Below are 64,645 nucleotides of genomic sequence, written 5' to 3'. Positions count from 1 at the left end.
TCCACAACCTCAAACAGTCACACTCCAAACTCCACTATGGCCAAGACCAAAGAGCTGTCAAAGGACACCAGAAACAAAATTGTAGACCTGCACCAGGCTGGGAAGACTGAATCTGCAATAGGTAAGCAGCTTGGTTTGAAGAAATCAACTGTGGGAGCAATTATTAGGAAATGGAAGACATACAAGACCACTGATAATCTCCCTCGATCTGGGGCTCCACGCAAGATCTCACCCCGTGGGGTCAAAATGATCACAAGAACGGTGAGCAAAAATCCCAGAACCACACGGGGGGACCTAGTGAATGACCTGCAGAGAGCTGGGACCAAAGTAACAAAGCCTACCATCAGTAACACACTACGCCGCCAGGGACTCAAATCCTGCAGTGCCAGACGTGTCCCCCTGCTTAAGCCAGTACATGTCCAGGCCCGTCTGAAGTTTGCTAGAGTGCATTTGGATGATCCAGAAGAGGATTGGGAGAATGTCAGATGAAACCAAAATAGAACTTTTTGGTAAAAACTCAACTCGTCGTGTTTGGAGGACAAAGAATGCTGAGTTGCATCCAAAGAACACCATACCTACTGTGAAGCATGGGGGTGGAAACATCATGCTTTGGGGCTGTTTTTCTGCAAAGGGACCAGGACGACTGATCCGTGTAAAGAAAAGAATGAATGGGGCCATGTATCGTGAGATTTTGAGTGAAAACCTCCTTCCATCAGCAAGGGCATTGAAGATGAAACGTGGCTGGGTCTTTCAGCATGACAATGATCTCAAACACACCGCCCGGGCAACGAAGGAGTGGCTTCGTAAGAAGCATTTCAAGGTCCTGGAGTGGCCTAGCCAGTCTCCAGATCTCAACCCCATAGAAAATCTTTGGAGGGAGTTGAAAGTCCGTGTTGCCCAGTGACAGCCCCAAAACATCTCTGCTCTAGAGGAGATCTGCATGGAGGAATGGGCCAAAATACCAGCAACAGTGTGTGAAAACCTTGTGAACTTACATAAAACGTTTGACCTGTGTCATTGCCAACAAAGGGTATATAACAAAGTATTGAGAAACTTTTGTTATTGACCAAATACTTATTTTCCACCATAATTTGCAAATAAATTCATAAAAAATACTACAATGTGATTTTCTGGATTTTTTTTCTCATCTTGTCTGTCATAGTTGACGTGTAGCTATGATGAAAATTACAGGCTTCTCTCATCTTTTTAAGTGGGAGAACTTGCACAATTGGTGGCTGACTAAATACTTTTTTTCCCCACTGTATGCTTCTTCGTTGCAAGGGTTCAATAGTTTACTTAGGTTGTTGGTGATAATTTCTCTGAAACAAAGTGAAGCCTGGCCTAGTTATGGCTTGTGCTCTGTCACAAATGTGGTTGGCAGGTGGGTATGATGCCTTGGTGGAGGTGTACTATTTTTATTTATTTTACCCCCAAAGGTCGATGTCCGCGCCCCTGTGGAAATCTAATTAGCATAATACAAAACTGACCATAAAAATATTTTGCTGCTTGAAGAAGAAATTGGCTGATGGAGAAGTGTGGAAGGGGCAAGTGGGACATCAGACATTTCTTTGGGTGTCAACATGTTGGCCCTGATTTTTGGAGTGGGAATTTGGATACACTTATTTTACAGTTACTATCCTGTCTTAGAGGAACTGTAGGAAAAGGGACACTGTATCCCATGCATCCCTTGCCCTTCTCAAAATTAAAGCATGAAATCAAGCTTTGCATTTGGTTGTTCTTCTTTTGGTACCACTTTTGTTGCCTCATGTAGAAACATGAAGTAACTAAGTTTAACTGGGTTTAACCACACAGTTACTATAGTTATAGAATCTACTTTTACAAGGGCATGCAATATAGTGTGAGAAAGACGTGTTCCTTTTCTTTCATAAAAAACTATTCATTCATAATTTACATAATTTACATGGTGGCCAGCTGCAGTGTTAGTCTCTGAATGTTTGACATTTTCAAGGTAAAATCTAGGAGGATGTTTTACAAATAATTTAGTTTATTCATTTGTACATGAAAGAAAGAAATAAAAGCAGAATATGCAGGAGATTGATATACCCATATATACACTACCGGTCAAAAGTTTTAGGGTTTTTCTTTATTTTTACTATTTTCTACATTGTAGAATAATAGTGAAGATATCAAAACTATGAAATAACACATATGGAATCATGTAGTAACCAAGATTCTCTGGTCTGATGAAACCAAGGTTGAACTATTTGGCCTGAATACCAAGTGTCACGTCTGGAGGAAACCTGGCACCCTCCCTACTGTCAAACATGGTGGTGTCAGCATCATGCTGTGGGGATGTTTTTCAGCGGCATGGACTGGGAGTCTAGTCAGGATCAAGGGAAAGATTAACAGAAAAAGTACAGAGAGATCCTTGATAAAAAACCTGCTCAGGACCTCAGACTGGGGCGAAGGTTCACCTTCCAACAGGACAACAACCCTAAGCACGCAGCCCTCGACAATGCAGGAGTGGCTTCGGGGCCAAGTCTCTGAATGTCCTTGAGTGGCCCAGCCAGAACCCGGACTTGAACCCGATCTAAAATCTCTGGAGAGACCTGAAAATTAGCTTTGCTGCGACGCACCCCATCCAACCTGACAGAGCTGGAGAGGATCTGCAGAGAAGAATGGGAGAAACTCCCCAAATACAGGTGTGCCAAGCTTGTAGTGTCATACCCAATAATATATTTTGTACTTTATTTTTCAGGGAGTCTGAGACCAAGATCTCTTTTACAGATGGGCCCTGAATGACATAAATTACAGAAAATACAGCTGATTTTCCTAACTCCGTAGAGACCAAAGGAATTTCCAGAGTTAGTCATCCCTGAGACCGGGTGTGGTAACTCGTATGTCTAAAGTATAGTAAAGATGTTAGGTACAGTGGGACTTTTTGTAAAAGGCCTTTATAAATGAAAACAATGTATCAACCTAAGTAACATCAAAGAGGGCCAACCAACTTTCTGGTAGAGAATGAACTGATTAGTACTAAAATTGTTGCTCATAATAAAGCGCAGTGAGCTACAATAAACTGCATTTAACGGCTTCAATGAAGTGGTAGCTGCGTTCACATAGATCAGGGTTTCCTGAAGCCCATTTTTATTCTCAGCTTCTTAACTAACTTTTCTAAATGCTTTTTAAAAGACAGCTTTTCATCTATCCAGATGCCCAGATATGTGTAAGAAGTGACACAATCAATATGGACACCATCCAAAGTACATATGCTTAAATCAGTTATTTTTATGCGCTCTAGAGAACAACATACAATGCCTTCAGAAAGTATTCAAACCCCTTGACTTATTACACATTTTGTTGTTACAACCTGAATTCAAAATGGATTACATTTATATTTTTTTCTCACCCATCTACACACAATACCCCATAATGACAAAGTGAAAACATGTTTTTAAACATTTTTGCAAATCTCATTTACATAAGTATTCAAACCCCTGGGTCAATACTTTGTAGAAGCACCTTTGGCAGTGATTACAGCTGTGAGTCTTTCTGGGTATCTGGAGATTTTTGGTTCCAATCGCCGTGTCTTTGTGAGATGCGTGTGGTTGGACGGATGATCTCTGCATGTGTATTTCCCACCGTAAAGCATGAAGGAGGTGGTGTTATGGTGTGGGGTTGCTTTGCTGGTGACACTGTCTGTGATTTATTTAGAATTCAAGGTACACTTAACCAGCATGGCTACCACAGCATTCTGCAGCGATCCGCCATCCCATCTGGTTTGGGCTTAGTGGGACTATCATTTGTTTTTCAACAGGACAATGACCCAACACACCTCCAGGCTGTGAAAGGACGACTTTACCAAGAAGGAGAGTGATGTAGTGCTGCATCAGATGACCTGGCCTCCACAATCCCCTGACCTCAACCAAATTGAGATGGTTTGGGATGAGTCGGACCGCAGAGTGAAGGAAAAGCAGCCAACAATTGCTCAGCTTTTGACCGGTTGTGTATTTTGTTTACCCTCTGTCTACAAGTCCTGCGACCAGGCCAGTGTTTACACACCTGAAGTCTCATAGGTTGAAGGTAGTCCTGCATATACAGTGAGGGAAAAAAGTATTTGATCCCCTGCTGATTTTGTACGTTTGCCCACTGACAAAGAAATAATCAGTCTATAATTTTAATGGTAGGTTTATTTGAACAATGAGAGACAGAATAACAACAACAAAATCCAGAAAAACGCATTTAAAAATTTTTATGAATTGATTTGCATTTTAATGAGGGAAATAAGTATTTGACCCCTCTGCAAAACATGACTTAGTACTTGGTGGCAAAACCCTTGTTGGCAATCACAGAGGTCAGACGTTTCTTGTAGTTGGCCACCAGGTTTGCACACATCTCAGGAGGGATTTTGTCCCACTCCTCTTTGCAGATATTCTCCAAGTCATTAAGGTTTAGAGGCTGACGTTTGGCAACTCGAACCTTCAGCTCCCTCCACAGATTTTCTATGGGATTAAGGTCTGGAGACTGGGTAGGCCACTCCAGGACCTTAATGTGCTTCTTCTTGAGCCACTCATTTGTTGCCTTGGCCATGTGTTTTGGGTCATTGTCATGCTGGAATACCCATCCACGACCCATTTTCAATGCCCTGGCTGAGGGAAGGAGGTTCTCACCCAAGATTTGACGGTACATGGCCCCGTCCATCGTCCCTTTGATGTGGTGAAGTTGTCCTGTCCCCTTAGCAGAAAAACACCCCCAAAGCATAATGTTTCCACCACCATGTTTGACGGTGGGGATGGTGTTCTTGGGGTCATAGGCAGCATTCCTCCTCCTCCAAACACGGCGAGTTGAGTTAATGCCGAAGAGCTCCATTTTGGTCTCATATGACCACAATACATTCACCCAGTTCTCTTCTGAATCATTCAGATGTTCATTGGCAAACTTCAGACGGCCCTGTATATGTGCTGCAGGATTTCAGTCCTTCACGGCGTAGTGTGTTACCAATTGTTTTCTTGGTGACTATGGTCCCAGCTGCCTTGAGATCATTGACAAGATCCTCCCGTGTAGTTCTGGGCTGATTCCTCACCGTTCTCATGATCATTGCAACTCCACGAGGTGAGATCTTGCATGGAGCCCCAGGCCGAGGGAGATTGACAGGTCTTTTGTGTTTCTTCCATTTGCGAATAATCGCACCAACAGTTGTCACCTTCTCACCAAGCTGCTTGGCGATGGTCTTTTAGCCCATTCCAGCCTTGTGTAGGTCTACAATCTTGTCCCTGACATCCTTGGAGAGCTCTTTGGTCTTGGCCATGGTGGAGAGTTTGGAATCTGATTGATTGATTGCTTCTGTGGACAGGTGTCTTTTATACAGGTAACAAGCTGAGAGAGTGCTCCTAATCTCAGCTCGTTACCTGTATAAAAGACACCTGGGAGCCAGAAATCCTTCTGATTGAGAGGGGGTCAAATACTTATTTCCCTCATTAAAAATGCAAATCAATTTATAACATTTTTGACATGCGTTTTTCTGGATTTTTTTGTTGTTATTCTATCTCTCACTGTTCAAATAAACCTACCATTAAAATTATAGACTGATCATTTCTTTGTCAGTGGGCAAACGTACAAAATCAGCAGGGGATCAAATACTTTTTTCCCTCACTGTAGAGGTTGGTATTGCCGATCTCCGTCATTGAGTTTACAAGGATAACACATTGCAATGGCAGGGCTCTACGCTGACCTTTTTTACAAGGAGCACGTGTGTACCTCAGTTGAAAAATGTAGACGCACACAAAGACATTTAGGAGCATAATGAAAAATATTAAAGCTAGAATTCTTAATTTTTCTAGGCTCCTAAATAAAAATTGTCGCACAGCAAAATATTTAGGCGCACATGCGAGTAAAATGGTCGCACTGTAGAGCCCTGAATGGTACTGTACCACTGTATAAAACAGCTTCTGCTTTTCTTGAATGTTTTTGCTCCTACAAATTAAATAGTGTTTGAAATCATTCAGCTTTAATACCAATTATGTTATGCTTTATCTCCTAGCGTGAAAACTAACAGTGGGATATATGTTTTCCATTACACAATTCACTATATTTATTTGCAGTTTGTGCAGAACCAGCCCTTCATGCCAAGGGACCTTCTGGACCATATCTTCCCACCACAGGACCCCCGGAACCAGCCCTTCCCGCCATGGGACTCCCGGAGCCAGCCCTTTCCGCCACGGGACCAGCCCTTCCCACCACAGAAATTTGGGACCAGCCCTTCCCGCCACGGAACCCCCAGGACCAGCTCATTCAACCCTGGCACCTCTAGGTAAGCCAAAGATCAAATGTCCTAAATGCAGTTTATGGCTAAACAACAAGAATCTGAATAGACATCAATTTAGAAAGCCACCAGACACTGCCCTCCTTTTACAGGTAGTCCTACACATGACTTTGAATAATGAAGAATTATTGTAATTACAAACATGTATGCATTGTCCATTGGTAATAGTAACAACCCTTACAATACACTGAATTCGCAATTTGCCATTCAGATGCCAAAACAACGTCTGTTTTTATGAAACCTTTACTTGTCTCAGGCAGCAGAGCAACAGTGGCATGAAAATGTTACAGCACAGTTGATTGATTCAAGAATGGAATTTTCCATCAACTCTTAGTGTTTCACCCATTTCATGTCTCATGTTGTCTTAGGCAGTATTATTATAATTATAAGAATGTTCATTTTAATAATGTTATGTTCTCCCTGAATCTCCCTCTGTTTCTTGATACAGGCATGGTGAACATGGAGAGCATGCTACAGATGTTTGAAGTTTTGATGTGCATGGGAATGGGAAGCGTGGAGTTCTGCGGGGGTATTTCACAGACCCATCCTTTCCTGGACATTGCCCAGACTGCCAGTTTTAGGTACTGGGGAAGGAGAGAGCAGGGCGATGGGTGTCTTTCATATCAGTGACAGAGGGGTGGAAGAGAAGGAGAGGGGTAATATACTGTATCTGTTACATACAGGTGATGGGGGAGTGTGGATACTGTGGAAAAAGAGAGGTGGGGTTCTGATATATGTTGCACTATCAATGAGTAAATATATATTATTTATCTGTTGCACTATAAGACTCCATGTGGGTGAACTGAGCCTGGGTGGGGTAGGAAGGTTGGGAGGTTACATCCGTATCAAAGGCTCTGGTCAAAGGCTGCGTGGGTACTGAGGAAAGATAGAGCAACTCCATGAGGGTTTATATGAAAACCACACCAAAGAAAATAACACTACACAATATATACCTACTAAACAGTTTGTTCAATCAATTACACAAAGCATACTAATTACAATTGAACATGATAGACTCAGTGTACATAAAAACATGTTTGTTTTTGTGTGTGTGAGTGTTTGACTACATAGAAGAGATTACTGGGTAGTCTGGTTCATCAGGCTGACCCCTCAAATCAATCAATCACATTTTATTTATCACATGCGCCGAATACAACAGGTGTACACTTGAAATGCTTACTTATGAGCCTTTCCCAACAATGCAGTTAAAAAGTATGAAAATTAGCAAATAAAAAAAGGAAATTGTAAAACAATAAAAATAACAACGAGGCTATATACAAGGAGTACCGGTACCGAGTCAGTGTACTGGTGGTTGAGGTGATTTGAGGAAATATGTACATGTAGGTAGGGATAAATTGCAAATAGTCCGGGTAGCCATTTGATTAATTCAGCAGTCTTATGGCTTGAGGGTAGAAGCTGTTCAGGAGCCTTTTGGTCCCAGACTTGGCTCTCCGGTACCGCTTGCTGTGCAGTAGCAGAGAGAACAGACTATGATTTGGGTGGCTGGAGTCTGACTATTTTTAGGGCCTTCCTCTGACACCGCCTGGTATAGAGGTCCTAGATGGCAGGGAGCTCGTCCCCAGTGATCTACTAGTCTACGCTTGAAGTTACTTAATAACTTAAAGCTATTATGAAGTTAAGTTTTGATACTCATCACTGTATCCTGTATCAAAAGGTTGGCAAAATGCTGGCTGGACTTCGCTAAAGACCTGTAGATCTCTACATTACTCCCTTTTTGTTTACAAGGCCGAACTTCATAATCTTCCGTCTTACCTAACTTTGCTGTTGAATTGAAGACACCTGAGTTGCCTAACCCGTTCACAGGATTGGTTAACTCTTGAGGTTCCTAGGGTCTCCACCGAGCTAGGTAAATTTACTTTTAGTTTTAATGCACTGTATTGTTGGAAAAACATTCTAAATACATTTTATCTTGATGTCTGGTGCCATTCGGTCAATTTAAAGTATTGATTGGGGATTTATTTGTGGAGGAATGTAACTGTTTTTCTGGGTGATTTGTGATGTTTTATTTGTGCTTACCATGACTGTGTTTTTGTATTTAAATGTGTGTGTGTGATATACACTGCTCAAAAAAATAAAGGGAACACTAAAATAACACATCCTAGATCTGAATGAATGAAATAATCTTATTAAATACTTTTTTCTTTACATAGTTGAATGTGCTGACAACTAAATCACACAAAAATGATCAATGGAAATCAAATTGATCAACCCATGGAGGTCTGGATTTGGAGTCACCCTCAAAATTAAAGTGGAAAACCACACTACAGGCTGATCCAACTTTGATGTAATGTCCTTAAAACAAGTCAAAATGAGGCTCAGTAGTGTGTGTGGCCTCCACGTGCCTGTATGACCTCCCTACAACGCCTGGGCATGCTCCTGATGAGGTGGCGGATGGTCTCCTGAGGGATCTCCTCCCAGACCTGGACTAAAGCATCTGCCAACTCCTGGACAGTCTGTGGTGCAACGTGGCATTGGTGGATGGAGCGAGACATGATGTCCCAGATGTGCTCAATTGGATTCAGGTCTGGGGAACGGGCGGGCCAGTCCATAGCATCAATGCCTTCCTCTTGCAGGAACTGCTGACACACTCCAGCCACATGAGGTCTAGCATTGTCTTGCATTAGGAGGAACCCAGGGCCTACCGCACCAGCATATGGTCTCACAAGGGGTCTGAGGATCTCATCTCGGTACCTAATGGCAGTCAGGCTACCTCTGGCGAGCACATGGAGGGCTGTGCGGCCCTCCAAATAAATGCCACCCCACACCATGACTGACCCACCGCCAAACCGGTCATGCTGGAGGATGTTGCGGGCAGCAGAACGTTCTCCACGGCGTCTCCAGACTCTGTCACGTCTGTCACATGTGCTCAGTGTGAACCTGCTTTCATCTGTGAAGAGCACAGGGCGCCAGTGGCGAATTTGCCAATCTTGGTGTTCTCTGGCAAATGCCAAACGTCCTGCACGGTGTTGGGCTGTAAGCACAACCCCCACCTGTGGACGTCGGGCCCTCATACCACCCTCATGGAGTCTGTTTCTGACCGTTTGAGCAGACACATGCACATTTGTGGCCTGCTGGAGGTCATTTTGCAGGGCTCTGGCAGTGCTCCTCCTGCTCCTCCTTGCACAAAGGCGGAGGTAGCAGTCCTGCTGCTGGGTTGTTGCCCTCCTACGGCCTCCTCCACGTCTCCTGATGTACTGGCCTGTCTCCTGGTAGCGCCTCCATGTTCTGGACACTACGCTGACAGACACAGCAAACCTTCTTGCCACAGCTCGCATTGATGTGCCATCCTGGATGAGCTGCACTACCTGAGCCACTTGTGTGGGTTGTAGACTCCGTCTCATGCTACCACTAGAGTGAAAGCACCGCCAGCATTCAAAAGTGACCAAAACATCAGCCAGGAAGCATAGGAACTGAGAAGTGGTCTGTGGTCACCACCTGCAATACCAGTCCTTTATTGGGGGTGTCTTGCTAATTGCCTATAATTTCCACCTGTTGTCTATTCCATTTGCACAACAGCATGTGAAATGTATTGTCAATCAGTGTTGCTTCCTAAGTGGACAGTTTGATTTCACAGAAGTGTGATTGACTTGGAGTTACATTGTGTTGTTTAAGTGTTCCCTTTATTTTTTTGAGCAGTGTATATATATACAGTGAGGGAAAAAGTATTTGATCCCCTGCTGATTTTGTACGTTTGCCCACTGACAAAGAAATGATCAGTCTATAATTTTAATGGTAGGTTTATTTGAACAGTGAGAGATAGAATAACAACAAAAAAATCCAGAAAAACGCATGTCAAAAATGTTATAAATTGATTTGCATTTTTAATGAGGGAAATAAGTATTTGACCCCCTCTCAATCAGAAGGATTTCTGGCTCCCAGGTGTCTTTTATACAGGTAACGAGCTGAGATTAGGAGCACACTCTTAAAGGGAGTGCTCCTAATCTCACCTTGTTACCTGTATAAAAGACACCTGTCCACAGAAGCAATCAATCAATCAGATTCCAAACTCTCCACCATGGCCAAGACCAAAGAGCTCTCCAAGGATGTCAGGGACAAGATTGTAGACCTACACAAGGCTGGGATGGGCTACAAGACCATCGCCAAGCAGCTTGGTGAGAAGGTGACAACAGTTGGTGCGATTATTCGCAAATGGAAGAAACACAAAAGAACTGTCAATCTCCCTCGGCCTGGGGCTCCATGCAAGATCTCCCCTCGTGGAGTTGCAATGATCATGAGAACGGTGATGAATCAGCCCAGAACTACACGGGAGGACCTTGTCAATGATCTCGAGGCAGCTGGGACCATAGTCACCAAGAAAACAATTGGTAACACACTACGCCGTGAAGGACTGAAATCCTGCAGCACCCGCAAGGTCCCCCTGCTCAAGAAAGCAGGGCCATCTGAAGTTTGCTAATGAACATCTGAATGATTCAGAGGAGAACTGGGTGAAAGTGTTGTGGTCAGATGAGAACAAAATCAAGCTCTTTGGCATCAACTCAATTCACCGTGTTTGGAGGAGGAGGAATGCTGCCTATGACCTTAAGAACACCATCCCCACCATCAAACATGGAGGTGGAAACATTATGCTTTGGGGGTGTTTTTCTGCTAAGGGGACAGGATAACTTCACTGCATCAAAGGGACGATGGACGGGGCCATGTACCGTCAAATCTTGGGTGAGAACCACCTTCCCTCAGCCAGGGCATTCAAAATGGGTTGTGGATGGGTTTTCCAGCATGACAATGACCCAAAACACATGGCCAAGGCAACAAAGGAGTGGCTCAAGAAGAAGCACATTAAGGTCCTGGAGTGGCCTAGCCAGTCTCCAGACCTTAATCCCATAAAAAATCTGTGGAGGGAGCTGAAGGTCCAAGTTGCCAAACGTCAGCCTCGAAACCTTTAATGACTTGGAGAAGATCTGCAAAGAGGAGTGGAACAAAATCCCTCCTGAGATGTGTGCAAACCTGGTGGCTAACTACAAGAAACATCTGACCTCTGTGATTGCCAAACCTACCATTAAAATTATAGACTGATCATGTCTTTGTCAGTGGGCAAACGTACAAAATCAGCAGGGGATCAAATACTTTTTCCCCTCACTGTATATATAGCTCTGGAAAAAATTTAAAAGAGACCACTGCAAAATTATCAGTTTCTCTGGTTTTACTATTTATAGTAAAACATTTACACATTTTTGTTTTATTCTATAAACTACTGACAACATTTCTCCCAAATTCCAAATAAAAATATTGTCATTTAGAGGATTTATTTGCAGAAAATGACAACTGGTCAAAATAACAAAAAAGATAGTGTTGTCAGACCTCGAATAATGCAAAGAAAATAAGTTCATGTTCATTTTTAAACAACACAATACTAATGTTTTAACTTAGGAAGAGTTCAGAAATCAATATTTGGTGGAATAACTCTGATTTTCAATCACAGCTTTCATGCGTCTTGGCATGCTCTCCACCAGTCTTTCACATTGATGTTGGGTGACTTTATGCCACTCCTGGTGCAGAAATTCAAGCAGCTCGGCTTTGTTTGATGGCTTGTGACCATCCATCTTCCTCTTGATCACATTCCAGAAGTTTTCAATGGGGTTCAGGTCTGGAGATTGGGCTGGCCATGACAGGGTCTTGATCTGGTGGTCTTCCATCCACACCTTGATTGACCTGGCTGTGTGGCATGGCGCAGTGTCCTGCTGGAAAAACCAATCCTCAGAGTTGGGGAACAATGTCAGAGCAAAAGGAAGCAAGTGTTCTTCCAGGACAACCTTGTACATGGCTTGATTCATGTGTCCTTCACAAAGACAAATCTGCCCCATTGCCTTGCTGAAGCACCCCCAGATCATCACCGATCCTCCACCAAATTTCACAGTGGGTGCGAGACACTGTGGCTTGTAGGCCTCTCCAGGTCTCTATCTAACCATTAGACGACCAGGTGTTGGGCAAAGCTGAAAGTTGGACTCATCAGAGAAGACCGTACTCCAGTCCTCTACGGTCCAATCCTTATGGTCTTTTGCAAACCTCAGCCTGGCTCTTCTTTGCTTCTCATTGATGAAGGGCTTTTTTCTAGCTTTGCACGGCTTCAGCCCTGCCCCTAGGAGCCTGTTTCGAACCGTCCTCGCCGTGCACTTCACCCCAGCTGCCGTTTGCCATTCTTTTTGTAGGTCACTTAATGTCATCCTACGGTTGTTGAGTGACATTCGAATGAGTTGGCGGTCATCCCGGTCAGTAGAGTCGTTTTCACCCTCTGCCGGTCTGTGGCTTTGTTGTCCCCAATGTCTGCTGCTTGTTCTTATGAACCGCCGTCATTGACATTTTAAGGATGGAAGCAACCTGACGCTCACTGTATCCCTCTGCCAGTAAAGCCAGAATTGAACCCTTCTTTTCCTCACTCAAAACATTCCTTTTCAACTCTTTCGGCATGGTCAATAGTTATTTTTTTATTAATATTACTTTTGAGGTACTATTAACACTGTTTTTGCCATCCAGCTGGTCCTATTGCAAGAGGATAGTGATGACCACAGCAGTGGTTTTTATACTTTTCCTCGTTAAATAAGATTTGGTTCAGGTGATCACCTAATCAGTACCTAATTCAGTAGAATGAGGTGTGCTGTGTTGGAATTCAACAGACACTGGAATGGAATGGCTGTCATACATGTAGAGATGCTGATTTAAGAAACATTTGCAGTGGTCACTTAATTTTTTCCAGAGCTGTATATATACACACACTACCGGTCAAAAGTTTTAGAACACCTACTCACTCAAGGGTTTTTCTTTACTTTTACTATTTTCTACATTGTAGAATAATAGTGAAGACATCAAAACTATGAAATAACACATATGGAATCCTGTAGTAACCCCAAAAAAGTGTTAAACTAATCCAAATATATTTCAGATTTGAGATTCTTCAAACAGCCACCCTTTGCCTTGATGACAGCTTATTCTCTACTGAACATGAGTGGGATATGAGGGATTGTAAAGGACTGTAACTCTGCATCCAGTGTCTCTATGGAGAATGGAGATTATACACAGTCAAATGCAAAGTCAATTTAGTTAATCGCACATTACACACTACCTGTCCCTCTCTAGAAAAACAGGAAAATATGTCATTATACTGTTGTATATACAGAGCCATACCATGTAATGCAGGGCAGCAGTGTTGTGCCAGCCTATGTGTGGTGTCACTGCCAGCGTCAATCTCACCCATACGCAGTATGCCCACCTATTTCTCTACAGATATAGAGTACACTCACTAATTACCATTGAGAATAATTGAACAATCTTAATTCCTTTAATCTCTCATTATTAGGTGGAGGGAAGGACCAGCTATAGCTAGCTACACCATATAGACAATTGTTGATAATTAATTCATACTCACTTGATGGCAGAGGGAGGGTGATGCTCAAAACTTGGTATGTTAAGCCGTATTAGCAGGTGCGGGATAGTCTTGAGAGATTCTTGGACAGTGTACACCAGTGTTTCCCAAACTCGGACCTCGGGACCCCGTATTGTTTTTTGCCCTAGCACTACACAGCTGATTCAAATAATTAAAGCTTGATTAGTTGATTACTACTAAGCTACAGTATATGGAATTGTTTGAAAGTCATAACAAAGATAATTTAGCTATTTGATTTAGAATTTTAAAACCCATTGAAGTGTCAAAATTTTTTATTTGGCCTTACTGCTATTAGCCCAACATATTTCCCTTAGATTTTTGGGGGGACTTTGTTCTGAAGTTTCTCTCCTATACCTGAGAGATAAAGGTCAGAAAACTATATATATTTTAATGTATTAGACCCCTTATTTTTGGCACTACTAAAACAGGACAGGAGATATGCTTGTTCAAAGTTTTCAGTTGATTATATTGCCAACATTATGGTCAACTGTATCTGAATGGAATTACAGTGCCTATAGTCTACACACCCTTTTGTGAATTGGCAGGGCTTAAAGATCCTTGTGGGAAATTTGCTTCTCCTGAAGAGATGCATATATAGTGCATTTGGAAACTATTCCGACCCCTTGACTTTTTCCACATTTTGTTACAGCCTTATTCTAAAATGGATTAAATAAAATACTCATCTACACACAATACCCCATAATGACAAAGCGAAAATAGTTTTTTTTACATAAGTATTAAGACCCTTTGCTATGAGACTCAGAATTGAGCTCAGGTGCATCCAGTTTCCATTGATCATCCATGAGATGTTTCTACAACTTGATTGGAGTCCACCTGTGGTAAATTCAATTGATTGGACATGATTTGGAAAGGCACACACCTGTCTATATAAGGTCCCACAGTTGACAATGTATTTAACAGTTTCCCCCCCCCTCAATCTACACACAATACCCCATAATGACAAAGCAAAAACAGGTTATTAGAAATGTTTGCACATTTATTAAAAATAAAAAACGGAAATATGACATTTATATAAGTATTCAGACCCTTTACTCAGTACTTTGTTGAAGCACCTTTGGCAGTGATTACAGCCTCGAGTCTTCTTGGGTATGACGCTACAAGCTTGGCACACCTGTATTTGGGGAGTTTCTCCAATTCTTCTCTGCAGATCCTCAAGCTCTGTCAGGTTGGATGTGGAGCGTCGCTGCACAGCTATTTTCTGGTCTCTCCAGAGATGTCGATTGTGTTCAGGTCCGGGCTCTGGCTGGGCCACTCAGGGACATGCAAAGACTTGTCCCGAATCCACTCCTGCGTTGTCGAGGGCTGTGTGCTTAGGGTCATTGTCCTGTTGGAAGGTGAACCTTCCCAGTCTGAGGTCCTGAGCAGGTTTTCATCAAGGATGGCTCTGTACTTTGCTCTGTTCAGCTTTCCCTCGATTCTGACTAGTCTCCCAGTCCCTGCCGCTGAAAAACATCCCCACAGCATGATGCTGCCACCACCATGCTTCACCCTAGGGATGGTGCCAGGTTACCTCCAGACATGACACTTGGCATTCAGGCCAAAGAGTTCAACCTTGGTTTCATCAGACCAGAGAATCTTGTTTATCATGGTCTGAGAGTCTTTAGGTGCCTTTTGGCAAACTCCAAGCGGGCTGTCATGTGCCTTTTACTGAGGAGTGGTTCCGTCTACCATAAAGGCCTGATTGGTAGAGTGCTGCAGAGATAGGAGAATCTTCCAGAAGGACAACGATCTCCACAGAGGAACTCTAGAGCTCTGTCAGTGTGACCATCGAGTTCTTGGTCACCTCCCTGACCAAGGCCCTTCTCCCCCGATTGCTCAGTTTGACCGGGCGGCCAGCTCTAGGAAGAGTCTTGGTGGTTCCAAACTTCTTCCATTTAAGAATGATGGAGGCCACTGTGTTCTTGGGGACCTTCCTTGCTGCAGAAATGTTTTGCTACCCTTCCCCAGATCTGTGCCTCGGCGCTCTATGGACAATTCCTTCAACCTCATGGTTTGGTTTTTGATTTGACATGCATTGTCAACTGTGGGACCTTATATAGACAGGCGTGTGCCTTTCCAAATCATGTCCAATCAATAGGATTTACCACAGGTGGACTCCAATCAAGTTGTAGAAACATCTCATGGCTGATCAATGGAAACTGGATGCACCTGAGCTCAATTTCGAGTCTCATAGCAAATGGTCTTAATACTTATGTAAGTAAGATATTTATGTTAGTTTTAAAAATAAAAAACCTGTTTTCGCTTTGTCATTATGGGGTATAAAAAAAAATATATGTATTCACTAACTGTAAGTCGCTCTGGATAAGAGCGTCTGCTAAATGACTAAAATGTAAATGTAAATGTATTGTGTGTAGATTGATGAGGATTTTATTTAATCCATTTTTGAATAAGGTTGTAACGTAACAGAATGTGGAAAAAGTCAAGGGGTCTGAATACTTTCCGAAGGCACTGTATGTACAAAATGTAATGACTGTAGCTCAAAAGGGACAGGAGATATCCTTGTTCAAAGTTTGGTGGGGGGAAAAAAGTATAATTTGCTGAAAATGTAATGGGCCGAGCTTATCGGTCATTATGGGAACTTGTTGCTCATGAGGAGATGTACAACATGTCATGACTAGCTCAGACGGAGACAGATCCATAGTCCCCTTCAATGAAATTGAGTACATACTAATGGGAAACATGTCTATCATCCGTGAGCTCCGACTTCTCCCACATGCTGACCTCTGACTTCACCTACTAAGGAAATTACCTCGATAACAGCATTTTCGGCATTTAAATGTAACAAAAAAAACAATACAAAAAAGCAATGTATAAAAATGGGTTTCAAGCATTAATTTGTTTACAAGCATAATAGCTGTACTTTAAGTTTATGGTTGACACAGCTTGTTGGCCATTAGCCTATCAGCGTTTCTCAACGAGGTCAAAGCACGTGAATGCATCCAACTGGTATTTACGACTTCACAACTTGTAATTACCATCTTCACACTTGGTTATGAACGCAGCAATACACAGTTGATCTTGGTCAATAAAGTAGCATGTAGGTGATTCTAAAGTTGGATTACCATTAGGGCATTTTAATCAGGCTATAAAATGTTTATAAAAGTTATATCAAATGTTGTTGTCTCCCTCTCCGATTTGGGTGTAGCAGCCAGACAGTATTTTAGGAATTCTATTATGGTTCAAACATTCAAAAGTACAGACGTATGCCTTCTTCTCAGATGAACCCGCCCAAACCCTCCTCCAAATTGTCCCATGACCTAATCTCGAGACATTCGATTGGCTAAATTGAGTTTTCCCGACAACATCTCGACCAATCCGGACCAATCTCATTTTCCGTAATACAGCGCCAAAATTGAAGCTGGGTTTGTTTTGCGAGAAACGTTTTAGCTTTTGGCTGTGCCAGTCGGTTTTTCTCTTTGTCTACAATACATTTAATTAGAAGGTAAGTGCGATTTGAAATTGTTTATCTACTTTGCTTGTTAAATTGACATCCTTATTGATACATTTTCCAGCAACCTCTGTTTCCAGCTAGCTAACGTCTGTAAATGTAGCCCGTTTAATCTGCGTTTTGCAAGACAACGTGGTCGAAAAATGTTAACTATCTAACATAATAATAATAATATAAAATATTATTATTACTAGTAGCTAAGCTGCTAGTTGGGTAGGTAACTAGCCATATCTATGACTAAACAGATAAGACGTTTTACTAGCTAGCTATACAAACTGAATTCCTTGTAAAACATGAATTTTTCTGGGCTTTTTCACTATTTATTCAAGCTCTGTTACTGAGCATCTATATTTGTAAATGTTTAGGGGGTCTGCCATTTGTGACAACAAAGAAAATGGATACAGTTACAAGAAAGAACACCAACTTGAAAAAGGTAATGTAGCGATATTTCTTTCTGTTAATACAGAAAAGTAGTAGGCCTATCTATCTATTATGTCTGATTTCTCTCGGTCTTGTTTCTTTGTCCTGTCTGCTATTATTAGGGTAACAAAGAGAATGCCAGACCAGCAAGTGGACCCACTAAGTCCTTTATTACCAGAGCTGCTCCTACTAAAACAGTGGCCTCTCCATCTGCCCCTCTGCATTCCAAAAGCAATAAAAAGGAGGACTTAGGAAAGGGAGAAGATGCTCTGAAGAAGGTCATGACTGCAACCGCTGGCGATATGAAGAGACGCAACACTTTAAGCCAAACCTTCCTCACCAAACAGGCTGTCAGAGAGAGGAAACTGGTTGCAGAGCCCTCAAAGCCAGCTACTGTCCCAGCTAAACCTGTCCCTGGCACCTACAAAGGCAAGATTGTCCAATCCAAAATAAGCTCCTTCAGGAAGCCTAGTGGCCTGGAGGGAGGGGTAGAAAGAAAAGCAGCTACCAAGACCGTGGCACCCAAAGCTGACAGCCAAAAGCCTGGGAATTTGACAAAGGTCAGGCCCAAAGATGTTGCTGACTTGCCTCAGCGCGCCTCGTTCAAGCCCCCTCAATCATGTCAACCCTCAAGATCCAAGTCTGTGTCCGATGGGCCTCCTGTAGTCTCCAAGTGCCCAGTCCCAGCCACACGCTGTCCAACAGGCTCTCGCTCTGCAGTCCCTCCTGCCAGAGTGGTTCTGTTTACCACAGCTCTCCAAAGGTCCAGTAGGTCTGCCATGACATCAAAGGGGAAAGAGCAGCCACAGAGAACCAAGCCTAAGATGACAACTGACAAGAACGTTCGCAAGCCTCCGGTTGCCAGCACGCTAAGCCAGTACAGGGCTAACACAGAGACTGCTGAAGAGAAAAGGTTACATTTTTTTGTTTAACGTTCTTAAATGGTCCAATAACTGTTATTGTTGGTAATTTGGTCAACTGCTCAAAATAGTTTAACTGATGTTTTTAATCTTTGATTCCCAGAGCAAAGCTGGCAGAGTGGCTGGCATCCAAGGGAAAGACTCTGAAAAGGCCTCCCATATCAGCAGTGGCACTCCCAAAGTATAAACCAGTTGTGCAGCCTGAGCCTGAAGTCCACCCAGAATCCACAGCCTTCTCTCAACAAAAGACCAATGTTGAGCCTCAGCCCTCTGACCAGAAGTCACAACAACCTGGTCCTGAGCCTGAACCGACTGTTCGGCCTAAAAATGACCAGGTGGTCCCTGAGCTGGAGGCAGCCTGTGCCTCAACTCCACTGATAATGAACATGACACTTGACCTGCTTGACAACTCTGATACAGATTTTCTCCCTGTTGATCCAGAGGTTCGAATGAATGATGTAAGAAACCTTCTGTGTTTAGTAATTTATTTATTTTATACTGTAGTTGTATTCATCAAAACTCTTAAATATAACCTAACCACCTCTGTCCTATGTCTTATCACAGGTTGTGGTCAACCTTTGTGATGCTTTGGAGGCATTGGAGACACCCTCAGCATGTGTGGATGGTAAGTTTTGCGGTCAATACATTTACATTCACAGCAAACAGTCAAATTTACTTGCTCACTTGGCATCGTCTGATTTCAAATTATGCAACATGAAGGTTCAAATCATGTAAGAGATTAACATTTTATCATACACAAAAAGAATGTATGCACGCATGACTGTAAGTCGCTTTGGATAAAAGCGTCTGCTAAATGGCATATTATATTATTATTATCATGTAAACTTTAGTAATGTGTTATATTCATTGGTGTGTTTTTCTTTTAGAGCCACATGAGAAAAATAAGGAATCTGAAGAGGAGAAAATGGTGGAGAGCGAGCCAAATTATGAATTTCAAGAGAGGAATGAGTTTGCTGACAATTATTTTGACAGATCGGAGGATGTTGAAGTGAAAAGTGAAGTAGGAGAGGGAGCTTCAGAGCAGAAAGTAAGGAAGGGTTATGTTGAGAAAGTTGATAGTGATGATGACGAATGCTTGATGGAGACTACACCAGAGGCAGAGGAAGCCTCCATGGTGAAATACAATCTGAAGACAACTCCATATCTTCAAAGGTGATATTTCTTATCTTAAAACATACCTATTTTGACATCACTTCCATACAATTATTGCAAATTCTGGAGGTCATGGAGAACATCACTACTTCACGTCTCTATATTGAAATGGATATTATACTGAACATGGCTGTCAACTAACCACACAATTATGTCCATCTCTTTCCCCTTCTAGTGTCAAGAGAACAATCAACAGTGAGGCATGTGCAAGTGGTTCCAGGCGAAAAAACACCATCAAGGATCTGAAGTTCCTGACACCAGTCCGTCGTTCCTGTCGCATCCAGCGCAAGTCATCCCACCTGCCTGGGATGCTGACAGACCACGACACCTGTGTGTCCTCGCTGGCTGAGCTGGTGAATCTGGATGACAATGCCAACGCCTACATCTACAGGAAGAACCCTGCTCTCCTGGAGGACCTGCCTGACCATCCCAAAGACCTGGAGAGGATCTGAGTCTTTGGATGAGTGGGACGAAGAGGCCTGAAAAGGAAGAGAAAGAAAATGGAACTGATGGGTTTTTAAATAATGAAAACAGATTATTTGCTGTCTTACCTTCCATAATGGTTGTTAATCCAAATTGTGATAATATGGGCTATGCGTGGCAAGATTTACTAATCCACAAAGACTGGGTGCCTCAATTATGCATGCCTTTTGTTTTCTGTTTGTCTTATTTCCCTTTTGAGTTGTTACTTCTCATAAGGAAGAGGCATTTGCCATATCTTGACCTGCTACACCTTCTCTTTTATTTATTGTATATATTCTCTCTGCTGTCTTACTGTGTTAAGTTTTATGTACTGTTTATTATTTTAATGCAGAGTTGATAATTTAATCTACCACTAGGTTTTACCATAAATAAATTACGTACAGCACACCTTTTTATCACCCCCAATCATGTTGTAGGAAATAAGGAAATGTGTGTTGCACAGCCAGGAAAAGTTACAATATTCAATACAATTCTACGAAAATGGTTCTCTGGTGGAATTATTGCTTTTGAAATGGGAAATCATACAATAACATACCTTAACAAATACATGTCTTCATTGACTATTCACCATCCAACTGGCCTCTTGATAGACCGTAATGCTAGTCAAATAGGTATATGGTAAATTAGAAAATACTGTCGCCCTATACCTGGCTAACGAGTTTCGAGGGCCAAACATGAACAATGCCAAAAGTCCTTTGAAATGTCATGTGTGGATCCGAAGGGCGTAAGGAATGCTGTTATACCACGGGCGATATGAATAAGGCACGGACAGTGACAGACATGCGCACTGGGTTGCGATGTTAGCAAGGCATTGTGGGAAGGTTGTGGTTTAATCGCGCGTCGCGTTGATTCCTTCAGGCCCCATAAAGCACTGCTGCGTGCGAGTCCGTTCTTTACTAATTTCTGGATAAATTCATATTGAAGTAAATTACTTTTGAAAAGCATTATACTAGCATAAACAAACGATGTCAAACTTTTGCGCAGCTCCAAATTGCACCATGAAAAGCAATCGGTCAGCATCGCCATTCTTCAGGTTTCCAAGGGACATTGAAAGGTACGTTAAAACGGTGTTCCTTACTTGACTTTGCACGGTATGCTAACTAACGTAAGCGCTCAGCTAGATATGTGCTTTGTGTAAGCTATTTAGCCACCTTCTAGCAATATCTAGACTTTTGGGGTTTACAAATCAGTAGGTTATTTAAACATACAGCAAGCAACTTGCTAGCGAGACAGAATTCAGAATGACAATGTTTTAGTTTGCATGTTGTTGTCAACATAGCACACAATGTGATTGTGTGATTATACCATTGACTATAGCAATCATATTTTCATCAGTATTTGAATGACTAGTTCTTCAATCTCATTCAATGATAGCTACATGTATAAGAATTGTGTTTGTTTTGTGAGTTGTATCTGTGAGGCGCTCTTACAGGATGTCAGAGAGGGTCGCTTCTTCTCGTTGGTCACTGACGATCAGCGTTTGAATACCTAGTTCTTCATGTTCAATCTCATTCAATGATAGCTACATGTATGAATGAGAATTGTTTGTTTTGTCTGCGCACAGATGCAAGCAGTGGGTGGAAAACTGTCATTGCAAGGATCTTGAAGATAAAACACCTGACCAGCTGAACAGATACTACAGACTTTGTGCTAAGCATTTTGAACCATCCGTGATTTGTAAAGCAGTAAGTAGTGCTGATCCAATTTGCTTGGCATTTGTTTGTTTTTTTGGCTTAGCTGAAATGTTTAACATTTGAAATGGATGTAGTTGAACAGAGATGTGTACCTCAGTGCTACACACCCATCAGATAGGTAGGTTAATCATCTAATCTTTCATATTTCCAGAGTCCTTACAGAACAAGGCTGAAGGATAATGCCACACCAACCATCTTTGATTTATCAAGCCAACTCAATAATCCACAAAGTAGGCCACGCAAAAGGATTAAAGACCTGGTAGGGGTTTCTTTTCCATTTAACAAATCACTAGTCAAATACTCAATGTATTGAAGTCTTCCATTTTTAAAGACATCTAATAGCTTGTTACTGACTTTCTCTCTTGCTATTATATTCTACAGAGTGATGATGAAGCAAGGCAAATGAAAGAGAGGAAAAGTAAGTTGTGCATCTGATTACGTTGAATAACATTTTATTTGTTCATGCTGTTTCACAATGTACAGTGCATTCAGAAAGTATTCAGGCCTCTTGACTTTTTCCACATTTTGTTACATTACAGCCTTATTCTAAAATGGATTAAATAATTTTTTCCCCCGCAGTCTACACACAATACCCCATAATGACAAAGCAAAAACAGGTGTTTTGAAATTTTTGCTAATGTATTAAAATAAAAAATAAACGTAAATATCACATTTACGTAAGTATTCAGACCCTTTACTCACTAATTTGTTGAAGCAACTTTGGCAGCGATTACAGCCTTGAGTCTTCTTGGGTATGACGCTGCAAGCTTGGCACACCTGTATTTGGGGAGTTTCTCCAATTCTTCTCTGCAGATCCTCTCAAGCTCATTCAGGTTGGATGAGAGCGTCGCTGTACAGCTATTTTCAGGTCTCCAGAGAGGTTAGATCGGGTTAAAGTCTGGACTCTGGCAGGGCCACTCAAGGACATTCAGAGACTTGTCCCGAAGCCACTCCTGCATTGTCTTGGCTGTGTGCTTAGGGTCGTTGTCCTGTTGGAAGGTGAACCTTCGTCCCAGTCTGAGGTCCTGAAACAGGTTTTTATCAAGGATCTCTCGGTACTATGCTCCGTTCATTTTCCCCTTGATCCTGACTAGTCCCAGTCCCTGCCACTGAAAAGCATCCCCACAGCATGATGATGCCACCACCATGTTTCGCCGTAGGGATGGTGCCAGGTTTCCTCCAGACATGACACTTGTCATTCAGGCCAAAGAGTTCAATCTTGGTTTCATCAGACCAGATAATCTTGTTTCTCATGGTCTGAGAGTCCTTTAGGTGCCTTTTGGCAAACTCTAAGCGGGCTGTTGTGCCTTTTACTGAAAAGTGGCTTCCGTCTGGCCACTCTACCATAAAGGCCTGATTGGTGGAGTGCTGCAGAGATGGTTGTCCTTCTGGAAGGTTCTCCCATCTCCACAGAGGAACTCTGGAGCTCTGTCAGTGACCATCAGGTTCTTGGTCACCTCCCTGACCAAGGCCCTTCTCACCCGATTGCTCAGTTTGGCCGGGCGGCCAGCTCTAGGAAGAGTCTTGGTGGTTCCAAACTTCTTCCATTTAAGAATGATGGAGGCCACTGTGTTCTTGGGGACCTTCAATGCTGCAGACATTTTTTGCTACCCTTCCCCAGATCTGTGCCTCGACACAATCCTATCTCTGAGCTCTACGGACAATTCCTTCGACCTCATTTGTTTTTTGCACTGTCAACTGTGGGACCTTATATAGACAGGTGTGTGCCTTTCCAAATCATGTCCAATCAATTGAATGTACCACAGCTGGACTCCAATCAAGTTGTAGAAACATCTCAAGGATGATCAATGGGAACCGGATTCCCCTGAGCTCAATTTCGAGTCTCATAGCGAAGGCTCTGAATACTTATGTAAATAAGTGTATTTGTAATACATTTAAAGTTATAAAAACCTGTTTTCGCTTTGTCGTTATGGGGTATTGTGTGTAGATTGATAAGAAGAAAAAAAGTCATCCATTTTAGAATAAGGCTGTAACAACAAAATGTGGAAGAAGTCAAGGGGTCTGAATACTTTCTGAATGCACTGTAATACAATAATAATCAAGGTTTAAATTGAATGACTAGTAATGAAGGATGTCTTTCCCTCTTCATCATGAGACAATGCCGTATCACAGGACCCACATAGGTAAAAAGTTACACTAATCCTCTTTTTATCAATATTACTTTATTTTCCTATAGAGGACTCTGTGGATCAATCAAAGATTAGCAAAGATTATGGTGAAGGCCAAGATGACTCTGAGACAAACCACCCCTCCCAACTGACCTCTGAGGAGAAGAAGCACAGAGAATACCTCAAATCACTATTTGAAGTTCTTGTTGTGTTGGGGAAACAGAACATACCTCTGAATAGACATACCGAGGTGGTGCAGGAGAGTGACTGTCTCACTCCAAGCAATTTCCAGGCATTGTTGGAGTACCGAATGAATGCTGGTGGTGACGAGGAACTCAGGAAAAGGTTTGAGATGAGCGCTCTAAACGCAGAGTGCTGCACTTCCACACAGCAGAGGCAGATGATGGAGGTCTGTGAGAGTTGTATCCGTGAGGAACTCTTACAGGAAGTCAGAGAGGGTCACTTCTTCTCATTGGTCACTGACGATGTGGTCGAGATCTCGGGTGAGTGCCATATCCCCATATTCTTACGTTTTTTTGACCAGGCCAACTGCTTGCGAGAGGAGTTTGTGGGATTCCTTCCTTTTGAGGGAGACGAGGAGACCCTGATGGAGAGGCTGCTGAATGAGGTGACAAAGAAGTGGGGCTTGAATATGGACTACTGCAGAGGGCAGGCCCACTTCAGCTCCGGTGTGCATTCCAGCAAAATGAAAGCCATTGCAACCAAACTCACAGAGAAGTATCCCACAGCAGTGTACACACCAAGTTCCACCTGTGCCTTGAATGTCTCACTGGCAAGTGGAGTGGCTTTGACAGGTGTTCAGATTGTCATGTCTACTTTCAAGAAGATTGAGTCTTTTTTCAACGAGTCACCTTCACTGCAATTGGAGTTGGAGAATGCCATCTCCATTTTCTACCAGGGCAATGAAGAGAAGGCCAATGATCTGAAAGAGGCCTGCCGCACCAACTGGACAATGAGGCATGATTCATTCGAGGTGGCAGTCGATGTCATGGAATCTCTACTGCTCTGCGTGGATTGTGTTCACGACAATGAAGATCTGAGGTGGAGTGACCAAGTCACACATAATGCCTTGGAGATATCAGAGGCTCTGGCTGATTTTGAGTTTGTTGCAGCGTTGGTTGTGCTGAAAAACACCCTGTCATTCACAAGAGCCTTCGGCAAGAACTTGCAAGGGCCAACGATCGATGTCTACTTTGCTGCAAACAGTTTGACCGCTGTGTTACACTCGCTGAACGAGGTCTTGGATAACATTGAGGTGTACCATGAGTTCTGGTTCGAAGAGGCTGTTAACCTAGCTGCTGCACTAGAGATTCCGGTCAAGGTTCCCAGGCTGTACTTGAGAAAGCACCGCCCAGAAACTGAAACAGAGCTCCAGCCAGAGAGCTACTTCAAAGAGCACCTGACTGCCCCTGTGGTGAGCCACGTCATAAAAGAACTGAACGACCTCTTCTCTGAGAACCACCTCAACGCCCTGAGATATCTGACTCTCGTCCCTGCTGTCATGGGGCAGCTGAAGTTCAACACGTCTGAAGAGAACAACGTGGAGATGTACAGGAACGACCTTCCCAACGCAGACACACTCCCCGCTGAGCTGCACTGCTGGAGGGTGAAGTGGAAGCATAGGGGCAAGGTAACCCTGCCCTCCACTGTCCATGAGACGCTGCAGCTTGCTGAAGTGAAGTTCTTCCCCAATGTGCTTGCCTTCTTGAGGGTGCTTGGCAACCTGCCAGTCCTGGGCCTTGAGGATGGCGATGCTTCTCGTAAACGCTTTCAGATGTACCTGGAGAACACACCTGACAAACACAGATCCAAGAGTCTGGCATTTCTGAACATACATTATAATGCCAGACATGACCTGGACTTCATGGTTGATAGTTACATTAAGATGTACCCTCACAATGAAAGTTAAATCCAATTAATTTCATGACCCTAATGAGCAAGTGTGCCAGCCTGTTGACTTGTTCTTGTATAAACCGTAGTCTGTCTTCAGCATTTGTGACATGGTCTGACCTCTTACTTATTGGATGTTTAATATGTTGACTTGAAACCACTTATTTTGGCTGTATAAAGTTGACCAATGACCACTGCAAATATGTTTTTTGTGAAAATCATAAGATTTATTATGCAACAAAACACTGTTTCAACTCTTTTTTTTATGTTTATGCAACTGGTTATGTAAATTACAGAACTGGAAATGTATACTTATTACATAAGGCTTTTGGAAGTTATTTCTTCTAAGACCAATGTGATTGAAATAATGCTACATTTTAGTCATTTAGCAGACGCTCTTATCCAGCGCGACAAAGAGGAACAATTAGGGTTGAGTGCCTTGCTCGGCGATTCGAAACCAGCGAGCTTTCGGTTACTGGCCCAACGCTCTTAACTGTTAGGCTACCTGCTTTGATGTAAGACTGTGTGTTCTTTTTGTAAGAATGATTACAAATAAAGATTAATGTTTCTAATGAGAATTGCAATTATTGTCATTCATTTATTTACACAATTTTATTGGGGCTACCTGTTAGTTTGTGTGATAGCAGCATCTCTGTGAAATAATTGTAGAAAATTGGCTTTGATCACACAATTCAGAGTATAAGGTAAATTTTTCCCCAATATAAACACAATGTATGTCTATAATAAGATGTAGCTATTTCTGTTACAACCACAGTTTTCAAAGCTTTTAATAGGCGTTTTTGACAACCATGAACTCGTTTAGTCATCTTGTCACGTGACAAGTAGGCGTTTTTGAGGCCTCGTGGTATTCCGATATAATTTACTCGGTTGTCATATGCGGAACTTTCAAAAATACAGTTATCAAAATACATTTGATATTACGATCGTACTGATACTCCACTGCATACATAGAAGGGAAAATACAAAGATATGGATTTGTGCACATTGTACAGAGATCAATGCGCCAAGCGGTGTCGATTTCCGCTTTACATAGGTGTTCTTCCTGGTTTATGAACACTCCGACAACGCCGCTCAACAAATCAACTTTTTACGGAATGAAATAATTAAATGACCTAGCTAGGTACAAAGTTAATTTCAAGACACTGTGCAAATATTGAGCTAAAGATTCAATACGGGTGGATTTCTGATTAATTGCACGATGCACGATTTATTCTGAACCAGTGAGTGCATGGATCCCAAAATGCCCAACCGCTGTGCCGCACCAAATTGTAATATTTATACAGATAAATCAGACGTCCCATTTTTCAGATTTCCATTGGACTCGGAGCGGTAAGTGCAATGTAGTTGTGTTAGATGTACATAGTGTACAATCCACTACAAACTATACTTTTTAAAGTTAAGTTTGTATTCTTCATTAGCAAGCTAGCTAGCTGGCTGATCAATTGAAACCTCTCGAGCTTGCTAGCTAGCCTAGCTTGTGCTAACGTTGATGGTAATGGCAAATATGGGTTGTTTGCTAGCCAGCTAGCTAGCTTGCTAAAAGGCTACATTATGGTTAAGGAAACAGTATTATTTATGTAATGTTAAGGATGAATTAAAAGTATGTTTTAGTGAGAGTGTGGTCCCTGGTCAGCCCTCAAAGTTATGAAAGTTATCTTTAATCTGACAACATCCTCTTGAAATGTTGAACTCTAGCTAGCTAGCTAGCTAAATTGGGTAGTCATATTAATCAGGCTGTAATACACAATTCATTTGTATCAGTGATGTAGTGGTAAAACAAAGGTGGGTAAACTATACATTCCAGTGGGCGATCGAGATCAGACGAACAACCACCGATATAAACCAAAACATTACATTTTTAGAACTGCATTGTTTGATTCCATTTTCATGCAGGTCTATAGGGAAGGCCTACTGTAATTTTATGTAGTTATAAATTACACAATGCACATCAGGTCGCCCTCGAAAAATAGTTATTTGGACTGGACACTAGAAATGTCCAGAGAGATAGGATGTGGATATCTTTATATTGAAATGTGTTATCTTTTTAATCACGTTCATGTTCTTAGTATCTCGTGTGAGCTGCACTGCAATTCAGTTCTGTTTTGTAAAATGCCCCTGTATAAAAGTCCCATAGTTGACTCTAAAATGTTGTACACCTATATGCGTTTGAATAGAAACATGTTATTGTGTTTGATGCGATTACAGATTCTCTCAGGGGATCCCATTTAAATTTGAGGGGACCCCAAGTTTGGGAACCGCTTTAACCTCTCAGCTTGCTTCCTCTCTGTGTCTCCTGCATTGCCTCCTGCATTGCAGCCTGCCTCAGCTTCACCACGGTCTGCCTCACCACTGTCTGTAAAGCAAAGTTATTTTGTTATGTGAATTTATGTAGCCTGTCTTTTGTTAAGATTATAGCTAGCTTAATTTCAGTCAATTGCTCCTGCTGAGGTCAAGCTCTGTTAAACGTTAGCTTCTAACGCCATCCTTAAAGCCGGATAGCCATCTGACTGAAATATCAGCGACTATTTACCAGTTGTACACTCATTCTCAGAGAGTAGTTTTTTTTTTGTTTGGGGGATGTTTATTGACACGGCAGGAGTCGGGACGGTAAAAAAATTGCCTTATGTCCGGCATCTCACAAGGCCACTGTCAACGGCGTCTTTCTGCCAATTCACTTGCCAGCTTTGGTCTGGGCCAGTGGTGGAAAAAGTACCCAATTGTCATACTTGAGTAAAAGTAAAGATACCTTAATAGAAAATGACTCAAGTTCTCTTGATAAGTGAGTGAATTTGACAATTTTCCTGTCCTGCTAAGAATTCAAAATTTAACGAGTACTTTTGGGTGTCAGGGGAAATGTATGGAGTAAAAAGTACATTATTTTCTTTAGGAATGTAGTAAAGTAAAAGTAGTCCAAAATATAAATAGTAAAGTACAGATGCACCCCAAAACTACTTAAGTAGTACTTTGAAGTATTTTTACTTAAGTACTATACACCACTGGTCTGGGCTGAAGCAGTTCGTTCCACGTCTTGGCCTGTGCCGTGGGCGGAGTTTGACTTTGGACAGAGTGGTGAATGAATATGCTGCTAACAAGACAAATCCGGGGGGAGTAGGCGAACATAATGAGCATACCTAAATCGTGATTCCACTCTTCGCAGAGAGGCAGTCGCGATTTAGAACTCAGATCAAGAATATTAGTATTGTGACCGTTGATCAACGCTGGGAACACAATAATAAGTGGGTAAATGTTAATTAACTAAATAAAAAGGCGAGTAAACGCTATTTCACAAATTAAAAGGTACTTAAACTGTGTTTACCCTCCACAAAATCCCCAATTGGTGCATATACAGCCTGAAACTAATGCATGCACAATCGTGTAAATGTTCCTACAAGCCATAATGTTGAATAAATTACATTTAAACTTACTCTGCCGATTGTCTACATGGTTTGTCCTTCCGCTGCTTGAATTTTGAGACAAAATATCCACAGCAAAGTAGCTAGTTATTGTTTACCCAACTTTTTAGAGGGCCTGTAGGTATAGATGGGTTAGCTGACAACGTCCCGAAAACGATGCACATGCTTCAATGGGGCAGATGTCCGTGAGTTTTTGTGATTCTGGATGGCCAGATGGCTTCCAACAATGACAAACTGCCATGCAGGGAATCATAAGTGACTAGTTTCAGCTAGTTTCATCTTGGTTTTGATACCATGTCTTGTTTTGACTGATTTCATGTCAATGCTAATAGCTAGCTAACCAACAACTGTAACAATGTATTTGAGACAAGTGCAAATTTATTTTTTCAATAAGCATTGGAGACTAAATATAGTTGACATGTTGTCAACAATCTAGCCAACCCCGTCTGTTTTTCCCCATAGTTGCGCACATGTCGCTTTTGTTGCTAAACAACCAAACCGTCTATAGAGGTCGCCAGCTTGTAGTCCTAAAAAACATAAATTATTTCAGCCATTCCTATGGGGAAGAATAGGGTTTTGGGATAAACGCCGAAAATAAGGTCTGAGGTTAACACAGGCTTAGGAGATCTTATACGTTTTGTTCTATGACAATATCCTTTATGTGCTTACAAAATATATATATATATAGATAAATGCTTCAAAATTCACAGTGACAGGTGATGAAGATTATCTCTTAGAACAAAATGTATAAGATCTCTTAAGCCTGTGTTTATCACAGACCTTATTTTTGGCATTTATCCAAAAACCCTACAAAAACTCAATTTCCCCATAGGTTTGGTCCAACCATGGTGGAGTTAGCCATTACTATTGCTCTCTATATGTTCGGTTTGGCACCGAGGTAAAGTTCGTTTTATATTGGATGTTCGATTTTCGCTTGTCAATAGCTATTGAACCAGGCATGCCAGTAAAGTTTAAATTTAATTGTATTCAACATTCTGGCTTGTAAGGAACATTTTACACGATTTTGCAGGCATTAGTTTCAGGCTGTATATGCAAAATGACAGTGTCTAGGGTTTACTGAGAATGGCAGTCCTGTGGTCGAAAAACAGCTTGTTGATGAGAGGTCGAAAGAGAATGGCAAGAATCATGCAAGCTAACAGGCGGGCCACAAACAGGCAAATAACGGCGCAGAACGGCATCTCGGAACGCACAGCTCGTCGGTCCTTGTCACGGATGGGCTATTGCAGCAGACGACCACACCGGGTTCCACTCCTATCCGCTAAAAACAAGAAGAAGCGGCTCCAGTGAGCGTGCGATCACCAACATTGGACAATTTAAGGAGTGGAAAACCATTGCCTGGTCCGACGAATCCTGGTCCCTGTTGCGTAATGCTTAAGGCAGAGTCAGGATTTGGTGTAAGCAGCATGAGTCCATGACCCCATCCGGCCTGGGGTCAAAGGTACAGGCTGGTGGAGATGGTGTAATTGTGATGATATTTTGCTGGCACACGTTAGGTCTCTTGACACGTTAGGTTCCATGCCCTGAAGAATTCAGACTGTTCTGGAGGCAAAGGGGGGTCCGACCCGGTACTAGATGGGTGTACCTAATAAACTGTCCACTGAGTGTATGTTGAGTCAATGCATCGAGTGTGTGAGCGTTATGAATATAAACCCCCTGAAAATAGTCATTAGAAATGTAACCTTACAGAAGTCAGGTCAGGGGGTAAGTTTGCCATCATGTATACAGTTAATAACGGTAAGTACAGTTATTTTAACTGTAACATTCCGTCTTAACATTGTAGAAGCCAACCAGCCACAGGATGGTGCTATTATTCCTTTTACGTCGTTTGTCATCTTACATCTGACTTTAATGTGGCCAGCTGGCAATACACTCACATCCCCCATGGACCGGCTTGTACTTGAAACATCTTCCATTCAGGATGCAAAGGCATCGGTTTCCTCCTTAACTCGATTTAATGGCTCGTCAGTGGGAAATTGTCGACACCTAGAGGTTATACGACATCAGGAAGGTTACCTTGGCATTCTTGGACACAGGGACTATGGTGGTCTGCTTGAAACATGTTGGTATTACAGACTCGGTCAGGGACAGGTTGAAAATGTCATTGAAGACACTTGCCAAATTATTCTATCTAAACTTTGTAGTCAATTCTGACACTAAAATAAATGTGACTCATATCGATGCCACAGGCCGTTTTCAAAACAAGAAGTTGCTTTTTAGGGGCAGTTGACCTCTAATTCCAATGCTTCTCTAGCGCAGAGACCCTTGGGCATAGTTCTTCCTGATGTCGTATAACCTCTAGGTGTCGACAATTTCCCACTGACGAGCCATTAACTTGAGTGACTACCGACCTGTAGCACTCACGTCTGTAGCCATGAAGTGCTTTGAAAGGCTGGTCATGGCTCACATCAACACCATCATCGAGAAACACTAGACCCACTCCAATTCGCATACCCTTCCAACAGATCCACAGATGATGCAATTTCTATTTCCCTGTCCTTTCCCACCTGGACGAAAGGAACACCTACGTGAGAATGCTATTCATTGACTACAGCTCAGCGTCAACACCATAGTACCCTCAAAGCTCAGGACCCTGGGACTAAACACTTCCCTCTGCAACTGGATCCTGGACTTCCTGACGGGCTGCCCCCCAGGTGGTAAGGGTAGGCAACAACACATCTCCACGCTGATCCTCAACACGGGGGCCCCTTAGGGGTGCGTGCTTAGTCCCCTCCTGTACTCCCTGTTCACCCTCGACTGCGTGGCCAAGCATGATTCCAACACCATCATTAAGTTTGCTGACAACACAACGGTGGAAGGCCTGATCACCGACAACAATGAGACAGCCTATAGGGAGGAGGTCAGAGACCTGGCAATGTGGGGCCAGGACAACAACCTCTCCCTCAACGTGATCAAGACAAAAGAGCTGATCGTGGACTACTGGAAAAGGAGGGCCGAGCACTCCCCCATTCACATCGACGGGGCTGTAGTTGAGCAGGTCGAGAGCTCCTTGATGTGGTCCAAACACACCAAGACAGTCGTGAAGAGGGCACAACAATGCCTATTCCCCCTCAGGAGACTGAAAAGATTTGGCATGGGTCCTCAGATCCTCAAAATGTTCTACAGCTGCACAATCGAGAGCATCCTGACTGGTTGTATCACTGCATTGTATGGCAGCTGCTTGGCATCCGACCGCAAGGCACTACAGAGGGTTGTGCGTACCGCCCAATACATCACTGGGGCCAAGCTTCCTGCCATCCAGGACCTCTATACCAGACGGTGTCAGAGGAAGGCCCTAAAAATGATCAAATACTCCAGCCACCCTAGTCATAGACTTTTCTACCGCACGGCAAGCAGTACCGGAGCACCAAGTCTAGGTCCAAAAGGCTCCTTAACAGCCTACCCCCAACCCATAAGACTGCTGAACAGTTAATCAGAAGGCTACCCAGACTATTTTGCGTTGCCCCCCAACCCCCCCTTTTTTTTATGCTGCTGCTACTCGCTGTTTATTATCTGTGCATAGTCACTTTACCCCTACCTACATGTACATATTACCTCAACTAACCTGTACCCCCGCACAATGACTCAGTACCGGTACCCCCTCTATTATTAATTTATTGTGTTACTTTTTAAATCTTTTTATTTAGTACATATTTTCTTAACTGCATTGTTGGTTAAGGGCTTGTAAGTAAGCATTTCACGGTAAGGTCTACACCTGTTGTATTTGTCGCATGTGACAAATAAAATGTGATTTGATTTCAAGTCAGTCTTGTCCAAATCATGCCCACAGCTGGCAGCACACAAGTAATCATCAATTCAGAGTGCAGCTGCACACGACCCGATCGTAATGACATTTGATATCTCTATGGGTCTAGTTGGGGACCATCAGTAAATTACTTAATGTACATGGGACAATATTTTAAATGTCAATAGCGCCGCATTTCAATTACTTAACCTCAAGGCAACTATAAATTGTAGAAATTCATATACAAATATTGTGCAACATTAATATATTGTCCCATTTACACGGTCCCATGTAGCTCAGTTGGTAGAGCATGGCGCTTGCAACGCCAGGGTTGTGGGTTTGATTCCCACGGGGGGGCAGTATGAAAAAATGTATGCACTCAATAACTGTACGAGGCCAAATCAGGAAGTGTAGTCGCCCTTTAAGTTACGCTGAAATGACTGTATCTGTTTAGCAGTACATGTCCCACGTTGGAAGGCATATCCAAAGGTGGTAGACCGTTCTTATTTAATTGCCATCCTTACATCAGTGAGCAGTGTACAATAAAGTATTCAATCCGGTTGTTAGATGCTACCCCCCCCACATCCCCCAAAAAGGCAACTTTTTTTGGTACGGTCCGGACCGGCTTTAATTTCAAAGTCCACAGACATAACGTAGATTTTTTTTATGGACCGGACTTGATTTGGCCCAAACATAGACATCCATAATTGCTTCAGATATGGTTCAGTCCGGACAAGACCAAATCTGAACCAATCATAGACGTTTATGTTTCACAAGTTTGGACAGTTCAGTACAGTAAAGAAAATGGAGTAGAGTAGGGCCCTATAAAATCTGCGATGCAGAGAACACTCACGGAATCCAGACATTAAAATGGACTTTAAAAATGGAATTTATTGAATCAACTAAATGTATTAAATATTTTAATTCGACCAAGTTTATCTTAAGACATGAACAGGATGCATCAGTGATTCGTTTTTCCTGCAACTTTCTGAAGAGGCAATGGGAATTCCCCATGGCGTCTACCACTTTGTGTAGCCGTTAGCGATGATGCTAATGAATAGTGTTCTGGTAGATGGAAAGGCTTTCCCAAAAACCTTCTAAATTAAATGTTAACTACAAAGTAGCCTATGCTTACCTGGCAGAATGTTATTTGCATCAATCCGGTATTTATTTTGCAAACTCTACCATCACATGTGCGCTACAAAAACAACTAAACAACAGCCTCTTGCTAGGTGCCCACTGGCATTAAAGGGTAACTACACCCAAAAATCGAAATGTCAAAAAGAAAATACAGACCTCAAAAGTGGTCTACTGATGTGGTTTAAGCATTGTGTGAACATAGAACATCCAATTTAGTTGTTTTTCTATTTTTAAAAAAGTGTGATTTTGAGAGTGAAAACCTGAAAAAACTGGGTAAAATGGAAACCGGAGAAAACAGAATTTTGGGAAAATAGAATCAGTAAGAAAGAATAATAAAATGTATAGGGCCCAAGTAGAGTATAGTTCAGTACTGTACAGTAGAGCACACTACAGTTGAGCACTGTACTATACTTTGATGTCCAAACTTGTGAAACATAGACATCTATTATTGGTTCAGATTTGGTCTGGTCCGGACCAACCAAATGTGGTCTTGTTTGGGGGCGGAGCTCATTAAAATAATAGCCAGTGTGTAGAATGAAGCCCAAATATGCAAAGGAGGATATTGCATGTTTATACCTTTTTTGTATACCTATTTAGGATACATCACCACGAAGAGAATAACATTTATATCCATAACAATGCATTTCTGTGTAGTACAGATCCATGATGAAATTCCGTTACCACAATTATGTTACTGGGTGTAAGTCCACTTCACTTACTGTAGTTCAATAACCAAAACAGATTTTTTTCAAACCCAATGTGTCATATAATAGCTGACACCCCATTCTTTCTGCAGACATATTTGAATCTTAATTCGGAGCAGATTTAAGATTTTTTTGGGCAAACGTGGTCATGCAGAAAAACTGAGGGAGATTTTACCGAAATTCTGTTACCTAACTTTGCATCTGCACAGTTCTTCCAGTAAATGTGTGTTTGTAAAAATGTCTGTGTAAATTGTTTGAAGTAGTCCTTGTTCATAGAGTTAGATGATTTGTTAAACTTTGAAATCAATGGTTTTTGTTTTGTGTGAAAAATCGGAGTCTCAGTGCAATTCCATTACCGTGGTTTATGGATTTAGGCCTACCTTCCATGTCGCTAAACAGGTACAGTCACAGAATGATTTGCTAATGATATGCAGATAGATCTTGTTCATCGGTCTATAACATGGGGGCAGGCCTATCCATATTGCAGTTTTGAAATCTAATCCTGTGAATTTTTCCTTTCAGATGTAAACAATGGTTAAATAATTGTCATCGATCTGACTTGGAGCCAAAAACCCCTGAGGAGTTGCACAATTCCTTCAAAATTTGTGCAAATCATTTTGAGCCTTCCTTGATCTGTCGTGACGTAAGTATTATTATTTACTGAAGAGACCAGTTGTTATTAAGGGCTGGGAATTGCCAGGGACCTCGCGAAACTATATTATCACGATACTTAGGTGCCGATACGAGTTGTATTGCGATGCTCCCAATTCTATATTTATTGTTGAAGGCATATTGATGCAAACAATATTGCTCAATATATACTGCTCAAAAAAATAAAGGGAACACTTAAACAACACAATGTAACTCCAAGTCAATCACACTTCTGTGAAATCAAACTGTCCACTTAGGAAACAACACTGATTGACAATACATTTCACATGCTGTTGTGCAAATGGAATAGACAACAGGTGGAAATTATAGGCAATTAGCAAGACACCCCCAATAAAGAAGTGGTTTTGCAGGTGGTGACCACAGACCACTTCTCAGTTCCTATGCTTCCTGGCTGATGTTTTGGTCACTTTTGAATGCTGGCGGTGCTTTCACTCTAGTGGTAGCATGTGCTTACAGCCCAACACCGTGCAGGACGTTTGACATTTGCCAGAGAACACCAAGATTGGCAAATTCGCCACTGGCGCCCTGTGCTCTTCACAGATGAAAGCAGGTTCACACTGAGCACATGTGACAGACGTGACAGATTCTGGAGACGCCGTGGAGAACGTTCTGCTGCCTGCAACATCCTCCAGCATGACCGGTTTGGCGGTGGGTCAGTCATGGTGTGGGGTGGCATTTCTTTGGGGGGCCGCACAGCCCTCCTTGTGCTCGCCAGAGGTAGCCTGACTGCCATTAGGTACCGAGATGAGATCCTCAGACCCCTTGTGAGACCATATGCTGGTGCGCTTGGCCCTGGGTTCCTCCTAATGCAAGACAATGCTAGACCTCATGTGGCTGGAGTGTGTCAGCAGTTCCTGCAAGAGGAAGGCATTGATGCTATGGACTGGCCCGCCCGTTCCCCAGACCTGAATCCAATTGAGCACATCTGGGACATCATGTCTCGCTCCATCCACCAACGCCACATTGCACCACAGACTGTCCAGGAGTTGGCGGATGCTTTAGTCCAGGTGTGGGAGGAGATCCCTCAGGAGACCATCCGTCACCTCATCAGGAGCATGCCCAGGCGTTGTAGGGAGGTCATACAGGCACGTGGAGGCCACACACACTACTGAGCCTAACTTTGACTTGTTTTAAGGACATTACATCAAAGTTGGATCAGCCTGTAGTGTGGTTTTCCACTTTAATTTTGAGACCTCCATGGGTTGATAAATTTGATTTCCATTGATAATTTTTGTGTGATTTTGTTGTCAGCACATTCAACTATGTAAAGAAAAAAGTATTTAATAAGATTATTTCATTCATTCAGATCTAGGATGTGTTGTTTAAGTTTTCCCTTTATTTTTTTGAGCAGTGTATGTCTGCTGCAGAGAGACGAGAGAGCATGTGAAAATGAGTTTTGATCAGTCATGGTAATAAGTGTTGAAAACATGTTATTGGCTCACTATTTAAAAAGAAGATGGGGAACAAGCTACAGTGCCTTGCAAAAGTATTCATCCCCCTTCGTGTTTTTCCTATTTTGTTGCATTACAACCTGTAATTTAAATTGATTTCTATGTGGATTTCATGTAATGGGCATACACAAAATAGTCCAAATTGGTGAAGTGAAATGAAAAACATAACTTGTTTAAAACAGTTCTAAAAAAATAAATAACAGAAAAGTGGTGTGTGCATATGTCTCCCGAGTGGCGCAGTGGTCTAAGGCACTGCATCGCAGTGCTAGCTGTGCCACTAGAGATCCTGGTTCGAATCCAGGCTCTGTCGTAGCCGGCCGTGACCGGGAGACCCATGGGGCGGCACACAATTGGCCCAGCGTCGTCCAGGGTAGGGGAGGGAATGGCTGGCAGGGATATAGCTCAGTTGGTAGAGCATGGCGTTTGCAACGCCAGGCTTGTGGGTTCGATTCACACGGGGGGCCAGTATGAAAAATGAAAAATAATGTATGCACTCACTAACTGTAAGTCGCTCTGGATAAGAGCGTCTGCTAAATGACTTAAATGGTGCAACCAATTACTTTCAGAAGTCACATAATTAGTTAGATTGCACACAGGTGGACTTTATTTAAATGTCACATGATCTGTCACATGATCTCAGTGTGTGTATATATATATATATATATATATATATATATATATACACACAGTGGGGGGAAAAAGTATTTAGTCAGCCACCAATTGTGCAAGTTTTCCAACTTAAAAAGATGAGAGAGGCCTGTAATTTTCATCATAGGTACACGTCAACTATGACAGACAAATCGAGAATTTATTTTCCTGAAAATCACATTGTAGGATTTTTAATAAATGTATTTGCAAATTATGGTGGAAAATAAGTATTTGGTCAATAACAAAAGTTTCTCAATACTTTGTTATATACCCTTTGTTGGCAATGACACAGGTCAAACGTTTTCTGTAAGTCTTCACAAGGTTTTCACACACTGTTGCTGGTATTTTGGCCCATTCCTCCATGCAGATCTCCTCTAGAGCAGTGATGTTTTGGGGCTGTCGCTGGGCAACACAGACTTTCAACTCCCCTCCAAAGATTTTCTATGGGGTTGAGATCTGGAGACTGGCTAGGCCACTCCAGGACCTTGAAATGCTTCTTACGAAGCCACTCCTTCGTTGCCCGGGCGGTGTGTTTGGGATCATTGTCATGCTGAAAGACCCAGCCACGTTTCATCTTCAATGCCCTTGCTGATGGGAAGGAGGTTTTCACTCAAAATCTCACGATACATGGCCCCATTCATTCTTTCCTTTACACGGATCAGTCGTCCTGGTCCCTTTGCAGAAAAACAGCCCCAAAGCATGATGTTTCCACCCCCATGCTTCACAGTAGGTATGGTGTTCTTTGGATGCAACTCAGCATTCTTTGTCCTCCAAACACGACAAGTTGAGTTTTTACCAAAAAGTTATATTTTGGTTTCATCTGACCATATGACATTCTCCCAATCCTCTTCTGGATCATCCAAATGCACTCTAGCAAACTTCAGACGGGCCTGGACATGTACTGGCTTAAGCAGGGGGACACGTCTGGCACTGCAGGATTTGAGTCCCTGGCAGCGTAGTGTGTTACTGATGGTAGGCTTTGTTACTTTGGTCCCAGCTCTCTGCAGGTCATTCACTAGGTCCCCCCGTGTGGTTCTGGGATTTTTGCTCACCGTTCTTGTGATCATTTTGACCCCACGGGGGTGAGATCTTGCGTGGAGCCCCAGATTGAGGGAGATTATCAGTGGTCTTGTATGTCTTCCATTTCCTAATAATTGCTCCCACAGTTGATTTCTTCAAACCAAGCTGCTTACCTATTGCAGATTCAGTCTTCCCAGCCTGGTGCAGGTCTACAATTTTGTTTCTGGTGTCCTTTGACAGCTCTTTGGTCTTGGCCATAGTGGAGTTTGGAGTGTGACTGTTTGAGGTTGTGGACAGGTGTCTTTTATACTGATAACAAGTTCAAACAGGTGCCATTAATACAGGTAACGAGTGGAGGACAGAGGAGCCTCTTAAAGAAGAAGTTACAGGTCTGTGAGAGCCAGAAATCTTGCTTGTTTGTAGGTGACCAAATACTTATTTTCCACCATAATTTGCAAATAAATTCATTAAAAATCCTACAATGTGATTTTCTGGATTTTTTTCTTCTCAATTTGTCTGTCATAGTTGACGTGTACCTATGATGAAAATTACAGGCCTCTCTCATCTTTTTAAGTGGGAGAACTTGCACAATTGGTGGCTGACTAAATACTTTTTTTCCCCACTGTATTTATTTTATTTTTTTAAACATTGATACCCGGAGTCAATGTATCGATATAATATTGGCCATCACTAGTTACAGTGCATTCGGAAAGTATTCAGACCCCTTCCCTTTTTCCACATTTTGTTACGTTACAGCCTTATTCAGCAATCTACACACAATACCCCATAATGACTAAGTGAAAACAGGTTTTTATACATTTTTGCAAATGTATAAAAAAAAAAACATATACCTTTATTTACATAAGTGTTCAGACCCTTTGCTATGAGATTTGAAATTGAGCTCAGTTGCATCCTTGAGAGGTTTCTACAACTTGATTGGAGTCCACCTGTGGTAAATTCAATTGATTGGACATGATTTGGAAAGGCACACACCTGTCTATATAAGGTCCCACAGTTGACAGTGCAAAAACCAAGCCATGAGGTCGAAGGAATTGTCCGTAGAGTTCCGAGACTCCGAGGATGTAGCTCAGTTGATAGAGCATGGCATTTGCAACGCCAGGGTTGTGGGTTCGATTCCCATGGGGGGCCAGTATGAAAAAATAAAAATAAATTATGTATGCACTCACTAACTGTAAGTCGCTCTGGATAAGAGCGTCTGCTAAATGACGTAAATGTATGTGACAATAAGAATATATATTATATTATGTACATGGCTCTCAGAGGGAAATCTCTTGTCCACTGGAAATAATGTCTTGTCACGTGCTTAGGAGAATCAAAAACTATTGTAGAATAGGTCTCCCATATACTGGATGTTTAAGTCATGTAGACCTTTGTTGGGACTAGCGTAATCGTAATGCACTAGGTCTATCTGAAGACCACTGGTAGGTCTCTATTGAAAACAAGGTTTTATCAGTATTAATAGGTCATGCTTCTCCCTGTAGGTTCTTACTCTCAGGCATGCAACAGAGTGGCGTTGGAATTGTCATAATGATTTGCTTGTTTCTTTTTCAGAGCACTTTAAGAACATCCTTGAAAGAGGGTGCTATTCCAACCATATTTGATTTTACAAGCCATTTGAACAATCCATCAGGCCGCAACAGGAATAAGAGAATAAGAGAACCTGTAAGTATTGTCATGTTAAAACACACAAGTAGTTTATAGTGTCCCATATAAAGTCATGATGTTGTACCCAATATAGTCATCCAAACCTGATCTCAGTAAGTGTATAATCTGATACCATTGCATTTATTCCAGTTTACATCTGACTAAGTATGTATTTTATCCATTTAGACTGAGGCGGAGCTTGCATCCTTGAAGAAGGCTAAAGGGGATTGGTTTGGTAAATCTATTTCTTCTCATTTGTTGTTTGTTTTACCATAAGAATATAATATTTCCATATTTGGGCACTCACTGCAAAATGCTTTCATCTATTTTCCTACCAAGAATGACATGTAGTTGGGTAGCAACTTAATGGCAGTGCATATTCATGTGGTCTGTATTGTCAAAGCCTATATGTTAAGTAAGGAAAGTACACCTTTTAATAGGGTATTTGCAGAAATTGCTCAACATATTTATTCAGTAACACTTTTTCAATTTCCGGTCCATGTTTTCTCCTTTACTACAGAAGATGATGCTCCATCTGAGGTGAAAGATAAGCCAGGAGAGAATAGTACAACATGTGATTTACAGCAAGAGGACCAAAGGAGAGAGGATGTCGCCAACTCCAAAGCAAAGGAAGTCCTTAAAGTCTACTTCAAGGAAACCCTTGCCTTCACTGGATTCAGCATAGGGAACGATGCAAACCCCAACACAGATGAGCCAATGGGAGACCACAGAGGACAACAGTCTCTCAACCCCATCTGTGTTGAAAAAATCGACCAGAAAGAAGTCCTCCAGTTCAGCGAGGACCTCATGCGGGAGGAGATCCGGAACAGTTTGAGGTTGGCACGCTTTTTCTCCATCCTGCTACAAGATGTGACAAACATCGAGGGAAAAGATCAGATCCCAGTTTTCATCAGGTCCGTCACAGTGGCAGGGTTCCCTCAGAAACACCTCATGGGTTTCCTGCCCTGTTATGCAGATGCTGAGGGTCTGTTTTACATGCTGCTTTCAGAAATTCGGAATAAGTGGGGGCTGCGGATGGAGCATTGTCGAGGACTTACCTACCTGACCACAGGCAGTCTATGTCAGAAAATGAAGGATCTCACCAGCAGGATTCTGCAGGAGTTTCCTCAGGTAGTGCTAGCACCTAGTGACCCATACGCCTTTAACTTGTGGCTTATCCGCTCCATGCCCATACCTTCTATCCAGAAGGTTGTGAACACCGTGGAGGAGGTCGCCACAATGCTTAGAGGATCCCCAGATCTTTGGGAAAGACTGGAGGTGAAAATCAAGTCATCATACGGCCACCTTAAAGGTGAAGTGGACAGGATCATAGAGGCTTCCCAGAACACCTGGGAGTATGGTGTTGATGCCTTCCAGACCATGTTGGACATTCTTGAGCCATTCCTCGCCTGCATCAACGAGGTGTGCTCGACTGCAAACGCAGACACAGCTACGTGTGAGCAGATGGCCAAGCTCAAGCCGATCCTGAAGAACTTCAATTTCATTATCACCCTGGTTGTTCTGAAGAATACCCTCTGTTGCGTGAGCATCCTCAACCCGAGTCTCAGGGGAGCCATCAGCATCAGCAGCACCTTGCAGTACACAATCTCCAACGCCTTAAAGCTGGTCAACAAACATCTGCAGGAGATCGCAATATTCCACAGGAAGTGGTTTTCTGATGCGGTGGGCAGGGCTAAGAAGCTGGGAGTGGAGGTCGCTAGGCCGGAGGAGAGCTCACCTGAGATGGGCGAGGCAGGTGCAACTGAAACCCCTCTGGAGGATTTCTACAGAGAGACTCTGAGCAGGCAAATCTTACAGTACCTTGTTGCGGAGGTAAAGAGGGTGTTCAGCACTGAGATGGTACGGATTCTGAGATGGCTCTCATTGGTGCCGTCTTACATGGCTGACCACAATTTCAGTATCCGCAGGGATAAAGTGGCGGACGCAAACTTGAACAACCTTGCCCGGCCTGACACGTTTTATGATGAGCTTGGTTGCTGGGAGGTGAAGTGGAGACATGCTAGCAAGCGGAGGATCCTGCCCACAACAGTGTTTGCAACATTGAAAATCCCAGACATTGCATTTTACCCAAATGTGCAGAGCCTGCTGAGAGTTTTGGGCACCATCCCTTGTGTGAACGCAGAGGCAGACGTGTATGGGCAGTACAACATGGTGCTGGAGCGGTACCAGTCCTACCTGAAAGCCACACCGGAGGATCAGAGACTGTGCAACATGGCATTTGTCTATGTCAATCAAGACGTGCACTTCAATGTGGAAGACATGGTTGAGTCCTATGTGGAGAAGCATCCTGACATATTGCAGTTTTTGCATATGGTAAGTTTATTTTAATATAAAAGTTATGTGTTCTTGTTGTTTTTTGCTTAGCAATCAAATAAACGGAAGATTTCAAATAATTTGAAAAACAAAACAAAATGAAGGTACCATAAGTGGGTGTTGGATATTTCTTAACTTGTTTTCTTACTAATATTTGCATTTGTAGGTCTCCGTAACGGAACAAAAGCGTTATTTTGCTAATGTTTTTATTTTCTGTGTTCATAGGATGATGAGGTAATAGAGATGCAGCCTGAAGCTGGTACGGATTAATATATATTTTATAATATTTATTGCCCCATTGTGTGTATATATCAAAATATTTGCCTTTATACCTATGTTTTATTAATTATTCCTTCTTGGCTCATGCGCTTCACTGATTTATTTCAGAACCAGTCTCTGAGAATGATGGGAATCACACTCTAAAGGAGAATGTTGAAGAAACACAAGAAGAACCACAGGACATGGCTTCCGAGCTGGAGACCGAGAGAGTGGGGCAACTGAAACTCCCAGCCACAGAAACTAATAAGGAGGCACTCAAATCTGCTCTGCAGGTTGCTGTGACAGCTGCATATAACAGCCAGAGCAGACAGCCTGGTGAGGCCTCTGCTGAACAGGATGGCGAGGTTGAAGACTCATTGAAATATGTGTCGAAGTCTGAGATGGAAGAAGTTCTCAGAGTATGTGAGGATGCAGTCAGGGAGGGAATTCTTGTGGAGGTGGGCACTTCCTTTTTTTCTCTGTTCATCGACCGCGTTGTGAAGTTAGGGGAGAAAAAACATCTTCCCCTCTTCCTCAGGTTTGTGGACAGTTTTGATGTCATGCGATTGGAGCTCATGGGATTTCTGGATGTGGATCTTGACTGTGATGCCATGTCAGAGCGCATATTGGAAATTGTCACCAAAGAGTGGCATCTAGATTTGTGTTACTGCAGAGGTCAAGCCTACCTAGGATCCGGCGATGTCTCCTACAAGCTGAAAGCCTTTGCCTGCAAAATCCAGGAAAAGTACCCCCTTGCAATATGCACACACTGCTCTTGTTACTCCTTTAACACATGGTGGTCAAAATCCACCCCTGTGTCATCAGTCAAAAGGGCCCTGGATGTTTTTGAAGAGGTTTTGATGTTTTTTGGGAGCACGCCTATGCTTGAGAAACAGCTGGATCATGTCATTGCATTTGGTCTTAGGGAAAGCTATGAAAAGGTTCAAGAATTGCAGGGGAAGTTCTGTACCGTTTGGCAGGAGAAGCATGATTCCTATGAAGTCTTTGTGCAGATGCTGGAGCCCCTTGTCGAATGTTTGGAGAAAATCAAGAGCAACCCACAGAGGTGGAAATCCTCACTCTCACTAAAAGCTGGAGCACTGCTGCGTTTGATAAGGGACTTTGATTTCATTGTGCCCATGGTAGCCCTGAAGAACACCTCATCCTTCACCAGGGAGTTGAGTGCAGGACTCCAGAAGGATCATTTCAGCGCAGCGTCCCAGCTCTGCCAGATCAGTGGTATAGTGGCTACTCTCAACAGGGTCAAAACAAACATCAAAGTATTTCACCAGAATTGGTTTGACGAAGCTTGTGCCCTTTCCCAGAGTCTAGGTGTGCAGATAAAAGTGCCTGATAATTCATCTGCATCCAGGGATAGCATGATGAAACCAGCTCTGTATTACAAAGATGCACTGAGTGTGCCCCTAGTGGACAACCTCACCAATGCTGTGAAGGATCATTTCTCTGAGGACCACAAGGAGGCCCTAAACTTCCTCTCCCTGGTTCCCTGCTCTGTGACTGTGAGTTACATGTTTGAGATCCTGAGGTCAAAGCCTCCTCTCTACGCCAGTGATCTACCTGACTCCGACAACTTCTTCACCGAGTTGTGCTGCTGGAGGGTGAAGTGGAAGACCAAAGTTGCGTCAGTGACCATCCCAGACACCATCTTTCAGACTCTCCGTCTGCCACTCATGCAATACTTTGGGAACATCAACACACTGCTGAGGATCATGTCTGTGTTACCCAGCACAGTACTGGAGAACTGTGGGGAAGTGATGCGCCACAAGATGTTCCAGGAATACCTGAGGAACACCAGCCCCAAGGACAGGTCCCCATGTCTAGCCATGCTGCAAGTGGGAACCAACTTCAGCAGAGATCTGGACCGGATGGTGTATAAGTGCTTGAAGGTCACTCCCCAGGCTTTAGAGGGCATCTGCTTGGTAAGTTTCACTGTTTAAATAAACTTCCATGATTGATTGTTTTGTGTAATACATTAGGCATATGTAGTTTTTCAGAGCAGCCTATACTAAAATGTTGTCATTTTTAAGGAAATTATTTCCTTTTAATGTTTCTTTCTTTTTTTCTTTCAGGATAAGGAATCCAAAAGTCTGATGAAGAACCCTGAAGCCAAAATTGAAGGTGTGTGTGATAGCAAAGCTTTGTTACAATGAATCCCCATGTGACCATGAAGTAATTATTAGGAAATACCTATGTAATAACACTGTTACCATTTAGTATATGTTCGGTAATAGGGATGGGCCCAGGTTTTGTCAAGTGACGAATTAAATGAACTCTCTATTCTAGAAGATTTATAGAATTTGAACTAAATAATTTACCTTTTTATATTTTCAGTGGATCATGGCAAAGATAGAACAGAGGAGCTTGAGAATCAGTCTTCTGACAAGAAAGAGAACCTGGAAATGAAAGCGGTGGATGAGAATGGGCACACTGGAGATAATCGACAGAGTTTGGAAACGGTGTTCAGACTGGCTGCACGTCTAGGGAAAAAGAAGTGGCAGCTCTCCGAACTCTCCAAAGAAGATCATGTTCTTCTCATACAGGATCTCGGCCTGTGCCACTGGTTTGGAAGAGATGGCAAGTTCACTCTTAACGTAGGAGAGGAGGAAATGGTACAGCTTCTCACAAAATCCATTAGGGAAGTCGTACTCTTAGAAATACAGGAGTCCCCCTTCTTTTCTCTTATCACAGATAAACTTGTTGTAATTGCTAATAAGAGCTATCTGCCTGTCTTCGTCAGATATGTTGGGGAATGTGCCCCCAAGGTAGAGCTCATTGGTTTTTTGCGATTTTTTGAAACCTGTGATGTTGATGTTCAAGCCAAAAATCTTTCAGCAACTATAACCGAAGACTGGGGATTGCCAATGAGTCAGTGTCGTGGACAAGCATTCATGCGCATGGGCTCAAGTTGTCACAGCCTGAAGAAGATGTCTTTGGAGTTTCTCAAGAGCTATCCTCTGTCTGTCATCACACCCAGTGAGTCTTGTGGTCTTGCCTGTTGGCTAGCAGGAAGTGTACACTGCCCACCTGTCACAAAGATTCTGGGAATTGTGGAAGACCTTCTACTGTTCTTTGACCAGTCACCTGGACTGGAGGCAGAGCTAGCACAGGCCGTGGATGGGTTACTGAATATACCTCGAGAGGCCTTGGAGGAGATTCCAGAAACCTGTTGCTCCAGGTGGAAGAAGAGGGAGGACTTTTTTGATCTCCTAGTCGACACATTGGAGGGAGTCTTGAGTTGCCTGGATTCAGTTAGTTCCAGTGCCACGGGCACTATGTCACTACATGCACAGGTCCTCGCCACTGCTTTGAGAGATGTGGATTTTGTCGTCACACTTGTGATCCTGAAGAACGCCTGTGCTCCTCTTCGAAACTGCAGCACTGTCTTTCGCTGTGGTAACCCTGCTGACATCATCTGTGAGGTGGAGAAGATCGTACCAATCATAGAGACACTGAACAAGATGCTGGAGAACATAAGCACTGTACACTCACCTTGGTTTGAAGAGGCATTCCAACTAGCATCCAAGGTGGCCACTCAGCAAGTGTGTTTCCCAGAGGAAGCTAATTCTTACGAGTCTCCAGAGATGTACTACAGGGACAACTTGAGTGTTCCTCTACTGAGCTGCCTCATTGATGAAATGAAGTACAACTTCTCCGACAGTCATTTAAAAGCCTTGAAGATCCTGTCTCTGCTTCCCACCTGCAATCCACAGCCCATTTCAGAGCCAATCCGTGCAGAGTCCACAGACAAGCTATACAGTCTCTACCTGTCTGACCTCCCTGATCCTGACACAGTAGAGCAGGATATCAGTAACTGGGCCACAGTGTGGAAAGATAAATATCAGGACATCTCACCACCAGCTTCTATCTCTGAGATACTGCTTCACCCAGAGTCTCAAAGCCATCCCACAGTGACCATGCTGCTCAGACTGGTGGCTGTTCTACCCAGCGTCAGTATGGAGTGGGACCTCATGAAGACCACCCTGAACTCCATGAGGGCTCTGCTGAAGAACACGGTCTGCAAGGGCAGCAAAACCGACACTGTGATGCTTCTCATGCATTACCCAACTGTTCAAAGACTAAGGGAGGTCATTGAGAAGTGCATCGAAGTTGACCCAGAAAGCAGCCCATGTCTTGAGCAGGTAAATTAACAGCAATACTCCTTTTAACATTCCAATGCTGATGTTTTAGTGACTGATTTTTATTGGTATACAGGATTTTTTCTGCATAGAAAATTATTGGGTGGGCCCCTTAAGTATTTTTTCGGGCCGCCTATGTCCAAAAAAAAAAAAAAAATGGTGTAATATATATATATATATATATATATATATATATATATATATATATATATATATATATATATATATATATATATATATATATATATATATATATACTACCGTTCAAAAGTTTGGGGTCACTTAGAAATGTCCTTGTTTTTGAAAGAAAAGCCATTTTTTGGTCCATTAAAATAACATCAAATTGATCAGAAATACAGTGTAGACATTGTTAATGTTGTAAATGGCAATTGTAGCTGGAAACTGATTTTTTTTTTTTATGGAAGATCTACATAGGCGTACAGAGGCCCATTTATCAGCAACCATCAGTCCTGGGTTCCAATGGCACGTTGTGTTTGCTAATCCAAGTTTATCATTTTAAAAGGCTAATTGATCATTAGAAAACCCTTTTGCAATTATGTTAGCACAGCTGAAAACTGTTGTGCTGATTTAAAGAAGCAATAAAACTGGCCTTCTTGAGACTAGTTGAGTATCTGGAGCGTCAGCAATTGTGGGTTCGATTACAGGCTCAAAATGGCCAGAAACAAATAACTTTCTTCTGAAACTCATCAGTCTATTCATGTTCTGAGAAATGAAGGCTATTCCATGCGAGTAATTGCCAAGAAACTGAAGATCTTGTACAACGCTGTGTACTACTCCCTTCACAGAACAGCGCAAACTGGCTCTAACCAGAATAGAAAGAGGAGTGGGAGGCCCCGGTGCACAACTGAGCAACTCTGCCTAGAAGGTCAGCATCCCAGAGTCGCCTCTTCACTGTTGACGTTGAGACTGGTGTTTTGCGGGTACTATTTAATGAAGCTGCCAGTTGAGGACCTGTGAGGCGTCTGTTTCTCAAACTAGACATTAATGTATTTGTCCTCTTGCTCAGTTGTGCACCGGGGCCTCCCACTCTTTCTATTCTGGTTAGAGCCAGTTTGCGCTGTTCTGTGAAGGGAGTAGTACACAGCGTTGTACGAGATCTTCAGTTTCTTGGTAATTTCTCACATGGAATAGCCTTAATTTCTCAGAACAAGAATAGACTGACGAGTTTCAGAAGAAAGTTATTTTATTGCTTCTTTAATCAGCACAACAGTTTTCAGCTGTGCTAACATAATTGCAAAAGGGTTTTCTAATGATCAATTAGCCTTTTAAAATGATAAACTTGGATTAGCAAACACAGCGTGCCATTGGAACACAGGACTGATGGTTGCTGATAATGGGCCTCTGTACGCCTATGTAGAGATTCCATAAAAAATCAGCCGTTTCCTGCTACAATAGCCATTTACAAAATTAACAATGTCTACACTGTATTTCTGATCAATTTTGATGTTCTTTTAATGGGCCAAAAAATGGCTTTTCTTTCGAAAACAAGGAAATGTTACCCCAAACGTTTACATTTTAGTCATTTTAGCAGACGCTCTTATCCAGAGCAACTTACAGTTAGTGAGTGCATACATTTTTCATACTGGCACCCCGTGGGAAACGAACCCACAACCCTGGCGTTGCAAGCGCCATGCTCTACCAACTGAGCTACAAGGGGCCCCTTTTGAACTGTAGTGTGTGTGTGTGTGTAAATATATATATATATATATATATATATATATATATATATATATATATATATATATATATATATATATATATATATACATACACAGTGGGGAAAAAAAGTATTTAGTCAGCCACCAATTGTGCAAGTTCTCCCACTTAAAAAGATGAGAGAGGCCTGTAATTTTCATCATAGGTACACGTCAACTATGACATACAAATTGAGAAAAGAAAATCCAGAAAATCACATTGTAGGACTTTTAATGAATTTATTTGCAAATTATGGTGGAAAATAAGTATTTGGTCACCTACAAACAAGCAAGATTTCTGGCTCTCACAGACCTGTAATTTCTTCTTTAAGAGGCTCCTCTGTCCTCCACTCGTTACCTGTATTAATGGCACCTGTTTGAACTTGTTATCAGTATAAAAGACACCTGTCCACAACCTCAAACAGTCACACTCCAAACTCCACTATGGCCAAGACCAAAGAGCTGTCAAAGGACACCAGAAACAAAATTGTAGACCTGCACCAGGCTGGGAAGACTGAATCTGCAATAGGTAAGCAGCTTGGTTTGAAGAAATCAACTGTGGGAGCAATTATTAGGAAATGGAAGACATACAAGACCACTGATAATCTCCCTCGATCTGGGGCTCCACGCAAGATCTCACCCCGTGGGGTCAAAATGATCACAAGAACGGTGAGCAAAAATCCCAGAACCACACGGGGGGACCTAGTGAATGACCTGCAGAGAGCTGGGACCAAAGTAACAAAGCCTACCATCAGTAACACACTACGCCGCCAGGGACTCAAATCCTGCAGTGCTAGACGTGTCCCCCTGCTTAAGCCAGTACATGTCCAGGCCCGTCTGAAGTTTGCTAGAGTGCATCCAGAAGAGGATTGGGAGAATGTCATATGGTCAGATGAAACCAAAATATAACTTTTTGGTAAAAAACTCAACTCGTTGTGTTTGGAGGACAAAGAATGCTGAGTTGCATCCAAAGAACACCATACCTACTGTGAAGCATGGGAGTGAAAACATCATACTTTGGGGCTGTTTTTCTGCAAAGGGACCAGGACGACTGATCCGTGTAAAGGAAAGAATGAATGGGGCCATGTATCGTGAGATTTTGAGTGAAAACCTCCTTCCATCAGCAAGGGCATTGAAGATGAAACGTGGCTGGGTCTTTCAGCATGACAATGATCCCAAACACACCGCCCGGGCAATGAAGGAGTGGCTTCGTAAGAAGCATTTCAAGGTCCTGGAGTCTCCAGATCTCAACCCCATAGAAAATCTTTGGAGGGAGTTGAAAGTCCGTGTTGCCCAGCGACAGCCCCAAAACATCACTGCTCTAGAGGAGATCTGCATGGAGGAATGGGCCAAAATACCAGCAACAGTGTGTGAAAACCTTGTGAAGACTTACAGAAAATGTTTGACCTGTGTCATTGCCAACAAAGGGTATATAACAAAGTATTGAGAAACGTTTGTTATTGACCAAATACTTATTTTCCACCATAATTTGCAAATAAATTCATTAAAAATCCTACAATGTGATTTTCTGGATTTTTTTTCCTCATTTTGTCTGTCATAGTTGACGTGTACCTATGATGAAAATTACAGGCCTCTCTCATCTTTTTAAGTGGGAGAACTTGCACAATTGGTGGTTGACTAAATACTTTTTTTCCCCACTGTATATATTTATTTATTTATGTATTTTGTTTTATTGTAATTTGTTTTACATGGGATGGAAAACCATTTTAAGTGTTAAATTAAACCACTAAAACCAGATATAAAGTATGTAGAAACGATAATGGACCTATACATTGTAAAATAAGATAATATTTGAGAACGAATCACCAAAATAAAGCAAGACAGTCAGGGAGAATCTAAAATTCCAAAAATGATGCATTCAGGAGTATTTATGTCATTGCATGGGTCCCCCATTGATTTTGTTGTATTGCTTGAGTCCCTTAGATAGCATAAGTCATGGCAAAATGTGTAGAATTCAGGAAATAAGCTTGAAAACTGCTAAATGTTATCTCTGCCACATGGCAACATTTTATAGAATTGCAGGAAATTGGCTTTAAAACCGCTACATTTTGTCACTGCGGCCTAAAAGAGGGCCTCTAAAATGTTTGGTCATCAACCGCACCATTGGCCAGTCCCATGGCCCACCACCTAAGCCCCATTTTGATCCAGAAAATTCCTGGTATAGACATGCATACAATTATTTTATATATTATTTATGAATACTTAGTTTTACCAAACACAGATAATAACAGCAAAAAATACAGCAAGAACCCCCCCCCATCCCATGATAAAGGAGATATGCATAGCAATTAAATGTGTTTTTAATGTATTCAATTCTGTTATGTGATTTAGGTGAAGAAACAAATTAAACGTCTGAAGCTGGAAAGTGGTAAGTGAATGTTTAAATCATATGAAGATTCATCATGACATACAGTGGCTTGCGAAAGTATTCACCCCGCTTGGCATTTTTCCTATTTTGTTGCCTTACAACCTGGAATTAAAATTGATTTTTTGGGGGGTTTGTATCATTTGATTTACACAACATGCCTACCACTTTGAAGATGCAAAATATTTTTTATTGTGAAACAAACAAGAAATAAGACAAATTAACAGAATACTTGAGTGTGCATAACTATTCACCCCCCCCAAAGTCAATACTTTGTAGAGCCACCTTTTGCAGCAATTACAGCTACAAGTCTCTTGGGGTATGTCTCTATAAGCTTGGCACATCTAGCCACAAGTCATACCACAGCTTCTCAGTTGGATTCAGGTCTGGGCTTTGACTAGGCCATTCCAAGACATTTAAATGTTTCCCCTTAAACCACACAAGTGTTGCTTTAGCAGTATGCTTAGGGTCAATGTCCTGCTGGAAGGTGAACCTCCGTCCCAGTCTCAAATCTCTGGAGGACTGAAACAGGTCTCCCTCAAGAATGTCCCTGTATTTAGCGCCATCCATCATTCCTTCAATTCTGACCAGTTTCCCAGTCCCTGCCGATGGAAATACATCCCCACAACATGATGCTGCCACCACCATGCTTCACTGTGGGGATGGTGTTCTCGGGGTGATGAGAGGTGTTGGGTTTGCGCTAGACATAGCGTTTTCCTTGATGGCCAAAAAGCTCAATTTTAGTCTTATCTGACCAGAGTACCTTCTTCCATATGTTTTGGGAGTCTCCCACATGGCTTTTGTCGAACACCAAACGTGTTTGCTTATTTTTGTCTTTACGCAATGACTTTTTTCTGGCCACTCTTCCGTAAAGCCCAGCTCTGTGGAGTGTACGGCTTAAAGTGGTCCTATGGACAGATACTCCAATCTCCACTGTGGAGCTTTGCAGCTCCTTCAGGGTTATCTTTGGTCTCTTTGTTGCGCCTCTGATTAATGCCCTCCTTGCCTGGTCCGTGAGTTTTGGTGGGCGGCCCTCTCTTGGCAGGTTTGTTGTGGTGCCATATTCTTTCCATTTTTTAAATAATGGATTTAATGGTGCTCCGTGGGATGTTCAAAGTTTTGGATATTTTTTTATAACCCAACCCTGATCTGTACTTCTCCACAACTTAGTCCCTGACCTGTTTGGAGAGCTCCTTGGTCTTCATGGTGCCCCTTGCTTAGTGGTGTTGCAGACTCTGGGGTCTTTCAGAACAGGTGTATATATACTGAGATCATGTGACAGATCATGTGACATTTAGATTGCACACAGGTGGACTTTATTTAACTAATTATGTCGCTTCTGAAGGTAATTGGTTGCACCATATCTTATTTAGGGGCTTCATAGCAAAGGGGGTGAATACATATGCACGCACCACTTTTCCGTTATTGATTTTTTTAGATTTTGTTTTAACAAGTAATTTTTTTCATTTCACTTCACACCAATTTGGACAATGCTGTGTATGTCCATTACGTGAAATCCAAATAAAAATCAATTTAAATTACAGGTTGTAATGCAACAAAATAGGAATAACGCCAAGGGAGATGAATACTTTTGCAAGGCACTGTATTCTACATGAACCATGTAATAGTATATCATTTAGAGTGACAATAATGGAAAGAGGGGTGTTTTATTTATCTGTGTGTTTAGATTTCAGAGCTTTGGATGTAAACCCTGATGAGAGACATGAGCAGACAGTTGAGGAACACCAAGCTGATATGGCAGAGCAACCCCCTGCAGGAGAGCTGAAGGCGGTGGAAGAGGCAGAGGACAGCGTGAAAGATGCCGTGATGGAGATGGACGGTGTGATAATGGAGGACGGCGTGATAGCGGAGGACGGCGTGATGGCGGAGGACGGCGTGATGGCGGAGGACGGCGTGATGGCGGAGGACGGCGTGATGGCGGAGGACGGCGTGATGGCGGAGGACGGCGTGATGGCGGAGGACGGCGTGATGGCGAAGGACGGCGTGATGGCGGAGGACGGCGTGATGGCGGAGGACGGCGTGATGGCGGAGGACGGCGTGATGGCGGAGGACGGCGTGATGGCTGAGGACGGCGTGATGGCTGAGGACGGCGTGATGGCTGAGGACGGCGTGATGGCGGGGGACGGCGTGATGGCGGAGGACGGCGTTCAAGCGGAGGGCATCGTGCAAGCGGAGGGCGTCGTGCGAGCGGAGGGCGGCGTGCAAGCAGAGGGTGGGTTGAAAGTAGAAGGCGCCGTGATAACAGAAGAAGTCATGTTTGCAGAGGACGGTGTAAAAGCAGAGGACATTGTGATAGCCGAGGACAGCATGAAGGCAGAGGACGGTGTTGTGATGGTAGAGGATGGGGTCATAGGTCAGAGGCAGGCTATGTCTTTCTATGACCCACCTGTGCGTGAGGAAATCCTTAAGGAACTCTGGGACTCACAGTTCTTTACAATAATAACGGAACAGGCAGTTGAGATTGAGGGACAGCTCTACGTCCCCCTGTGCATCAGGTACTTGGACAAACAGGACACTCAGTGCGAGGAGACTGTAGCTTTCATCCCGTTTAGCCAGGACACTGCTGTCTTGGCTGATGCTATTGAAACAGCCCTATCAGAGAAATGGGGGCTCAATATGGAGTACTGTAGAGGGCAAGCCTTGCTAAGTTTTGGTGAGGTAGGGTCTCGGATGAGGGATGTCTCTGCTGTAATATCCCAGAAATACCCTCTGGCCATGCGGACGGTCAGCTCTGCTGTGTCTCTGAATGTGTGGCTAGCCAGGTCATCTCCTGCAGTGGCGGCAGCAGACTGTGCAGTGTCTGTAGAAAACATGTTACAGTGGCTCACAGATGATGCAGAACGACAGACCAAACTGGAAGAGGTGATCATTGCCATATTCCAACATGATGAGGGGAAGGGTAATGAGTTTAGGGACAAGCTTATTAAGAACTGGGAGAAGAGTCATGATATGCATGATTTGATGGTAGCGCTCCTAGAGGTAGTCATGCTGTGCTTGAACGAGCTGAAAAGCAAAGAGAATAGCTTAGGGAGTGGCCAAGCACTGCTTTACTTCAATAAAGTCCGAAGTTTTGAGTTCATCTTCTCGGCTGTCGTGCTGAAGAATGTCCTGAGCTCGACCAAAAATCTGAGCCAATCTCTTCAAGGCAAACCCCTAGATGTGTTGCTAGCTATGAATAGCTTGCCTGATCTCCTAACTTCCCTCAATGAATTGAAGCGCGATATTGACACACATCACAAGGCCTGGTTCAAGGAAGCTGTTGCTTTAGCTTCCAAGCTGCAGATAACGCTGTTGCACTCTGCACTGCTAGAACCCCTGAGTCAGTTTTACAAAATGGCGGTGAGTCATAAGGTGATAGAGCACTCCATTGCTGAGGTCAGTGAGTTCTTCACAGAGAAGGTCCTCAGTACCCTGAGGTGCCTGGAGATTGTGCCTTACGCCATGTCGAAGCTAGAAAACTGCATTGTAAATGCCCATGTTTTCCGCATGTTCAAAGACGACATGCCTGACCTGGTCTCACTCCCAACAGAGATTAAGTCTTGGAGAGAGAAGTGGTTGGATCCCATGTCCGGGTATCTTCCAGCCACTGTGCTCGACACCCTGAAGGCATCAGACATTAGGAGCTTTAGTAACATTGAAACCCTCCTAAGGCTCCTGGTCATCCTACCATTTTCCAGGAGGGAAAGTACCTTCAGGCAGGGAAAGCGAAGCCTCCAGGGGTTCATACAGCAGGAGACCAGGTCCCTTTCTGAACTTCATCCTCTGTAAATAAGTTGGTGTTCCCTCAAGCTCTCATTAGCATAAAGCAGGTTTCTGAGTTGGTGTCCTATACTGCTGACCCACTGTACCCTTGAGTAAATATCCAATCTAATGTGGTCCTCTGTAGCTCAATTGGTAGAGCATGGCGCTTGTAACGCCAGGGTAGTGGGTTCGATCCCCGGGACCACCCATACGTAAAAATGTATGCACACATGACTGTAAGTCGCTTTGGATAAAAGCGTCTGCTAAATGGCTTATTATTATTATTATTATTAATTTAGGTCTCTACAATTTTTTACTTACTAGAAGACATTTCCCTGTATACATGAATGATCTAAATCTTTTGGTCATTTTATTCGTATAGTTTTTTAGTTTTTTTTTTGCAAACATATTTTTGTTTAAGTTGTTTGGATAATTGTACTGCCTAATGGGACCAATGTCTTGCCAAAAAAAGCAATGCTCACTTGAGGGTTACCAATGCTTGTGTGCCTTTATGCAAAACTAACAGTCAACCCCATGAATCAGAAAAATACAGATGTCTGAAAATGACAGTCCCATCAGGCTTTTTGAAATAACTTTTTTTGTCAGCACCAAATAACATTGGACTGAATTTAAGAATCACTTGCATCAATTCACTGTCAATTTAATAAGTTGTATCATTCTCTTCCTTGGCACAAATAGAAATGGTTAGTTCAATCATGTAGATGTATTTTATGTTGGTTTCTTGTCTATTTAGGAGAGTTCATTTTCTGTAAAGAATTCTCCAAATACTGTCTCCTTAAGAGTTAAACATTCATATATATTTGTCAAAAAAAATTAATAAAGTTATAAAAAGACTCAATGTTCTTATTGTATGACTCTTCACGTTGCAGTAGTAGACCATCATGAGTAAATCGATTTTCAAAGCAGTCACAAGAGGGCGACATTATTTTGGCATTTAATTTGGGATATATTTAGTGCCCTTGTCTTTTTGTCTTTATTGATAAAGAAAATGTTTGATTATAAAGCATATTTTAATTAAGTAATTCGATTTTGTCTGAGCTGTCTGCTCTGATGAGGATTGGAGAATGTAAGCATTGCCATGCCTTTTATATGATCCAAAGTCATATAAACCATGAAGCTTGCTGTATATCTTACCAGTTTACAATCTTAATGGGAAATCTTAAACATATGAAGACAAGTCTCAAACATATGATTGCTTATTGTGCAGTAGGCCTATACACTTCCAACTTTTTCCTCCCAGTGGTTGCTTTTGATTCTTCACTTCCTACATAGTGTAATTCCTCCCACCGTGTCATAGTTAATGTGTTGAATGGTGGGGTGATTTTTTTTTGTCTGTGGATGATTTGCAACAAATCCTCAGCCTAGTCTCTGGACTGGGCATTAATCACTGGGGTATTGTTTTCAAGCTGACTTCTTCAAATCTTGAAGGGAGTTAGGCTGTCTTCAGTGAGACCTTGGGCTCTGGATCAGTTTAGGGCAATAACCTATGCTCTTTCTGGGGTTAGCTGTTGTGAGGAAGGCACTTCAGAAGGCTTATGAACCCAAGTAGGACAAAGCTATTAACAAGATGACAATGCAATAATTGCTCCCACAAATCAACTATTTTATGGCCATCAGTAGAACACATGTAATATGCAGTATTTTTTAAAGGAATCATGGGCTTTTCAAAATGTGTAACTATGGTGTAGATATTATACTATGAAAAGAAAGACATTTTCAGGTTTTGGGTGAGCGAAACCACTGTATTTTACATTTTTCTACATTGTGTTTGTCGTCTACAGAGAAGTCTTGAAAGCCAGAAGTTTGCCTTCTTGAATCTATCCTGACAACCATTCCTGATGTGATAAGCTGGAAAGGTTTTGTGAAAAGATGGATGACGCGCCAAATTCTTGTTCCTCTGTCATTGTTGGGAGAATTTCCCAGTCATTTCTAGATTTCAAGCTAGGGACTGACCACATTTTCCACAAGTAATAAATTGTTATTTTTGTGATCTGACTGCCAGATTTCTGTGTTTAGTGCTCAGCAGAAGGGACTGGGGTTCTGTGTGCTCTCAAATGTGTTCAAATTTAAGAATACCCAACTGATTTTGTAAGTCCCATAGGTATAATATATTTTCCTTTAAAAAAAATGTTTTGTGTTTAGAAGAAAGTGTTTTGAGGAAAGCGTTTGATTTGTAAAATAACTCATAATCTCAGGTAGATACTGACTTAAAACCAATTAAATCTTGTTCAGTTGTGTGTTTGTTTATGGAATTGAAATGACCACAATAAACCATTATTGTACGATTAGTATTTTGGCAAAAACAAACTGGTTATAAACTGGAAATATGTTTGACCCAGTGATTCTTTCATCACCTTGGGACTCACACACCCAGAAAAACTGTTTTGTTCCATCTATGCATTAAGGAGCAGTGCATTCCCATCTCAAAGAATGGGGATCTCAACTATTAGTAGTGTACTTCAAGGGATATGTATTCTTCCTGTGAGCTGTAACAGCAGAACACTCCCTGACAAGAAAGAGTTGATTGTTGGCGCTCAGCTCCGTGTGAAAGGAACATCTCCATGTCCTCAGTCAGCTGCTGAGCAAACAGATTTGTCTCTGCTGTGCTCTGGGTCGTCACCGACAAGCCAGGAGCCTTGTTTGCAGACGGGATTACAGTCTACAGTCGAGCCCATTCTCCTTAGCTGGGTCAATTCCTTTTCAATTCAGGAAGTACACTGAAATTCCAATTTTACTCGATGCTTTATGAGAACATTTTCGGTTTACGTCCTTAATTGACTGAATTGAAATGGAATTGACCCCAACCCTGGTGGCTACATCCAGCTAAGGAACTCCAAAACTTTGCTCTGCTCAGTCCCATAAGCTATTGGTATTCCTCTCAACCCCACTAATCCAGAAATAAAGGTGGACCTCATTGCAGGTGTTTAGTACTGCATCTCATGTTGACTCTTTTTGGTTGGTTGTTTTTGGGACCCCTTGCTATACCAAGCAAGAAATGCCTTCTCATCTCTCAGCAAAACAAGGAATCGCCTGCCATAATTGAACTTCTGCGCTGGTTTCCTATTGGAAGTCAAGGTTCTGCTCTGATGTAAGACCTGTGGCACTCTAATCATGTCCATTGCTATAATTTAAGTAGGGGAAGGCAGACAGGCTTAACTGGATTTTATTTAAAGGTTCCTTTTGCAGGGGACAAATGGCATCGCCAACCAGAATTCAGAACCACCAACAAATAGACCGTTTGATTTGAGTTATCGCAACGCCAAGTTTGCTGATCAGACCCGGAAAAACGTTTTCATGCACTGGACAGACATGTAAAACTAAACCGTACTATTGGAAATATATCTTTGTGATGTATAGAAATGCCATTGATAAACTTTATGCTTCCAAAGCTGTGTGTATACAACGTACAGATAGATATGCTTGAGATATTAATTATACTGCTGACATTTCCTTAAATATACTCCCTCTCCTAAAGCCAGGGCATCAGCAGTCGGTCACTGATTGCTCATGCGCTGAGGTTGGCCCAGTAAAAGTTTGCCCCTTTACCAGCAGAGGGCGATTAACTAGTGATTAGGTTACTGCTTTGGTAACCCCTTTTTCTACTGCTGCTCCACTTTCAGAATTAAGCGTCACGCATTAATAAAGAGTGCTCCAGTACTCTGATACCCCTCCACCCATTCTGAGGAGGAGAAAAGAAACAGATGTCTTTCTGCTGTACAATTTATCTATGTGCTTTGCAGAGGCCTGTGGTCCTGTGGTGGCGGCACTCAGTCAGTCTTCCTGAGAGGTGTTGGCAGAGTGAATCTGAGCTGTGAAGGGAAGCATCACCCCACCCAGGTAGTTTACCTACATCCTGCCGCTACCCTTATCACCTGCTCTCCCCTTTCCTCCTCTTTCAGCAACACCTCGTCAGACATAATATGCTCTCATATGATGGAGGGTCTGTAGAAGCCGACACTGACATCTCTTTTCATGTTACATGAAATGTCTCTTTCTGCATGTGGCAAAAAAGTACTTATGATCCTAATTTCATGCCATAATACCCTAAAGAAAAGATTGATTGGTTTTGTTCAGTAGTTTAATGCTAATATATTATTAAATTTTGTCTCACAATGTCCTCAAGGAACAACATTCATAATCTTTGTGAAGGCCTCCTTTGTATGTGCTTTATAAGTGCTTTATAAACCCTGACAGTTACAGTAGAGCAAATTGAGAAATCTCTTAAAGGGATACTTTGGGATTTTGGCAATGAAGCCCTTTATCTACTTCCCCAGAGTCAGATTAACTCATGGATACCATTTTTATGTCTCTGCATCCAGTATGAAGGAAATTAGAGCTAGCCAATGCTAACTGGCATTAGCACAATGACTGGAAGTCTATTGTATCTACTAGCATGCTAGCAGTTACCATAGACTTCCAGATTGCGCTAACGCTAGTTAGCAATTGCGCGAACCCTAGTTAGCAACTTCCTTCAAACTGCACGCAGAGACATAAAAATTGTATCCACGAGTTCATCTTACTCTGGGGAAGTAGATAAAGGGCTTCATTGCCAAAATCCTGAAGTATCCGTTTAATATTATAGTGTGTCCGGATTTTAGTATGGAACTATGATATTAATTTCAAATTAATCTGTAAATATATCATTTCACCTTTGAAATTAGTAACCAATGATGTTGGACTCTGGATCCAGAGAAGTACATTTGCCAAAGGGTTCATGAATGGATAAATAGTCCTATACACTGTGTGGGTACATGCCTGAGCACTCCTCCTTGAAGACCACATGAAGTGCCACCCATCTGTCACTTGAAAGGGTTTAGGCTCCTCAAAGCAGAGTTGAAGAATGGTTATAAACAAATGGTACACAGAAGATGTGCTCCTATCTTCTACTGGCTGTAGAGCACAAATTGGATGGTGATAGTTGTTTCTGTTGTGGACCCTGCTGTGAGGTACACTCTTGCCTATTTCAAAAGAATAGCACCTGAAAATCCACACATCAAGATTGTATTTTCACATTGGTGCTGCCTCTGATGATACTTTTTCCCTTTTTAAAGGGAAAGTTTGGTGCGTTCATTCAAATCAAATTGTATTGGTCACATGCGCCGAATACAACAGGTGCAGACATCACAGTGAAATGCTTACTTACAGCCCTTAACCAACATTGCATTTATTTTTAACAAAAAAAAAGTGTTGAGAAAAAAAAGAGCAGAAGTAAAATAAAATAACAGTAGGGAGGCTATATATACAGGGGGGTACCGTTGCAGAGTCAATGTGCGGGGGCACCGGCTAGTTGAGGTAGTTGAGGTAATATGTACATGTGGGTAGAGTTAAAGTGACTATGCATAAATAATTAACAGAGTAGCAGCAGCGTAAAAAGGATGGGGTGGGGGGGCAGTGCAAATAGTCCGGGTAGCCATGATTAGCTGTTCAGGAGTCTTATGGCTTGGTGGTAGAAGCTGTTGAGAAGTCTTTTGGACCTAGACTTGGCACTCCGGTACCGCTTGCCGTGCGGTAGCAGAGAGAACAGTCTATGACTAGGGTGGCTGGAGTCTTTGACAATTTTGAGGGCCTTCCTCTGACACCGCCTGGTATAGAGGTCCTGGATGGCAGGAAGCTTGGCCCCAGTGATGTACTGGGCCGTACGCACTACCCTCTGTAGTGCCTTGCGGTCGGAGGCCAAGCAGTTGCCATACCAGGCGGTGATGCAACCAGTCAGGATGCTCTCGATGGTGCAGCTGTATAATTTTTTGAGGATCTGAGGACCCATGCCAAATCTTTTCAGTCTCCTGAGGGGGGAATAGGCTTTGTCGTGCCCTCTTCACGACTGTCTTGGTGTGTTTGGACCATGATAGTTCGTTGGTGATGTGGACACCAAGGAACTTGAAGCTCTCAACCTGTTCCACTACAGCCCCGTCGATGAGAATGGGGGCGTGCTCAGTCCTCTTTTTTTTCCTGTAGTCCACAATCATCTCCTTTGTCTTGGTCACGTTGAGGGAGAGGTTGTTGTCCTGGCACCACACGGCCAGGTCTCTGACCTCCTCCCTATAGGCTGTCTCATCGTTGTCGGGGATCAGGCCTACCACTGTTGTGTCGTCGGCAAACTTAATGATGGTGTTGGAGTCATTGATTATGGTGTTGTGTTATATAGGATGCCGTAGACACAAATGTTATGTTTTATATCAGAACAAACTGACAATAGAATCCTGTAGTGTTCAGTGTTTGGTGGTAGACATTTGATGAAAAATTAAAACAGACCATTTTCAGCAAATTCAGTGCTAATAAGGGGTAATAATTTATGAAATAATGTTGCAGGAAGCCAGAAAGAGCTGTCTCTGTCTCAGAGATTTTCAGCATTTCCATCTGCTTTCAGAAGAAGCTAAGCTTACAGTGAGGATCTTTTGAAATATTAAGCTGGGACATGTGCTTCTTACTTGTATCATCAACAAGAGGACACTTCATTCAATTGCATTGTATATGTGCCTTCACTCCAGGACATCTAATGCACCCGGTGTCACAGGAAGGCCAAGAAGATCATTATGGACCTCAGCCACCCGAGCCACGGCCTGTTCACCCCGCTACCATCTAGATAGTCACCACTAGTCGTCCTCCACCCAGTACCCTGCCCTAAACTTAGTCACTGTTACTAGCTGGCTACCACTGCTGCCCTATGTACATAGTCATTGAACATTGGTCACTTTAATAATGTTTACATACTGTATTCTAGTCAAGGCTCCTCCTATATAACTACTGCTGTACACACCTTTCCTATTCATATACTGTCCATAATGTATATACACACCATTATATCCATATATATATTTATATTCCGGACTCTGACATTGCTCGTTCTGATATTGTCACGTTCGCTTACAGACGGGACGGACCAAGGCGCAGCGTGATATGCATACATGTTTATTTATACTGAATAAACACCACGACAAAACAATAAAAGTCCAAGGTAGACACAACAACATACTTCACACGGAACAAGATCCCACAACCCATAAGTGCCAATAGGCTACCTAAGTATGTCCCCAATCAAAGACAACGAGCGAAAGCTGCCTCTGATTGGGAACCAAACCGGCCAACATAGATCTAGACAATCTAGATCTAAACCTAGAAAATACAACCTAGAACATAACCACACAGAAAATACACACCCTGACTCAACAAATACCAGTCCCCAGAGTCAGGGCGTGACAGTACCCCCCCCCCCCCAAAGGTGCGGACTCCAACCGCACAACATAACCATAACAGGGTAGGGGCCGGGTGGGCATTCTGCCTCGGAGGCGGATCCGGCTCAGGGCGTGACGACCTCTTACTCTCCGCCTTCCTGTTGCGCCCCTGGTCTGGTCTGGACCTCGGCGCGCTGCTTCCCCTCTCCTTCCTCCCACGAAGTACCAAGCCCTGTCTGGACCCTGGTGTAGGAGACCCCGAACCTGGAGAGGGGCTGACGTCTGGGTCTGGACTGGAGCAGCTGACCGGAGCTGGATCAGGCACCGGTGGAGCGGACTGCTCTGGCTCCGGAGTGGAGCCGCTGACCGGAGCTGGACTGGACCCCGGTGAAGCGGATTGCTCTGGGTCCGGAGTGGAGCAGCTGACCGGAGCTGAACTGGGCACCGGTGGAGCGGACTGCTCTGGCTCCGGAGTGGAGCAGCTGACCGGTGCCGGACCAGGCACCGGTGGAACATGCACGGGCCGTGCCAGACTGGACACACGCACCACTGGCCTGGTGCGGGGAGCAGGATCAGGCCGGGCTGGGCTGGCGACGCGCACCACTGGCTTGGTGCGAGGGGCAGGAACAGGCCGGACCGGGCTGGCGACGCGCACCACTGGCTTGGTGCGGGGAGTAGGAACGGGCCGTACCGGACTGGCGACGCGCACCACTGGCTTGGTGCGGGGAGCAGGAACAGGCCGGGCCGGGCTGGCGACGCGCACCACTGGCTTGGTGCGAGGGGCAGGAACAGGCCGGGCCGGGCTGGCGACGCGCACCACTGGCTTGGTGCGAGGGACAGGAACAGGCCGGACCGGGCTGGCGACGCGCACCACTGGCTTGGTGCGAGGAGCAGGAACAGGCCGGGCCGGGCTGGCGACGCGCACCACTGGCTTGGTGCGAGGGGCAGGAACAGGCCGGGCCGGGCTGGCGACGCGCACCACTGGCTTGGTGCGAGGGGTAGGAACAGGCCGGGCCGGGCTGGCGACACGCACCACTGGCTTGGTGCGAGGGGCAGGAACGGGTCGGGCAGTACTGGGAACACGCACCACTGGCTTAGTGCGGGAAGCAGGAACGGGCCGGACCGGACTGGCGACACGCACCACTTGCTTGGTGCGAGGAGCGGGACTGGGTTCCTTTATTAACCCCCGCTCCTTCTGCTGCCTAACCAGCTCCTCTCACCGTGCCTCTACACTTTCCTTCTCCCTTATAGCCTCCTGTAGCGCCTCCCTCTGACCGAATAACTCCTGCTCCCTCTGAACCAATAGCCCCCGTAACATGAAATTAAAAAATGGTGGCCTCCTCTCCTAACCTGCAGATCCGCCCTGTCGCGGCCTCCTGCTGCCTCGTCGTCCACACCGTGTGCCCCCCAAAAAAATTTTCTTGGGGTTGCATCTCGGGTCTCCGTCGTCGGCACTGTTGGCACCGTTTCTCCTCTCCTACCTGGGCATCCTCCTTCATCGCCTTCCGGTAACGGACGGCCTCCTCCTCCGTAATTCTCCCCCAACCGAGGAGGACATCTACTAATGTAACCTCCTGTTGAATTCCCGGCGTTTGCTCCTGAACACGCTGCTTGGTCTTCGTTTGGTGGGATCTTCTGTCACGTTCGCTTACAGACTGGACGGACCAAGGCGCAGCGTGATATGCATACATGTTTATTTATACTGAATAAACACCACGACAAAACAATAAACGAAACGAAACGTGGAGTCCAAGGTAGACACAACAACATACCTCACACGGAACAAGATCCCACAACCCACTAGTGCCAATAGGCTACCTAAGTATGGTCCCCAATCAGAGACAACGAGCGACAGCTGCCTCTGATTGGGAACCAAACCGGCCAACATAGATCTAGACGATCTAGATCTAAACCTAGAAAATACAACCTAGAACATAACCACACAGAAAATACACACCCTGACTCAACAAATACCAGTCCCCAGAGTCAGGGCGTGACAGATATTTCTTAATTTCTTTATTTTTAGTTTTTGGATTTGTGTGTATTCTTTTGTATTGTTAGGTATACTGGACTGTGGGAGCTAAAAAACATAAGCATTTCGCTGCACCTGCAATAATGTCTGCAAAATATGTGTACGTGACCAATAAAATTTTATTTGATATACAGTTGAAGTCGGAAGTTAACATACACCTTAGCCAAATACATTTAAACTCAGTTTTTCACAATTCCTGACATTTAATCCCTGTTTTAGGTCAGTTAGGATCACCACTTTATTTGAAGAACGTGAAATGTCAGAATAATAGTAGAGATTTCTTTCAGATTTGATTTCTTTCATCACATTCCCAGTGGGTCAGAAGTTTACATACACTCAATTAGTATTTGGTAGCATTGACTTTATTTTCCCCCTTTTTCCTCCAAAACATAACGATGGTCATTATGGGCAA

The 64,645-nt window shown here is 43.1% G+C and overlaps 3 protein-coding genes across 3 annotated transcripts; all 3 read left to right on the top strand.

The window, feature by feature from the left end:
* The first annotated feature begins 17,053 nt into the window (after positions 1–17,053).
* Positions 17,054–20,649, top strand: LOC121573584 (cytoskeleton-associated protein 2). Its single transcript, XM_041885675.2, has 7 exons — positions 17,054–17,163; positions 17,535–17,602; positions 17,712–18,502; positions 18,613–18,967; positions 19,074–19,134; positions 19,397–19,682; positions 19,858–20,649. The coding sequence occupies exons 2-7, from the start codon at positions 17,564–17,566 to the stop codon at positions 20,132–20,134; spliced, it is 1,809 nt and encodes a 602-aa protein (XP_041741609.1). The 5' UTR covers positions 17,054–17,163; positions 17,535–17,563; the 3' UTR covers positions 20,135–20,649.
* Positions 20,650–21,013: 364 nt separating this feature from the next.
* LOC121573583 (52 kDa repressor of the inhibitor of the protein kinase) lies at positions 21,014–26,477 on the top strand. Its single transcript, XM_041885674.1, has 5 exons — positions 21,014–21,219; positions 21,730–21,850; positions 22,011–22,118; positions 22,241–22,277; positions 24,057–26,477. Exons 1-5 carry the CDS (start codon positions 21,131–21,133, stop codon positions 25,916–25,918), a joined length of 2,217 nt encoding a protein of 738 aa, XP_041741608.1. The 5' UTR covers positions 21,014–21,130; the 3' UTR covers positions 25,919–26,477.
* A 408-nt stretch (positions 26,478–26,885) lies between these two features.
* LOC121573582 lies at positions 26,886–55,210 on the top strand. The gene is made up of 11 exons (XM_041885673.1): positions 26,886–27,249; positions 35,463–35,583; positions 40,304–40,414; positions 40,583–40,631; positions 40,917–42,730; positions 42,956–42,989; positions 43,118–44,928; positions 45,079–45,127; positions 45,341–47,148; positions 51,213–51,249; positions 52,934–55,210. Exons 1-11 carry the CDS (start codon positions 27,149–27,151, stop codon positions 55,033–55,035), a joined length of 8,037 nt encoding a protein of 2,678 aa, XP_041741607.1. The 5' UTR covers positions 26,886–27,148; the 3' UTR covers positions 55,036–55,210.
* The last annotated feature ends 9,435 nt before the right edge of the window (positions 55,211–64,645 follow it).

This window comes from Coregonus clupeaformis, chromosome 9 (assembly GCF_020615455.1).
Source record: "Coregonus clupeaformis isolate EN_2021a chromosome 9, ASM2061545v1, whole genome shotgun sequence".
Classification (NCBI taxonomy): Eukaryota; Metazoa; Chordata; class Actinopteri; order Salmoniformes; family Salmonidae; genus Coregonus; species Coregonus clupeaformis.
Note: the sequence above shows the minus strand (reverse complement) of the source record. Positions and strands in the feature narration are given on the sequence as shown.

Excerpts from the sequence above, each read along its gene's own strand:
- LOC121573582 (XM_041885673.1), top strand. The coding sequence starts at position 27,149 with ATGGATCCCAAAATGCCCAACCGCTGTGCCGCACCAAATTGTAATATT. Across the intron at positions 40,632-40,916 it reads GGCTAAAGGGGATTGGTTTG|AAGATGATGCTCCATCTGAG; the intron begins GTAAATCTATTT and ends CCTTTACTACAG. Across the intron at positions 47,149-51,212 it reads GCAGCCCATGTCTTGAGCAG|GTGAAGAAACAAATTAAACG; the intron begins GTAAATTAACAG and ends TATGTGATTTAG.
- LOC121573583 (XM_041885674.1), top strand. The coding sequence starts at position 21,131 with ATGTCAAACTTTTGCGCAGCTCCAAATTGCACCATGAAAAGCAATCGG. Across the intron at positions 22,119-22,240 it reads GCAAAAGGATTAAAGACCTG|AGTGATGATGAAGCAAGGCA; the intron begins GTAGGGGTTTCT and ends TATATTCTACAG. Across the intron at positions 22,278-24,056 it reads GCAAATGAAAGAGAGGAAAA|AGGACTCTGTGGATCAATCA; the intron begins GTAAGTTGTGCA and ends ATTTTCCTATAG.
- LOC121573584 (XM_041885675.2), top strand. The coding sequence starts at position 17,564 with ATGGATACAGTTACAAGAAAGAACACCAACTTGAAAAAG. Across the intron at positions 18,503-18,612 it reads GAGACTGCTGAAGAGAAAAG|AGCAAAGCTGGCAGAGTGGC; the intron begins GTTACATTTTTT and ends TTTGATTCCCAG. Across the intron at positions 19,135-19,396 it reads ACCCTCAGCATGTGTGGATG|AGCCACATGAGAAAAATAAG; the intron begins GTAAGTTTTGCG and ends TTTTTCTTTTAG.